The sequence below is a fragment of the Carcharhinus amblyrhynchos genome, chromosome 19, assembly GCF_965287045.1.
Source record: "Carcharhinus amblyrhynchos chromosome 19, sCarAmb.v2.hapA, whole genome shotgun sequence".
Taxonomy (NCBI): Eukaryota; Metazoa; Chordata; class Chondrichthyes; order Carcharhiniformes; family Carcharhinidae; genus Carcharhinus; species Carcharhinus amblyrhynchos.
The window spans coordinates 22404537-22476625 of record NC_137342.1 but is presented as its reverse complement, the minus strand read 5'-3'; the positions used below and the strand labels follow the sequence as shown (position 1 = coordinate 22476625).

Genomic DNA, 72089 nt, shown 5'->3' with positions numbered 1-72089 from the left:
CAAAGTCTAGATTATATCAGCAATTGATTAGATGTCTGTCTGAGATCAGCTCTAAACTATAGGTTTCCACAAACAAACCAAACTGTGTGAAAGTAGATCAATTTATATTATGTGTCCATCTAAATCCTAAATGCTGCGAAGTCAACCAACAATACAAGAAATGCTGGTATATTCCTCAGATCCTCGAATCTGAAGATGTTAATAGCTTTGATGGCATTGGAGATTAAAATCTCAAACTCTTAAGTAATGAGTTATTACCTCGCCATTGACTACAACTCCTGCTTCCAACCAGTGGCCCATTTGAGTGGTTAGCAGAAATAGGACGCTATAATTCAAATTCTTACAACTCCTCACCAACTGTGGGAAGAAACCACAAAGGAATTGAAGCAGTCATCATTGCTTTATCAACATGAAGCACTGTTCAGTTACAAATTGCAAACCTAGACCTCTACATCTTCAGATAAGTCCTACAGACACTCTTCCAATATCTCTGATGATTGCAGTGTTCAGTGCCACTCACAACTCCTTAGGTAATGAAGCAATCCATGCCCACATGCAACAAGACATGGGCATTGTTAATGATGGGCTCTATTAGCCTTGCCATTACAGTAACAGAAACTTATGGGCCATTGTTCTAATATAGAGACATAGAAGATAGGAGAAAGAGGAGGCCATTCTTCTATTTTGAAGGAGTCTTCTTTCAGCTCCAATGCATTCACTGTATTTTCCAGAAACTTTAAGGATATTGAAAGGATGTTGGGCCAGAATTTTTCTGCCCCTCCTCCCGGAAGCATCTTCTGGTTCCGCTGAAATCAATGAATTTTTGCTCGTCAGATCATTGCAGGGGAATCCAGCTTGGTGGGGTTGGAACTGAACACTGAAATCAGAGATATTGGAGGAGTGTCTGTGAGGACTTATCTGAAGATGTAGAGGTCTAGGTTTGCAATTTGTAACCGAACAGTGCTTCATGATGATAAAGCAATGATGGCTTGGTGGGGTTGGGCAATCCTACCTATTGTCTACAGTGTGTGGACAGTGTTCATCCAGGCCACAATGTCATAGGATCAAAGAATCCCTAAAGTGCAGAAAGAGGCCATTTGGCCCATCGAGTCTGCACCAACCACAATCCCACCTGTGTCCCATTCCCACAATCCCACCTGTGTCCCATTCCTGCAATCCTACATATTTATCCTGCTAATCCCCCTGACACTGGAGTCAATTTAGTGTGGCCAATCAACTTAAACCGCACATTTGGAGTGAGAGGAAACTGGAGCACCTGGAGGAAAGCCACGCAGACCTGGGGAGAAGGTGTAAACCCCACACAGGCAGTGACTGACGCTGGAATTGAACCTGGTCCCTGGTGCTGTGAGACAACAGTGCCAAGCACTGTGCCACCCCAATATGATGAGCAAGCTCATCACATGATTCTGATCTTCCAAGAGGATAGAAAGAGGTGGTTTGCAGTGGCAGATTAGCATCAGCAAAGACATATGCTGTCCTTTTAGCATCAGCAACAACAAAAAGAGGGACTGAGGCTGCTGAGTAGGACTTGTCTGACAGCCATTGTGTGACAACGGAAACGTCCAGATGCACAATGCTGTGTTTACCTGCAAAAAAAAAACTATCAAGTTGGTTGGGCATTTTTTTTGAAGCAGATGTGCTTTTCAATTAAACTGCTCACAGCTTTAGTGTGAATTTAAAGCAGCTACCTCCTCATGTTGCTCCAAAGTGGAGGCATTCAGTTCTTTGTAGCAGATTTCAAATGGGAAAGCATCTCCTTTCCCATTTGCTGAGGTGGCTTCAACAGTCAAGTATCCTGTAAACTATTGTTTGATGGGCAAAGGCCCTTATTTCTAAAGGGAAACCACATGCTAATTCTTTTAAGTAAATGTACCTTATAAACCTGCCCAGAACATTACTGTTGAGTATTGTTCCTTTCTCTGATAAACATTTTAATCGAATATTTGCAGGTGTATATACTTTGAAATGTATCTAAATGTTTATGGACTTGCACAGGCCACAAAAGTTTACATCCATGTTCTAATTAGTTTATGTATATATTCAACTAATCTTGCTGCTATGATTTGGGATTTAAGCAGTAAGGAGACAGCATTGCTTAGAATAGACCTTGGAAACCTACATGAAATTCAAAGATACAGCCGGATGAATGAAAACAATGGAATATTATAAATATAAATTCTAGAATTATTCAGGGGCTCAGGCATCACGACTGTAACACTACATTCTGTACTCTTCCATGTGGAATCTGCATGTTCTCCGAGTCTGCGTAGATTTCCTCCGGGTGCTGCAGTTTCTTCCAACAGTCTGAGACACATGCTGGTTAGGTGCATTGGCCATGCTAAATTCTCCGTCAGCATATCTGAACAGGCGCCGGAGTGTGGTGACTAGGAAATTTTCACAGTTACTTCATTGCAGTGTTAATGAAAGCCTACTTGTGATGTTAAGGAATAAACTTTAACTTAAAATATAAACTAATAACCATTCTTGCTACAAGCAAATCCAAATTTAAATAGCATTCTCTTCATGAGTTGTAATACAATAGAAAATAAGATAGCTTATCAAACATATTACTAAACTACAACCAAGCAAAGCATTTGTACTAAAAATTATTAAAAGAAAATTATACTTGAGTGGTAGTTGATGTGCATGCCTACTTTCAGAAGTGAAAAGAGATAACACTGCTGATGGTGTTATTTCCTAAAATCATACTCTATTACTCTGCAGTAACAAAAGTTGTGTGGAAATCAGACATCCTCTGCTTGCCACTAGTTGACTTGAATGCCGTAAGGCAGGGTTTTTTTTTTACAGGATTGGAATTCCAGCCAAAGCTTCAGTTATTTAATATATTCTTTTGGCCAACTCGCCAAGGTTTCTTTGAGTGCCCTTTCCAAAACCTTGACCTCAGCTGCCGAGGGAACAAGGACAGCTGATGCATTGGAATGTCACCAGCTGCACGTTTCCCTGCAAGTCAAGCACCATCCTTACTTGGAAATATATTCACTTATCTTAAGTAGTCACTGTGTTGAGATCTTAAAGGCCCCAGCTAGCAGCGCTGTGGGCTTACCTACACCACCTGGATCATAGTGGCTCAGGTGGGTGCCTCACTAACACCTTTCAAGGTTAATTAAGAAGCGCAATAAATGCAGTTCTTGCCAGCAAATCCCATGAACTATCTGTCTTGAGGGGGAGGAACCAGTCGTCTTATTCTTCCGCAAGGACCCCACTAACGATGTTATTAGTACAATCTTCTAAGCAGCAGTTGGGACGGTATTTTCTGGCAGCACTCACCCCAAGACCCGAAAATCCTGCCTGAGGTCAATGGTCCTTTGTATGTTCCATGTCCCATCCGCTATGATTCCCATGGTGGGAGGGACGAGAAGGTTCCGTCTCCAGTGTTACAAAGACAATCCTAACATATTACACAAAGCTACAGTTTCCTATATGGTCAATAAATCATGGTCTTGCAAGTTTCTCCATCTCTCCCTTTACCTGTATCCATCTTATGAAGCAGCTTTTCCCCAGTCTTCAATTGCAATAATTTAATAATTTGATGTTTGTCTTTAATCTTAATTTTAATCCCACTAATAGACACCAGTAGATTAAATTCTATCAGTTTATTTACCTATATTACAGCACCATGAATATTTTTAAAATGATTTCACTTGTCTAAGCCACAATGATGCTATGCACTTGTTGATGACTATGCAATATCTGAGACCCTGCAAATTCAACAAATTTTTCCATACACATGCTGCCTCATGTGTAATGATTTGCGGACACACAAATGGTCCCTGACTTCATCTCTACTAATATCCAATGAACCTGCTCTTAGGTATCAAATGATCTTATAAAAAAATGGAGGGTGTCAGTGGATGTTTATTTATTGCCAATCTTTGTTCCATTGGCTTAGGAATCACCAGTTAAGCTAGTGTAGTTTTCTTAGTCTTCAGAAGAGACAAGGACACCAACAACTCAAAAGAAAAGAGAATTAACTAGTTTCAATAATCTTTATTGACTTTCAGTAGAATGCATCGTATCATCAAAGCACTACCTTTTGGTGAAATCCATCCAGATTAGCTCAGAAAAAAGATTTTAGAAAGAAATCCTGTTTGACGTTGCAATTCTCCTTCTTTTATCTTATATCCTCAATCAATTGTTCTCATTCAAGTTTAAGTAACGACCATTTTGTCTCATTCATGGGCCTTGGAGGAACCTCACTGTCCAATGCAATATCTCAAACCATTGATCAAACATTATCCAAGTATTGGTCCAAATTATAAAAACTTTCGGTGGGATCTTCTGGCTCCCCCTGCCAGTGGGATCTTCCGGCCCCACTGAAGGTGACCTGCTATAATGGGTTCCTCAGTGGGACGGGTGAGCTATGCAAAACACTGTGGATGTTAGCGGGAGTAAAATGTCCCACCATTTATATAGTTGATCTGGAGGAGGGGGCTGAGTGTAGGGTTTGCTGACGACATGAAGATGAGTGGAAAAGCAAATTGCGTGGAGAGTGTGGAAAGTCTGCAGAGAGATCTGGATAGGCTGAGCGAGTGGGTGAGGACCTGGCAGTTGGAGTATAATGTTAGCAAGTGCGACGTTATCCACTTTGGCAGAAATAATAGTAAGGGGGATTATAATTGAAAAGTCAAAAAGCTGCAGCATGCTACGGTGCAGAGGGACCTGGGGGGTCCTTGTGCACGAATCGCAAAAACCCAGTCTGCAGGTGCAGCAGGTGATCAAGAAAGCGAGTGGAATGTTGGCCTTTATAGTGAGGGGGATAGAATATAAAAGTAGGGAGGTCTTGCTGCAACTGTACAGGGCACTGGTGAGACCGCAGCTGGAGTACCGTGTGTAGTTTTGGTCGCCGCACTTGCGCAAGGATACATTGGCCTTGGAGGGAGTGCAGAGAAGGTTCATTAGGCTGATACCGGTGACGAGGGGGTTAGCTTATGAAGAGATTGAATAGATTGAGTCTGTACTCGTTGGCGTTTAGAAGGCTGAGGGGGGATCTTATAGAGACATAAGATAATGAAAGGGATAGATAGGGTAGAGGTAGAGAGATTCTTCCTGCTTAGAAAGGACAGCAGGATTAAAGGACACAGCCTCAAGATAAGGGGGAGGCGCAGTTTAGATCGGAGTTGAGGAGGAACTTCTTCACTCAAAGGGTGGTGAATCTCTGGAATTCTTTGCCTGTTGAAGTGGTGGAGGCTGCCTCGCTGAATATATTTAAGTCACGGGTAGATAGGTTTTTGATAGACTGGGGAATTAAGGGTTTTGGGGAGAAAGCGGGAAAGTGGAACTGATCCACCTCAGATGAGCCATGATCTTATTGAATGGCGGGGCAGGCTCGAAGGGCTAGATGGCCTACTCCTGCTCCTGTTTCTTATATTCTTATGTCCCGCCAGCGGCTAATGGCGAGTTCCCTCAGCCACGGGGAAACACACTTGGGGCAGGGCATGTGGTGGAAGATCCCTCCCTTTGTTTGCTTCTTATAATTAACTGAACATCACATTTCCCAAAACGCCATATCAAAATCCAGTTTATAATTGCAGCATGATCTCAAATCCGTAAGACAGTACAATCAGATCAATGTTTATTTTTCTTCCCACCCCCACCATTAAAAATCTTTCTTCCTGGTAGACAGGAAATACCATTTACATGCCTCTTTTCTAAGAATAATTATGAATGATTATCCCCTTAAACACCAGCTGAAGGGTTACGTCTGAAAGATGAAGGCCCGGGTTTTCTTCCTTGGGCCAAGTGCATGGAGAATGGAGATATCCTGGCTCTGTGAACTCAAACTTTAACAATGTCTGCCAGCAACGGGAGAGGAGGGGGTGGTGGGATGGTAAAGCAGGGGTCACAATGGGTGACCCTGAAATGAATGTGGAGGCTGCTGGCTGTGGAGGCAGGCTGGGTGGAAAGCTTGCCCTTGTGCTCTGGCACTGTGTTCAAATAAAGAAAAAAATAGTAATAAAACAAAATATCATCCTGCTCCCCCCACTTAATTCCTCAACCACTCCACATTCCTCAATTCCTTCATACCCTCATGCAAATCCGTGCCACTCTACCCATCCCATGATCCCTCACATATCCATGCCAACTTACTCCTAACTTATGTCAACTCATATTCCTCACCTGCCACCCTTCTCCCTTGCCCAGCCATGCCAACTCACCTATTATATATGGACAACTTTGACAATTCCTCGACAGTTTTGAAAACAGGACAGTTCTTTTAATGGTTCTGTGGCAGTTGGGTACTTCTTTTACAGATTGGACATTCAAATGCGTTTGTGCGTAAAAGATACCTAATCATGTTCGCTTGTAAAAACCCCACCTAAAGGGTGCCTTGCTTCTCACAAACTCTACACAATCATTTGAGGCCATAACGGAATACAAGTCCCTGGCATTGTGAGACAACAGTCTTGTCTGAAAGTAAGGGGTCATCCATTTGAAAAGGAGCTAACACAATTTTGTTTTCTCTCAGGGGGTTGAGAGTCTTTGGAACTGTCTTCCTAACTGGCAGTGAAAGAAGATACTTTGAACGTTTTGAAGACAGATGTGGATTGATTCTTGGTAAATGAGGTCATAGGTTATTGGAGGTAGGCAGGATGCAGAATTAAAGCTGCTGGAAGGTCAGCGGTTATCTTACTGATTGGCAGAGCAGGCTTGAGGGGCTGAATGGCCTCCTCCTGCTCCTTGTTCGTATGTTCACGAATTCAGACTTCCCTGTTACTTGGTGTAATCTGCACACTCTAGGTTTCACACTCTCGGCCATCCGAAGTCCCACTTCAGTGATTTATTAGCCAGTTGCCATTATGGATCATACATGTGCGAACCCTAAGCAAACTCCATCCCACCCCTACAAAAAAAAAGAACACACTGTGCTCGGGAGCAAGACTTAGGAACTTTGGCCATTTCCAGAACCTTTTCCACAGCAGAGAACATTTTCAACATCGTGAAAATCTGGGCCAAAAATCCTAAATCCAAGCTAAGACCACAATGCGACATTTGATATCTGCTGATTCTTAATGTTGCTGGCTTTCCACTTATGTCAGCCCATTGCCACCTATTCGAAAAAAAATAAACAGTGGTTCTGCTTTAAATGGTTCATTTGTTAATTCATAATTTCCATCTGTCATCTTGGGGAATTTGCCATGGTTAAGTGCTTTATAGATTTATAAGACAGCAAAGCAACATATTGTCAGGTGTATGCAATTGCGTCAACTTGCAAAATATCTATTTTTCAAAAAATCCGAATCGATAAAGAACCAAACTTCATTTCACTTTTTAACCCCACCCCCAGCACCAGCCGTGTATTTGTTAAAACTTGCATGCAAGTTTCTGATTCAAATAGATCAGAACATTTCAGTTTCTCCTTTGCTTGCTGCTTATGAACGGGAGCTACTAAAGTACAATAATGTTGCACAGCTTATTTTTTATCCGTCTCCAAAAAGCAGCAACAAGTAACAGAAACACTGCTATTAAATGCAAACATTGTTCTGTAGTGTAATCCAATTACAGGTTTCCTCAAATCGTTGTCCTAATTGTCAACAGCAGTACCATTTCCCCATTTTATACCTGTAAGAAAGAGAGCAGCTCTTTGTACAGTTATATAACACGCATACAGGTTTCAAAGAGACACTGACTGCAAACAAAGAACTCCTGCAACTGGTGACAGTAGAAAAGACTCAGTCTTTCCTTTTGCTTCTTCACTCTGTCCTAAATGAATTTTGTGCACTTTTCTCTCATTTTCATTTATCAGTTCTGATTAATTGCAGCTCGTCAAATCCTTAGTGGCTGGAGGAGTCGCCAATCACAATAGTGGGTCTCAAATTTGCAGTATTAGTGCAATGTAAACATTCAAAATGATTTATATTGATAGCATAGTTTTAAATTTGAACTGCATAAAGCAACAACATTCCTTTTAGCTGTAATCCAATTACGATATGGTCCTTGGAAAAGTTCAAAATTGATCTAACACATTGATCTTCACAATTACAAAGCTTTAGATATAAAAAACGTCAGTTAGAGTGGAATCAGGAATTCCCATCCAAAGTCCATGGATTTTTGGCCACTCGCCAACTTTTCCAGTCCAGCCTGTGACAATTCCCACCTCTGGTGAACTGGAAAATCTCAGTCAATGTATTTAACTTTAAAACGTGTGGGTTCACAACCTGAAAACTAAATCAAAGTACTCAATAAGTCATGTCCTCACTTTCACACTGAGCGCTATCAGGCAGTATCTTCCATCCTGGAGTATAAGTTTAATCACGGGAGTGGAAATAGGAGTGATTTTCACATGGTGGTGGGACGGTTGGACCCTGCAATCTCAGTCCATTAGATACGTACACCCAAGGAACACGGTGCACGGGTGATCCCCACGGTTCACAGAAACATAGAAAATAGGAGCAAGCGGAAGCCATTCAGCCCTATGAGCCTGTTCTGCCATTCAATATGATCATGGCTGATCATTCAACTCTACAACCTGATCCAACTTTCCCCCATATCCTTTGATTCCCTTCACCTCGAGTGCTAGATTTGAAAACATTTAATTTTTTGGCCTCAACTACCTTCTGTGGTCGTAAATTCCATAGGCTGACTACTCCTCGAGTGAGGAAATTTCTCCTCATCTCTGTCCTAAACTGTCTACCGTGTATCCTTAAACTGATCCCTGATTCTGGACACCCCCACCATCAGGAATATCCTTTTTGCATTGACCTTATCTAGTCCTGTTCAGCTATGCTTCTCCTGCCAGTTCTCCCTCAGGCTATCTAGGAGAGTCAAAAGGTCCTGTTTCCCAGAGTAGGTAGCAAAAAGCCCTCCTTTATGATTAGGAGGCCTGGGTGGAGCTCATTTTGGAACCTCCATGGAGATCACAAATGACTGTCCAGCAGTTCAAAAAGAGGTATGAATGATCATTGAGTGGTGTTCATTCAATCACCAGGCAAGACTGTTCTCTTCCTGTTGGTGAGCACTTCAGCAGTCACAGGCATTCGGGCTCAGATCTTTGGGTAAACATTCTCCAAGGCGGCCTTCATGACACTTCAGCGCAGAGTCTGAGCAGAGACTGATAGCCAAGTTCTGCACGCATGAGGTCGGCCTCAATCAGGATCTTGGGTTCATGTCACACTGTTTGTAACCCCCATGACTTGCCTGGGCTTGCAAAATCTCACTTACAGTCCTGTCTGAAGACAATACACATCTCTTTAACCTATGTTTAATGCTATCTCCACTCACATTGTCTGCACCTTTAAGACTTGATTAGCTGTAAAATTCTAATCAGTATTCTGTAAACTGAGTGTGTGCCTTTACATGCCCTGTTTGTGACCAGAACTCCCCACTCACCTGACAAAGGGGCAGAGCCCCGAACACTAGTGGCATTTACTACCAAATAAACCTGTTAGACTTTAACCTGGTGTTGTGAGACTTCTTATGGTACATAAGGAAACACTTGCAATCACCAAGGTCCTTCAAAACCTTGTGGCATATGGGTGTGAGTAAAAACGTAGACATCAAGAGAGCTCCCTGGGAACCAAGTGCTTATGTGAAGGATATATCTGAGCTGATCACATAACAGCAGCACAATCCAGAGCTCGAGCTGTGGTTGGAGTCACTGTGATGCATCTGAGAGGCTGAATACTATGTAGATAGCATGTTCTGAGAGGTGGTCAATTGCAGCTTAGAAACCCAGAGGTTAAATGGGTGGGTAGGCACTGAAAGAAAACTGGGCACATTGTGCAAGAATCCTCTAGAGTCCTGCTCACCAACTATCTTTCTGCTTTGGTACGAGTGACAGCTTTTGTCCCTTGAAGGAGTGAGTACTAAGTTTGTGGTATCAGAAGTGATTTTGCTGTACATGAGGAGAGAAAGAAGAGGGGAAGAGCAGTAGTGATAGGGGATTGACTGGTTAGGGGAACAGACAGGTGTTTCTGTGACCATAAACATGACTCCAGGATGGTATGTTGCCTCCCTGGTCCCAGATGTCACAGAATGGATACAAGATGTTTTGCTGTGGGAGGGTGATCAGCCAGAGGTCATAATCCACATTGGTGTCAATGACTTGGCTGGGATCTAGATAGAAGGATCTAGATAGGCTGGGCGAATGGGCCAGGAAATGGCAAATGGAATTTAATGTTGGCAAGTGTGAGGTGGTCCACTTTGGTAGGAAGAATGGTAGGAAGGACTATTACTTACGTGGCGAAAAACTGCAGCAGGCGACGGTGCAGAGGGACCTCGGGGTCCTTGTGCATGAGTCGCAAAAACCCAGCCTGCAAGTGCAGCAGGTGGTCAGGAAGGCGAATGGGATGCTGGCCTTCATAGCGAGGGGGATTGAATATAAAAGTAGGGAGGTCTTGCTGCAGCTGTATAGGGCATTGGTGAGGCCGCAGCTGGAGTACTGTGTGCAGTTTTGGGCGCCGCACCTGCGCAAGGATATTTTGGCCCTGGAGGGAGTGCAGAGGAGGTTTACTAGGCTGATACCGGAGTTGAGGCGGTTGAGCTATGAGGAGAGGCTGAATAAACTAGGCTTGTACTCGTTAGAGTTTAGAAGAATGAGGGGAGATCTCATTGAGACGTATAAGATGATGAATGGGATGGATAGGATAGAGGTGGAAAGACTCTTCCCGCTCAAAAAAGACAGTAGGACTAGGGGGCACAGCCTCAAGATAAAGGGGGGGCGGTTCAGAACGGAGTTGAGGAGGAACTTCTTCACTCAAAGGGTGGTGAATCTCTGGAATTCTCTGCCCGTTGAAGTGGTGGAGGCTGCCTCGCTAAATATTTTTAAGAAGCGGGTTGATGGGTTTTTGATAAGAGAGGGGATTAAGGGTTATGGGGAGAGGGCGGGAAAGTGGAACTGAGCCACGACAGATCAGCCATGATCTTATTGAATGGCGGGGCAGGCTCGAAGGGCCAGATGGCCTACTCCTGCTCCTATTTCTTATGTTCTTATGTTCTTATGAAAAGGGTCGAGGTCTTGAAAGCTGACTTTAGCAAGCTAGGAAGGAGATTGAGAACCAGGACCTTGAAAACAGTAAACTCAGGATGACTCCCAGTCCCTCGAGCAAGTGAGTACAGAAATTTGTGCACAGTTCTGGTAACTGCATTACAGAAAAGGACATAATTGCTCTGGAGAGTGTGCAGTGGAGATTTACAAGAATGTTGTCAGGGCTTGAACATTGCAGCTATGAGGACAGATTGGATAGGCTATGGTTGTTATCCTTAGAACAGAGGAGACTAAGGTGTGACCGAATTGTTGTGTACAAAATTAAGACGGCCAAGATAGAGCAGACAGGAGTGACTTGTTTTGTGTTGCTGACGGGTCAATTATCAGAGGACGAGTAGATTGGGTCTTGTGGATATGAATCCACCTTAGAAGAAACATGGAGATACTTGGTTGTATTTTACCAGCCCTCTGGAGTTGAACTGGGACAAGGAAAGGTGGAAAAATGGCAGCGGAAGGTGTCGAAAGCTCAATATGTTCACCCTTCCACCAGAGGTTATCAAAGATGGGACAGCAATATCTTAGCCAATTAAATTGATCAACTGGTTTATCAATGATTATTTTGTAACCATGCCAGGAGTTTACCAGCATCAAAACAGCTCTGTCCACTATTGAGGCAGCCTCCCAGCAGATTCCCAGGTTTGCTTCTTGCTTTGCAAAAGCTCCACAGCCCACAGAGGGTCATTCCCCACTCCAGCACCAGAAACAATGGCCACCCTCGCGGCCCCAGCACCAACAGTCCTTTCTTCATTAGCTGGGGCTTGACTGTCTGATCCTGGCACAAAGAAAACTTTTCATGCACCCGCAAGGGCACCTCGACATGGTAGCGCCCTCTCCTTTGTAGCTTCAGCATTATCAATGACACTGCCAAGGTTACCAAGACAATGAGTCTCTGACTGGACCAGCAGTTCAGATAGTGACATCTAAATGTGCTGCAGCTGATAAAAATCGCTCCGATGGTCCTGCCACCTGCTTGCGTGGGCTGGGGTCCTGTTTTCCTGAGGTAAAATTCCAGTCGCTGTCTCTTACCAAAATTATCTTTATTTAACCAATTGTACATGGATCAAGTAAGAAACACAACTAAACCTATTCTGAATGATGAATGCTCAATGTCTATTGAATCTCAAGATGTTTTTTTCCATTAGATGAGGTCCTATTTACCCTAGCTGACTCTAATAAACAGTTAGATATTATGTTAGTTCTTATATTCTTTGTGCCCATGTTTCCTTTATGATTCTCACACAGATAGCAATGATGGGTTCCTTCAGGCATGCCTAAACCACTTACTTGTCTATTGCTGATGGATAGAAATATTTTGCTTTTGGATTGAACATCTCCTTGTTCAGGGTTTTTGAAACATAATTTTCACTCAGGTCCAAGTGTGTTTCAAAAATTCAAGTATGCCAAGTGATAATTAAACAACTATTTCATCACTAGAATTAATTGTACCATCCTTCAATAATTCTGTTAATTGGTCATTAATACATCCTCGCTAAAACATTGGCACCCCGTTAAACCTACAATGCAACCACTGTTGTTATCACAAAAGCGCACTTCCAATGCCAAGTTTAATATTTCCTGCATGGTGTTAGGCACACATTAACATTATTATCAGGCAGATTATCACCCCATTGTCAATTAGTTATTGAATTAAATCAATTTATACAAAGCTGGGAAATGTAAATTTTGTGGTTGATGTTAATTCTCATAAACACACGATAGAAGAGTGAATCCAATATTGGTCTTTGAGACACGGTGGCACAGTGATAAGCACTGCTGCCTCATAATGCCAGGGACCCGAGTTCGATTCTCGGCTTGGGTCACTGTCTGTTCAGTGTGAACACATTCGCCTGTGTCTGCATTTGTTTCTTCGGGGTGCTCTGGATTCCTCCCACAGCCTGGAAGACATGCTGGTTAGGTACATTGGCCTTGCTCAGTCTACCTGAACAGGCACTGGAGTGCAAGTGCTTAGGAGATTTTCACAGTAACTTCATTGCAGTGTTAATGTAAGCCTACTTATGACACTAGTAAATAAACTTTAAACCTTATTCAAGTTTATATTATGCCTGTTGAGCACAGAGACATGCTCTCCTAGCTCAATCCCCTCCAACATACCAAATGGTATCTTGAATGGACTATCCTGAATCTGCAGACTGTGACCTCTGGTTCTTGACTCCCCCACCAACGGGAATATCTTCCCTGCATCTACCCTGTCTAGTCCTGTTAGAATTTTATAAGTCTCCCTGAAATCCCCCCTCGTTTATCTGAGCTCCAGAAAAACAATCCTAACCTCAACAATCTCTCCTCTACATCAGTCCCACTATCCCCGGAACCAGCCTGGTAAACCTTTCCTGCACTCCCTCAAGAGCAAGAACATCCCTCCTCAGAAAAGGAGACCAAGACTGCACACAATATTCTAGATGTGGCCTCACCAAGGACCTGTATAATTGCAACAACACATCCCTGCTCCTGTACTCGAAACCTCTCGCAATGAAGGCCAACATACCATTTGCCTTCCTTACTACCTGCTGCTCCTGCATGCTTCCTTCAGTGACCGGTGCACAAGGACACCCAGGTCCCACTGCATACTCCCCTCTCCCAATTTACAGCCATTCAGGTAGTAATCTGCCTTCTTGTTTTTGCTTCCAAGTTGAATAACCTTACATTTATCCAAATTATACTGCATCTGCCATTGATTTGCCCACTCATACAACCTGGCCAGATCATTCTGAAGGATTTCTGCATTCTCGTCACAGTTCACCCTCCCAACTTGATATCATCAGCAAACTTTGAGATGTTATATTTTGTTCCCTCATCCAAATCATTGATATATATTGTGAATAGCTGGGGTCCTAGCACTGAGCCCTGTGGCACCCCACTAATTACTGGCTGTCAATTTGTAAAGCATCCATTAATTCCTACTCTGTTTCTTCTCTGCCGACCAGTTTTCTATCCATCTCAGTACACTTCCCCCAATCTTGCACCACAATCTCTTACATGGTACTTTTCAAGCACATTCTGAAAGTCCAAATATACTACATTGACTGGTTCCCCCCATCAACTCTATTAGCTACAAGTGAGTATCATTAACAAATCGACATCCAGCACTTGTTCACCTTGTTACTTTCAAATACTGGGTATTTAACATTTATTAAATGGAACACATTAGAATCAAACAGTTAATGCCTGAAAATATATTTTCCAAGTGAAAGAAGGTATTAAGTAAACAGTTTCTATTTTTTCTGACCTAATTATATTTGTATCATGTATTTTACAGCTTGGCCCAGAACCCATTCCAAGTGAAAACCAATGCTTGAATTGTCAGGACAATCCAGAGGAGATTGGCATTCTTTTCTTCCTTTTGTTGCTCATTTCCCTCATCCTCTTGAACTAGATCCATTCAGTGTAGGTAATGACATGGAAGTTATGACAATACCACTGTGGCACTGTTGTGTGCTCAAGAATTGACTGCAATTGCCACCACCAATTTTTATTCTTTTCTTGTGGTTATAGTGTTTGATTCTGCTTAGCGTGCCCAATAATCAGGGCGAGACTGAGAATTTAAAACACAGAAAATGATTTTTGAGTCAAGTCTCTGATATCTTGTTCTGCTGAAAGGTCACCAACATAAAACAATGGGTAGCCCCATTAGCCACGGGCACAGATCCTGGTGAAAAACAAAATTTAGGCTGGCAAGATTTCCGATCACGATGTTCCTGGGCCCTTCCTAATGACGTGATCGAGTTCATGCCCAGGAAAGGCACAGACCTGATTTGCATCAATTTGAATGCATTTCAATTTACTTAGCGAGGGTAAAGCCAAATCTTCAGACCTCACTGAATTGTTCCACCCACCAGATGTGTTGTCACATGGGCGTAAATTACTATTGGTTTTTAAAAATGTGAACCAGGCGCCATGATCTCCAAGAAGGAGGAAAGAGGTGTACACCTACACCCCTTTCCATCTCGTTCCAGGGATGATGTGGAGATGCTGGCATTGGACTGGGGTGGGCACAGTAAGAAGTCCCACAACACCAGGTTAAAGTCCAACAGGTTTATTTGGAATCACAAGCTTTCAGAGTGCTGCTGTTTCATCAGCTGATGTTATGAGACTTCTTATTGGTACCGGAGAGTCCAAGGAAACAGACCCCATTGTCCAGAGAGGGAGGGTTCAAGGTTGTTGCAGGGGACTGGGGGAGGGAGGCGGGGGAATGGGGTTGCAGTGGGCATGATTTGCGGCGGGACGAGCGAGTTGAAGGCCTCAGGATGGAGTCATGGCTGATGTGTATTGCCCTGAAGCCTGGTGCCTGCAGTTTATGGAGTTTAAACATTTTTTTCGAGCACTGTATCAGTCTGCAGCCTGTGTAATTCGTAAAGTTAAATAAGTGCTGACTTAGTCAGCTGTTAGTGGCATGCTTGTGGACGTAGGGCTCACGAGATGGGGGGTGGGGTGTGGGGAAGGGTGTGAGGAGTCTGAAGGAGTTGGACCAAAAAAGTGAGGGAAGGGCAATCGTTAAAAATTAATGGAGTGGCTGTCCAGGAGTCTTGAAAGTCCTGACAGCAATGAAGTATAGAGATAATGCAGCCTGAGTAAGAACAGTGCCTTTTCGTCTTGCTTATCTCTGATGCAGGAAGTAATGTGCCCTTTAATGTTTTGAGACTCATGCTCACCAAACTAATTGGCCCTATGAGTTAATCCTTAATAATGTCACTTGCCCTCAATCTCAAATTCAAGGGGAGGGGTACTAACTCATGGATCATGGATAAATGCTTGGGTGCACGGGATCAAGAGGAACTGAGTATGCATTAGTGCTGGACCTGCCATTGAGGATCTGTCTCAAGGTGAACATAGAAACTAGAAGCAAGAGTAGGCCATTTGGCCCTTTGAGCCTGCTCCGCCATTCACTTTGATGGCTACTCATTGAATTCAATATCTCGATCCCCATATCCCTTGATCTCTTTAGTCCCCTAGAGTTAACTTCTCCTTGAAATCAGACAACATTTTAGCCACAGTGGTAGTAAATTCCATATGTTCATGACCCTCTGGGTGAAGAAATTTCTCCTCACCTCAGTTCTAAAAGGTTTATCCCTTATTCTCAAACTAAGACCCCTAGTTCAGGACACCTCCACTCTTGACAAAATACTTTCTGAATCTATCCTGTCTAACCTTGGTAGACTTTTATAAGATCCGGTCCCACTCTCCTGAACCCGGTGAATATAACCTTGACCAACTTAGTCTCTCCTCATATGACAGACCTGACATTCCAGAAATCAGCCTGGTAAACCTTCACTGTACTCCCTTTATAGCAAGGACATCCTTCCTCAGATAAGAACTCCAAAACTGCACAAAATAGTCCAGACGTGACCCTACCAATGCCCTATACAATTGCAGCAAAACATACCTAATCCTATACTCAAACACTCTCGCTTTGGAGGCCAATGTACCATTTACCTTCTTTACTTCTTAGTGTACCTGCACGCTTACTTTCAGCAACTTATACATGAGAACGTCAAGTTCTTGCTGAGTATCCACCTCTCTGAATTTACATCCATTCAAATAAACAATCGGTATTCCTATTATTGCTACCAAAGTCAATGACCTTACATTTATCCACATTATGCCGCATCTGCCATGCATATATCCATACACTCAGCCTGGATGCCACTGCCCAGTTCACACTGCCCATGAGTGATTGGTGTCCATTGAAATTTCCTATCAAAACCCCCAGTGATGTAGGGAGGAAGCAACCAGATGGGAGATCAGAGTCAACTTTGAAGGGACGAGGGCATTGACTGGGGCTGGTCAAACAATGGATTTGGAAGAGCACCTGAGATGTGAGCGAGTGGTAGCCATCGGATAAGGTGTAGGACTGCAAAAAAAAAAATTAATGCTAAAAAATCTCAACAAGTCAGACAGCACCTATGGTGAGAGAACAGGGTTAAGATTTTGCGTCTAGATGATTCTTCTGCTCATTAACTCTGTTTCTCTCTCCACAGATACTGTCAGATGTGCTGGGTAATTCAACATTTTATGTTTTCATATCGCTTATTCCTTTGAAGTTTTGTTCAATATTTCTGAAAATTCAAACAATCTTAGCTTCCACTTGTGGAGCTGCATGAAGATTATGTTTACCCAAGTGAGAGTTCCTTTCCATCACCCTCTTCTTCATGCTGTGTGCATAATAAATAATATTCTTGTTTGGATAAGATTATTTATCAGTGGTGGAATGCAAATAATCTTATTGTGTTTTAATTCCCTGCTATTTCAGTACTGGGTATAAGTGGACCGATCAGTCCAATTCAATAATCCTGAATTTATCTTGCAAAAAATATTGAATCCCTCTTCCCATGTGATGGTAGCAAAGGTTGATTGCAGTACACACTCAATAAAGATGTCATTTACAGAGCTATGAACTATAGACTGATGAAAAACCAAAACTTTCCCCCCAGCAACATCTAGTTCAAATTCAGATTGAATGTACAAGAAGGAACTTCAGAGGAACAATATAACGTCAAATAAAACATGCGCATACACTTATCACACACTCGGGTTGGAATTTTTTGGCCATTCATGCTCCACTGCCGCTGTAAGCAAGGACCAGAAAACCCTGCTGATATGAACAGCTGGAAAGTTCTGGCTATTATTTTACTTAAAGCTGATATTGAAGCTCAACCTTTCCATCCATTTATTTCACCTCTATACCGTCATAAAGTCGTTGATACATAAAAGGAAAATCGCCTAATCAGCCAACTTAAGATTACTTGGAGGAGAAATTGATTTTATCCCATATTCAGGTGCAAGATCAATAAGTATTTGATATGCGCACCAGAAGCCAGACTCTTCCCAAACTGGGCTTTGGGCCTCATCATTATAGTTCCAGCAATGTGCGGATACCAAGCAGGCAGCAATATGACAGGGCATCTGACTGCAATCCCAAGGTAAGGCTTGGAGATAGAGGAGGGAAATTGTGGGCTAGCTGTCCCATTCTGTTGCTGAGGGGTCAAGCTGCTATAAGAGCTACCTTGGTTTCCTGGCTCCAAATTAACTTAGTTTTAAAAATAAAGTATTTTCCTATTTTATTGGTAGCCACTAGATGTCAAAGGACATTAGGTAAGGATGCAGAAGACCCCAAAAATTAAGGTTAACATCAGCACCAATTGGGGCACGGTCATGAATCAAGTGTAAAATACCTCACTGGAACATGCAATAGGTTTAATTTTTTTTACTTGACCACCAAAATACCTAATATTCTCCAAATCATTGTAGTGCTGGACGTACTTCCACCACCAGGGGCATTCTAGCCTGCAAAATGAGAGCTATTTGTCCCATCTTGCTCCCAAATAATGAGTGTAATACATTCCAATTTCCCCCCTGTTAAACCCAGCTGAATACAAGGCACGCTTGCCAAAAGTTAGTTTTGAATGATCTTACAATAGCAAAAAGACTTTTTTTTATGGTATGATGAAAAGTAATGGTGAAAGATTAAATTTCTTTTGGATTAAAGACAACTGTAATTTGTCCTTAGCTCCAAACGAACCTAAATTCATCTCCCTGGAATACTGAACTGCCCCCATTCCGACCAACAGACTTAGGAGTTAGGAAGAGGGGATCCCCAAACTGTGCAATTGCTGACTATTGTCCCAGAATTGACAGTGCCCTCAAACCTTAGTACTGTTCATCAAAGAAACTGCGTCTTTGTTTACCCATATTTATTGATCTGATGGTATTCTAACAGTCTGGCCAGTCACATAAAAGGATAACGCAAGGTCAACATTCATGCTTTTGGCTTCATGTGGTCCTGATATTTGGGTGTCTATCAAAGGCAGGCCAAACATGGTGGGGATTTGGAATTTCTAAAAGAGCATATTTGAAAGTGAGATTTATTTTGTATGTAAATATAATATCATAGGATTTTTACCTATTTTGCCCAAAAAGGACTTCAAGTTTTTAAACTTTGTAAGTCATTGATGTGGAGTCAGGGTCAGCTTACAGAGAGTTAATTTTCATACAAAATAAGCCACATTGAATGTGATTAATATGATGGGGATCACATATGAAACAGCTATCAAATTGCCTACTTTTGCAACTTACATCTTCTTTGAGACAATAGAGAATTGTTGGTTCATTGCGCTGCACTTCATAACCTGATGGATGAATTATTTCCACTCATTATACATCAGAGCTAAACTGAAAAGGTGATTCAGGAGTGTGAGCTCCTGGATCAAAAAACACGACACTTCATTCAAAATAGCAACTTAGATTGGGATGGAGGTGAATCAATGGCAAGCTTTCTGACGGGGAGAGCCTGAGAACAGTCTTTGTTTTGTCTCTCAGAGGCAGAGAGACTTTCTCTCTCTCATTAGTCAGAATAATTGAGAGATTTGAGTTCAAGTTCTGAATGCATGCAGCCTGCAGCAACTGAGGTCAGTGTTAGTTACTGAGAATGGCAGTCCTGGCAGTCAGCTCATTATGATACTCAATGGTGTACTTGGAGAGCAACTTCCAAGTAAGGTAGGAGTAAGTTGCTGTGGGGAAGGATATGTAACCTTGCAAGATTCAAACATTGCAGAAACCTAACTTGGCAACAGATTCCTGAAGGTATATTGATAAGTTACAGGATTTGTCCTTTTGTCTTTGCCAGAATGCTCAACTGGAGTGATTTCTTACCAAAGAATTCCTTTGCAATTTCTTAAAAGGTTCTCGTGACCTCAGTTTCATACTCTGGAGTCTTGCAAGCTGGCTAGTGCTAACTGAATGATGATTGCATATGGATGTGTAACAGCAAAGCTGTCCATACACCTGTGACAGTGAAACAACCCACAGAAGAGTCCTCTCAGGATCCAGAAGCCACTCAGTCACATGTGGTCTTTGATACTCTGAACTTAAGAAATGAGGTGAGAGTGACTGTCCTTCACACAAAGGCAACAGTTGAGTGTGGCATTGAAGAGTCTATAAAAACCCGAAGTCAATGGGAATTGCGGAGAACTCTCCACTGGATGATGTCATATTTAGCACAAAGGAAGATAATCGATTGTTGGAGGTCAACCATCTCAGTCCCAGGACATCACTGCTGGGGTTCCTCAGGATGGAATCCTAGGTACAACCATCTTTAGCTGCTCTGTAAATGATCTTTCTGCCATCATAAGATTAGAACTGGGGCTGTTCATTAAATGATTTTGTCATGTTCAGCACCATTCATAGCTCTTCAAATACCAAAGCAGTGCATGACCATATTCAGTGAGACCTGAACAACATTCAGACATGGGGTAATAAATGGTAAGTAACATTACTGTCACACAAGTGACAGGCAATAACCATCTCCGACAAGAATAGCCATTGCTGAAATCCCCCCATCAACATCCTGGGATTGCCAATGACCAGAAACCGAACTGGACCAGTCATATAGATACTGTGGCTACTCTGAACAGGTCAGAGACTGGGAATCCTGCGGCAAGTAACTCATCACCTGACTCCCCAAACACCATTCAACATTTAGAAGGCACAAATCAAGACTGTGATGGATTACTCTCCATTTTCCTGGATGTGCGCAGCTCCAGCAGCAGTCAAGGAGCTTGACACTGCATCTAGGGTAAATCATCCACCACCTTTAAACATTCACTCCCTTTACCATTGTCATACAGTGGCAGCAATGTGTGCTGTCTACAAGGTCTACTTCATCAGCTCATCAAGGCTCCTTCAACATCACCTTTCAGATCCATTACTCCAACACCAAGGAAGACAAGTGGGAACACCACCACCTGCATGTTCTCCTCTGAGCCACACACCAACCCAATTTTGAACTGTATCACCAATCCTTCACTCTCATTGAATGAAAATCCTAGGATTCCCTGTAATGGCACAGTGGGAGATGCGCCTGCACCAGATAGACAGCAACCATTCCGGAAGGTGGCTCATCACCACTTTCTCAATTAAGGATGGGCAATAAATGCTGGTCAAGCCAGCAACACCCAAATAAATTATGAAAAGGCATCATAATAAAATCAAGTATCACTAATATGTCTGACCTTCTCACCTCAGCATAGCACCAGGACCAATCTAAAAAGAACACAAAGGTTACATATAATAATAAGCATCTGATGTAAATGTAAATGTGTATCTAAAAATTATTTTGTGATTATGCAGACAGGATTTTACAGCCTCGCTCAGCCTGAAACTGTAAAATCCCACTTGAGGTCAACAGACCTTTCCATTTTCCACTCTCTGTCCACTCCAATTCCTGTGGCAGGCAGGCCAGTAAAATTCTGGCCAAGTCTTGTGTCCTGACATTAACCTGTTTTGTTTTCTGGGCTTAACTGAGATTTGGAGACCAATTTGCAACAGGAAATAGAAGGCTGGAATTTCAGTAGAGGTTGGGAACTGAGAACGTGCCAGGTCCTGACCCCACACCGAGTGTTTTAGGCACACCCATTAGGATTCTCAAAGCTGCGGTTAATTAAAACCATGGAGCAAGTACACCACCAAGATTCCCAGTGCTGCAGGGCTACTGGGAGGCCCCATACACTCAGATTGTCAGGTCTACCAGCCAATCTAGGAACTGGAAGAGGGAGAGGGAGGGAACAAGTTAATAACATTTCTCAAAATACCACAGCTGACAAGGTATTGTCAAGGAACAAGCAGTTGCAGCTGTGCCCCAACAGTCTTTATGGGTTGGAGAATGCCCACCCCCACATCACTTGCCACTCTGAGCCCACCATTCCAGTCAGAACGCAGTCAAAACCCCAATGGAGACTCAGTTAACTCCGCGATTATCTGCAATTGGCCCGAATTGGTCACCCACCAGGAAGCAGCAAGCAGCCAATCTGACCCCCAAGTCACCCTGTCGAAAGTTACTCGGGGTCAGGGTCATGGCGCTGATTTGAAACCGTGTGCCCCTCTGCTTCCGATCCAGAACCTGTACCAAGTTAAAAATCCTGGCCAGGGTTTGCGATGCAGAACATCTTCTACACCAGCCCATGGGTTCCAGTTGCTTTTTGGTACCTTTTCCAAGTAGCCCTTGTGTATAAGCATTATATTATGGGTTCTGGCAATCCAAAATAAAAGTAGAAAATGCTAGAAGTACTCAGCAAAATGGTGGCCATACCCCATTCTAATGGCCTCAGCCTGAAAAGTTTCTCCAAGCCACAGATACTGTCGGACCTGCTGAGTATTTCATTTGTTCGTAATGCTCATTACCATCTTTAAGCTGTGTCACAAATATCAGAAAGCTTTTTGACTACTTGGGAGACAAATTATGCCTCATCCAATCTTGTGTTTACTACACATCTGCTCATGAATTTCCAGCAGGGGCCCATAATCTAATGACTGACAACGGAAACACTGGATGGTTATGCACATTCTTTTTTTTAAATTGTTTGTGGGACATGGGCATCACTGGCTGGCTATCCCTTGTTGTCTTGGAAGGCAATTGAGAATCAACCACATTGCTGTGGCTCTGGGGTCACGTGTAGGCCAGACCGGGTATGGACGGCGGATTTCCTTCCTTAAAGGGGACATTAATAAACCAGCTGGGTTTTTCCAACAATCGACAATAGTTTCATGGCCATGGACATGTGTAATTCACGGCCAGTTTAGTGCCTGTCCCATTTCCCATGCTGAGATCTCCTAACCCAGGTCTCCATCTCCATTGTCTTTTTAACTCAGCAGAACTCATTGGCTAAACAGATAATTGAACAGTTACCAGTGCCTGGCCAGCCACTGTTCTTATTAGAAATGGCTTTACAGTCATCCTGCAGCAGAATTGCTGAATTATCTCAATACACTTGTCACTCAGTTGAATGGGCAGTTAAAGGGTAACATAAGGGCATTTACAAAGGGAAATACCCTTTGTAACATACACTCAATCCTGTCAGCTGAGCTTCTTGTTGGCAGAGAACATTTGGCACGAGTGTCAGAAGTCAGGTGTGTGCATTTGACAAGTTGCCATCTTCTCTTAGCAGAGAGAGAGAAAAAAAATTGCAGGAGACCTGCAGAAAGAGAGACTTGGTGAATGAGGTTAATTAGAATACAAAAGAAAGGATAATAGCTTGGGGTTTAGCACGATGAATTAAAAATATTCATACATACTAGCCAGAGAAATCCATACTCAGCTCAGTCAGAAGGACGGCCCTTGTGTCTGAACTGCTTGTTCGTTACAAGAGTTTTTCAGTAATAAAATAGAATGCTGCTTCTGACATCTATTGTGCAGCATCCTATATTTATCATTGAATTAAGATGTTAACGCATAATAAAACCCATGCAAAAATCACCAAGGGGATTATTTCTCAGCTGCTGCTGCCTGTCATCCCAGATTTTACATTATGAACTCAGCGCCATATGGCACTTTTTAAAGATTTCAAATATTGTTTTCATCGCTCACGACATTACTTTTGTCTACATTCTGTTTCACTGGCTTTTCCTTTGACATTTCACAATTAGTTTTATATTAACAAAATTCGCCATACTTTTGCAATTTGTTTTTTGTGACGCCATTCATTCACTTTATTAATTTTACTTATTAGTCAAAGCAGATAGAATAAATTGGGTTAGAAGCATGCTACCTCTAAGTACAGAAGATTATGTGTTTCCTATCCACCCCCAGCTGCAGATGTTCAGCCCTTTTGGAAGGGATGATAAAATGGTTCTTAATTTTATTGGGCTTTTATTTCCCCTCCATTTGATTTCCACAACTTAAGACTGTTCAGTTCACAAATGGACTGCCTAACACAGCACATTTTCTTTGAATTCCATTTGCACTATAGCTGAAAACAGCTTCACTTCTTTCTATGGTAGTTAGGATCCATAGTGCTCTCATCATAGAGAACAACATGTTAATTTTGCATACTCTGCCTTCTGTTTCCTTGAGTGACTGTGTGGAGTTTGTACGTTTTTCTCCATGTTTGTGTGGGTTTCCTCTGGGTGCTCCAGTTTCTTCCCACAGTCCAAAGGTGTGTGGGTTAGCTTGATTGGCCATGTTTAATTGTCCGTTAGAGACCCAAGATGGATAGGTTAGAGAAATTAGCAGGGCAAATGTGGGATTACGAGGGTAGGGCTTGGGTAAGATGCTCTATCAAAGGGTTAGTCATGATGTAGTCATCGTGAACTTAACTGCTCACATTTTTGAATCATGATTGACCCCAAGTTGTCATTAAAACCCTGTATCCTCCCTATCGCAAAGAAAGTTTAACATTCATCTCAACAGCAAAGCTGGTCCCACCTCTGCATTTATTCCTTTGCTACAGAATTCCAACAATTCTTTCACCATATTGATCTGCCTCAGAATTCTCCAAATGAGCCTCCCAATCAATCTCTCAAAGTCTTAAATTCTGTAAAATGTTACTTCACCCATTGGGGTCACTCAACCATGACCCCAATCCTTATTGATCTCCAAAGGTTCAAATTTGAACATGTTCCTCTCATCTTTAAACCCATCTTGGGTCTTGTCTCACTTAATCTTTGCAATGTTCTCCCATCCTATTTCCCCAAAACTTTCTCTTTACCTAACTCCAGCCCCGAGTGCAGGCCTCAATCCTTCAACAAACCAGTGATAACAGAGCCTTCAGCCCAGGTACCAACTTTTTGGAATCCCCTTTGTCTCTCTATCTCTCCTTTTCCTTTAAAACATCTTCAATATTCAATCTCTGATCAAACTTTTGATTATCTCACCTTTCTTGACTTGACATTGAGATATTAGAATCCCTACAGTGCAGGAGGCCATTTGGCCCAAAAAATCTGCACTGACTCTTTTACAGAGCACCTTACCCAAGCCCTATCCACATAAGCCCACATATTTGCCCTGCTAATTCCCCTATCTATCTTGGGACTCTAACAGATAATTAAGCATGGCCAATCAACCTAATCCGCACACCTTTGGGCTGTGGGAGGAAACTGGAGCACCCAGAGGAAACCCACGTAGACACGGGGAGAACATGCAAACTCCACACAGTCACCCAAGGCCAGAATTGAATCACTCTGGCATTGAGAGACAGCAGTGCTAAGCACTTGTATAGATTCCATGTTCAATGAGGTATTACATGAGTTGAAAGGTAGTTTTTTTTTTAAATTGCAAACTGTTGTAATCTTAAAAATATAGCACACACAAGGGTATAAAAAATGCACTTACGTCTTGCATTCCAGAGGAATATAACATTGGCAAATTACACACTTCACTGAAGCAGGACTTCATTTCTAAAACATCTCAGATGTGCATGCTATCCTTAGAAATCACAGGGAATTTTTAAACAAAGGCAGCTTTTGAACGTTGCAAATGCAATGTGTATGATACATGCTGCAAGGTGCTCACACGCGCTCCATACACTAACAGACAAGTCCAGGCAACAGATGTGTCTAGAGTATCAGATGTGAATGTCACAAATACCTAACCAAACTGAATTAGAAATTAGAGATCAAGTCGGTGATTTATGAATTAAATAAAGACAACTGGCGCAATGTGACATAAACTTGTAATGAATTTTCTAGCACAAGGTACAATTATGATCGTAACCATTGAAATGTAACTTTACTTATTTATTTACTTATTTTATTGTGAAACTTATTTGGTCTTAGTATTTGTATATGAAAACAATTACTACAATTTTATTAGAAGGAAAAATATACTATTCATATATCTGAGCTGTCTGATTTGCATCCATCATAATTGTTTAAAAGGATTCTGTATTTATGAGGGGAAAGAAGTAGAGGCTTATGAGAAATGATTGTAGATGAATCCCAAGTAAAATCTGAACCCATTATTGTTACTTAATAAATAGATTTTTGTTTTCTTAGGATTACATTAATGTAATCATAACTTGGAGAATTGAAATATGAAATAATTTAAAAAATTAAAATGTCTTCTAACTTGATTATTGTACATTTTGGGGCAGCATGGTGGCACAGTAGTTAGCCCTGCTGCCTCACAGTGCCAGGGACCCTGGTTCTATTCTGGCTCCGGGTCACTGCCTTTGAAGAGTTTTCACATTCTCCCACGTCTGCATGGGTTTCCTTTGGGTGCTCTGGTTTCCCCCCACAGTCTGAAAGGTGTGCAGATTAGGTTGATTGGCCAAGCAAATTGACCCTAGTGTCAGGGGATTAGTGGAGTAAATATGTGGGGTTATGGGAATAGGGCTTAAGTGGGATTGTGATCGGTGCAGGCTCAATTGGCCGAATGGTCTATTTTTGCAGTGTAGAAATTGTTTGGATTCTACAATTTATCTCAATATGCACAGAAAATATCTTGGCACCCTGAATCACACTTAGAAATAGCATTGCTGATACTTATCAGTACAAAGTTTTAAATCTTCAGTTGAAACTTGAGGCTATCAATTGCTACAGTTTACAAGCTTCGACCAAATATTTCTCCCCTGCTCAGTATCAACAGCCATTCTTATGAGTAATCCATTTCTTCCTATGAATCTAGGGAAGTAACAATAACACTGCCTCGGATTGATGAGGAACTCTTGGAAATGACAATTCAAGTTTTCCGACTCATTGGATAGTTAAAATAAATAAAGCTCCATTACATCATCTGCCAATACTTTTCACTGCATGCTAATACATGTGACAATAATAAATCAAATCAAAAGCCAAAGTTAACGTGGAACGCCAGAAAAACTCCTGCAGAAATTCTAATCCACAATGTTTTGTTCACTCTTTTGAAAACACTCAACTTGGATGAGAAAAATCAGTGATTAGTTTTATTTTACAAAGCCTTCATATTTTATTAATCTCTACATGGGGTACAGGTGATGGTGACAAGGCTGCATTGATATTTGTCCAGAACAGGCTAAATGGAGTTTGTGTAGAACTGTTGTAGATCTTATGGTGATGGTGCTTCACGATAATGTTGGGTAGTGAATTCAAGGTTTTAACCTAAAGGCAATGAAGGGACAAAGGATACGTCTGAGTCTGGATTTCTAATTGGGAGAGACACTTGATATAATTCTGTCCTCGTAACACAATTGTTCTCTTGTTTCTTTGTGATAGAGGCCACTAGTTTAAAAGGTAGAGGTGAAGTAAGCTTGGTACATTTCAGAAGTGTATTGTACGCATAGAGTATCCAATAGCCACAGAATGCCAATAGTGGAGGAGGTAAATATCGGGCAGAATTCTCCCAAACAATAATTAAGTGTCATAACAGTGAAAAAAACAGGAGTAATTTGGATTATTTCACTGGAGTTTAAAAGAATGAGGGGGGATCTCATAGAAATGTATAAAATTCTAACAGGATTAGACAGGTTAAATTCAGCAAGAATGTTCCCAATAGTGAGCGAATCTAGAACTAGGGGTCAACTAAGGGGTAAACCTTTTAGAACTGACACAAGGAGAAATTTCTTCACCTAGAGGGTGGTGAATGTGTGAATTCACTACTGCAGAATGTTGAGGCCAAAATATTGTCTGATTGCAAGAAGAAATTGGATATAGTTCTTGGGGCTAAAGGGATTAAGGGATATGGGGGAAAGGAGGATCAGGATATTGAATTTGATGATCAGCCAGGATCAAAACAAATGATGGAGCAGGATTGAAGGGCTGAATGGCCAATTAGGGCAGCATGGTGCCACACTGGTTAGCGCTGCTACCTCACAGCACCAGGGGCCCAGCTTCAATTCTCAGCTTGGATCACTCTCTGCCTGGAGTTTGCAAGTTCTCCCCGTGTCTGTGTGGGTTTTCTCCAGGTGTTCCTGCTGCTGTCCAAAGCCATGCTGGTTAGGTGCATTGGCCATGTTAAATTCTCACTCACCAGAGCATAGCGACTCCTAATTTACTGCTTCTAAGTGCTTCTTAAGAGATACAAGATTGAGAGCTCCATGCCTTGGGAAGAATTTTCTGGAGCCTCTGAGGATGCAGAGTTCTATGATCTGATTCTCATATTGTTAAGGCTAACTGAACTAGGCCTGAAATTCTTCCAGGTGGTGGGATTGAGGAGACCATTAAAGAAGTAGCCCCACTTCTACATTCAGGCACAGAAATATCTGTTGATTCCTCAGTCAAAGATAGCTTTCTCCCACTCTTCCATTACCCAGTCCTCACTCTCATCAGTGTTCACTCCAACATATCATTGGAAACCTTTTGTAATATGGTACAGATATCTGCTGTGGACTCTTCCCCCTTTTCCATCTTCCCAAAGATATGTTTAAAAACCATTCCGATTGCCACACTTGATTTAAGTGCTCCTCAATTATTGCTCCTATTGAAGACTGTGCCTCTGATATCTGAGGCAGATTCCTCAGCTAATGTGATTTATTATCTCACCCTCAATGGAGAAACGAAGCCCTGTTCCGTGCTCAGGTTTTCACTGACTAAAATATAAGCGAAATACAGCAAATGTTGGACATCTGAAATTACAACAGCAGGTGCAGGAGATACTCAGCAGGTCTAAACTTGACAGCATCGACAAAGAGAGAAACAGAGTTAATGGCCGGAATTCTCTAGCCGTTCATGGTGGCAAGATTCCCGGGTTCCGCTGACAGTGCGCCCCCGCCCACCAGTTTCCCACTGGCGTGGGGTGACATCAATGGAAACTCTTATTGACAGCAGCGGGGTCAGAGAATCCCGTCACTAGCAAACAATGTGCCACTTCCCACCGGCAGGGAACATGTGGCTGGAAGTCCAGAGAATCTTGCCCGTCATATCAAATCCAATATGACTCCTCTTTAGAGCTTCATTTTCTTCACTCTAAGCTTCTGCCAGCGCAAAAGGTTCTGACTCATTAACCCTCCCATGTAGATTTATCTGAGTTGATGCTACGCAGGCAATATGCTCTGATGGAGTTGGTTAGAATTGGACAAGAGGTGTGTATCTCAATATGCTCAGCTGTTCACCTGAGTGGCTGGCTTCTTCATCCAATTCATTGAGGATTTCAAAAACAAAGAAGATTGTACAATTGTGTAAAGATTTAAAGGATTTATTGGAAAAGTAATGGTTGTCATGGGGATTTGTCATAGATCCCCCCTTGGGCCTCGCAGAATACGAGCTCTCATATTCTGAAAGAGTAGATGCTCTCCCAGTAGGGAAGGAGCAATGGGAGATTTAAAACCAGCTGGGTCTACTCAGGCTGGTAGTCAAAACACTCTGCGACTGACCAATACCCTTTAGACATTGAGTGACACTTTGAACACACCATAAGTAAAGGGTGATGGTGATGGAAGCCTTTCTTCAGTAAGATTATTACGGATTGACTGCAGGGATACAGTGCACTTCTAGACTTTGGAAATCCACAAAATGTTTAGTCGTATTCCTTCTCACATTGTCTTTACCAAGCTGATTTGGCACTTCACAATCTGCTTCCTCTTTTCTCTTCCAATGAACGGCTAATCTTCCCCCACCCTCCATTGCCATATTTTTGACATTGATTCGGCAATATATCTGAGTGTTGAACATGCGCGTTATTATTTCCTGGCATTCACAATCAATAGATTTGTTTTGTGATCATCTCAGGAAATGAGATCATGCTGTTAAGACCAATATATTGTATTTCTTTCATTCCTCATGATGAACGTGAAGAATAATGACTTCTCTTACCTTGGCCAGTCTTGAGGTCATTAAACATTTTCTTGACCTACGTGGCTGTTCATGCAGTGGTGGAGGTTTCACTCACTGCCTCAGATTCCATAAGATCTGAACCCCCAGCCCACCATTGTGCAGGACTTCCTGTTGCCAGACTCTGAGACACATTCTTTTATGTGCTTCTTTCTGCTAGAGGAGATGTCAGTATATCTTAAGGTACTTCCCTTTGCTAATCCCACTGCTCACCCCAATGCTACTCCTTCATTACAGTGTTACACAATTGTACAATGTTTTTAACCAGCTCCACTGTTCTAATTGGAGCAGCACTATTGAATCTCCCTCTCTCACAGTAGTAATGTTCTATTCCCACCTCACTCCACATGCTAATGAAGTCCGGTCTAGGAATCCTGTGTGTTTTGTGATATGTTCAGGTTAATCTGCCACTGGGAGGAGAACTCAGTTATTAGTCCCACTGCAATATTTTTACAGCTAGTTTGACATTAAGGACAAATATACCAGCTTAGTAAGTATGCAGCTTGCTGATTGAGGGTGTTACTTATTTAAAAGAATTGGTTTTAACATTAGAAGTACAACAAAGAAAACAAAAGAAAGCTAGGCCATAGATACATTAATTAGTTTTATAATGCAAAATTGGCAGATAAACACACATTTGGAAAGATGTATCTGTCTGCCAGGTTGATAGAAGCATTAACTCATTAATTTTAGTCAGCGTTGCTTTATTCGCCATTTTAATAGAACAATGAAAATAAGAGGTTCAATGCTTTCATTGAAATAGTGACACTAGAAAGTGAGGTAAAAACAAAAGCAGAATGGCACAGTGGTTAGCACTACTGTGTCACGACGCTGGGGACATAGATTCGATTCCTAGCTTAGGTCAATGTTTGTGTGGAGTTTGCATGTTCTCCCTATGTCTGCGTGGGTTTCTGCCAGGTGCTCTGTTTTCCTCAACAGTCCAAAGATGGGCAGGTTAGGTGGATTGGCCATGCTAACTTGAACCTTACTGTCAGGGAACTAGCGAGGGCAAATACATGGGGTTATGTGGATAGGGCCTGGGTGGGATTGTGGTTGGTGCAGACTTGATGATGCAAATGACCTTCTTCTGCACTGTAGGGATTCTATGATTCAAATTACTATGGATGCTGGAATCTGAAACCAAAAGAGAAAATGCTGGGAAATCTCAGCCGGTCTGGCAGCATCTGTAAGGAGAGAAAAGAGCTGATGTTTCAAGTGTGGATGACCCTTTGTCAAAGCAAAGTGTCACCTGTCAAAGCAAAGGTCATCCAGACTTGAAACATCAGCTCTTTTCTCTCCTTACAGATGCTGCCAAAACTGCTGAGATTTTTTTCTCTTTTGGTACCAGAAAATGAAGGATGGCTTTGTTCAACCATTCTCCAGACTCCCGCCACAATTCCAGCAGAATGTCTCAGAGATTCAGAGGTGCACAGCATGGATCGTCAACCTATTTGTTTCTGAATCTCCCCTCCCATGTTTTTAAAATTCCACAAAACCCCACTGTGACACAAGTATCTATTTTTACAAAGAAGTTGGTGATACAGTTCAACGGATATATCTATTATTTTTACTTTACTTATTATTTGAACGGTATCCTACGGTTGTTCTCTTCCTGGGGGTGAAATTCTTTCATTCCTCCAATTGTTCAAAGACATCTTACATGTTTATTCATCCAATTTGTAGGTTTGCTGAATCATAAGCAAACTTTTTGTTTAGAAATGCATGTCCTGGAGGTATCGGACAGAATTTTAATTCTCAACGGGACAGCAAATAATCACTTTGAGGACAATGCATATGAGAATGTAATCAAACAGAGTGGAACAAAGCATCGACCAGGAGGGTGAAGAAAATATATCACAAAGAATTATGTCAACCGATCTGATGCACATAATCATGTCAGTGAGGAAACAAGAGTTGAAGATTTAAAATTCTCTCTCTCTCTCAATGCTGTTTGAGGAAAAGGATGGTCTTATCTGCTTTCCATAACTCATTGCCTACCTCTGCACAATGTGTTCAAACACCAAATAACATAAGAACACAAGAACAAGGAGCAGGAGTAGGCCATCCGGCCCCTCGAGCCTGGCTGATCTTTTAGTGAACTTAGCTCCACTTACCTGCCCACTCACCATAACACTTAATTCCTTCACTGTTCAAAAATTTATCTATCCTTGCCTTAAAAATAACGCCACTGCTGTGTGCATTTGTGGGAAGAACCTAGACACACTCGCACTGACATGGGCAGCTTCTAGACCTTTTGGCAGTTTGACGCAGACAAACACTTTTAGATGTACGATTAATGACATGAATATCTATAGACCAAGTCAGATGACCTCTAACAGTGGTAGGTATGATCTTAGCATAACTGTTATGATCTCATCACATGTATTCATATGTCATCACTTCAAACAGTTAAAAATTCATTCACTTAATTTTGCCAATACCCATTTTCAGTCTTGGGTGAGTTTTCTAAGAATAAAACCTCATTAAGCATTTTTGGCTGAGAGCCCAGACATCCATTAGAGTACTGAAACATTGGTAACCCAAGGAAAACACCACTTGATTGACAGTTCTGGTTTCCTGATCTATGCTGCCAATTTTATGATTTTTTTTTTTTACACAAGATAAAGAGGTTTCAATTGCTTTCAGTTTCTGCTACTGGGTCCAAATGATCAACACTTTTATCGGGCTGTATTCGAAAGAGCTTTCTTTTAAGAAAGAAACTGAAAAGTTATCAATGAATGTTTTTAACTACCTTATTTTCCACATCCTACTGTTACCGTAGCATTTATTGCTTCTATATATTGTGTTGTGCGTGATCGGGCATGGAAGTACCTGACGTTGGAATTAGTGGTATGATGAGCAATAGGGGAGTGTGTGGGGATGAAGGGGTGTGAGGATTGAAGTATGGAGGACTTCTCTCTTTTCATTATAAATGGGATGGTCTCCCACAACAGGTGAACCTATGTCTGCACCCGACAGCCCCTGTGATTACTACTGAAGGTAGTTTGTGTTGTTTGCAGCACACTCCTGTCGTCCTTTCTATCGCCACCCCTATCCCCAGCATAATTAAAATCCCATTCCTGCGGCTACTTTTTCCTCAGGTGGGAGAGTCAAGCTGGGAATTTTCCCAACCCCCTTGGGGATCGAAGCCCAGCCCAGAAAAATGGATGATCAAACACTGATGTTGCAAGAAGCACAGATCGCACTTCAACATTAGTTTGCTGGCTTAGCAATGCTGGTTTAACCTGATGACAAATGCTTATAGCTGGTGGGTTGAAACCACTGGTTAATTCTTTGTGCCATCAGATGAAAATAATATCACTGCAAAAGCAATATGCTGAACATAGGCGAGCGGCTCTGACTTATTTCACAAGAAACACTGTGTTACTTCGGAGGAGAGTTGGACAATATATCCACTTAGGAAGGAAGAAGGCAAAATAGGAACATATTGCAAGAAAGAACGTGCAAATTCGTGGATTCAATTTCCTAGGTTTAACTAAGGAGCAGCATATTAGAATTTTATCCGTAGCAAAGATTGGAATCTTGTCAAAGCATTTTTCCAGATTTGGAGAAAATCCTGATAGGAACGTAGGAATAAGGAGTAGAAATAAGCAATGTTAGCCCTCTGAGCCTGCTCCGTCATTCAATCAGATCATGGCTGATCTTTCCCTGATCTCAAATCCATCTCCCCAACTGTTCCCCATATCCCTTTTTTTTAATTAATGAGCCAGTTGTGGGTGGAAACAGCTCATTCCATACCTTCATGAATTCACAGTTCAATATTGTGAGTTAAGTGTTTGGCTAGTTGCTTGAGAAGCAGTACATGATTGAAATTGGATTCCCACAAATTGATGTTCCAAATATGTCCCACAACTTCATTCCTGGGATATAAATTACAATGAAAAATGAGCTACTAACCTGTCATTTAACAAAAGAGAAAATGCTACTTTCATCACCTTGGGAGTTCATCTATCCCTAACCTGGGGAGCATCAATAATAAGGTAAATTGTTTATGGACATTGAGAGTCACAGATCCTATGTGAAAATTATACTATCTAGTCTTCTATTTTCTCATGTTATTATCTTCAAATGAAAGTTTTTCTCCTCCTTTCATGCCAGATTTTTATGAGTTTCTTGGTGATAATCAAGTGGTGTGGGAATAAGGAATTTGGAAAGCTATAGTGTATTTCTCATTTTGATCTTGTGATAATGTGTACTGCACAGCACTGAAGGGGTAAGGAAGTTATAACATGCATAGAGAATTGTAATAGTAGATAGAGATTTTAGTTTCTATGCAAATAGATTTTTTAATACTTGCACATTCACATGGCTTTTACTTTTAATTAACTAAAATCAGATCCATATAAATGGAATGATATATTATGGAAAACAGTGGGTACAAGTTCTGATCATTGATTAAGTTGCAGAAAGGATGTGTAATTGCCAATTGAATTCAATATAGACATGTGAAATGATACAATTTGGTCAGAAGATAGAGGTCACAGTGTTCTTAATGGGCAATTTAACATGGCCAATCCACCTAACCCACACATCTTTAGATTGTAGGGAGAAAACAGGAGCACCTGGAGAAAGTCCATGAGGACTCAGGGAAAATATGCAAACTCCACACAGACAGTCACCCATAGCTAGAATCAAATCTAGGCCCCTGGTGCCATGAGGAAGCAGTGCTAACCACTGTGCCATTAGTCTAGACTTGAACAAAGCTGTGTGTGAAAGCAACCATGGAGGCAGCTCCTAGCTTAAACCCTTTACTATTTGTATGTGCACAGTTCTTGTAGTCAGTCAATAAACATAAACATTTAATCCCCTTAAGACTACAGAGACTTCACTGAGACTTGCCAAGTGGTATCCAACACCTACATTATAAGTGACTATATTTCAAAAATAATCAATTGGCTGTTATGTGGTTTAAAACATCATCCAGTGGTCAGAAGTAGCTCTATTAAAAATGTAAGTGTTTCTTTTTACCATGCTTGAAAAGTTTTTCAGAAGGAACTCTTCCAGTGTAGACAATAAAAATATAACAAAACTTACTCCAACTTCCAAATCAAAGAAAAGGTTTAAAAACAAGCTTAATCACTCCAAACTTAAGGCCTCCCCCAGGCCATTCCAAGTTGCCCATAATTCCCAACATGTTCTAAATTTATACTGCATCAGCTGGTCAGCTGATCATCACATCATTCCATCATTGGTTAGTTATATGGTTTACTGGGTCAGCTGACTGTTACAGCTGCTTGCCATTGGTCTCATTACAACAGGCCTAATGCACCAGCTACATTCTAACATGAAAGGCCTGATGCAGCATAATGCATTGCAAGCTACCAAATGTTCATCAGCACATCCAAATGCAGTTATTTCCGTATCTTACCTGAATGTCCTGTAATGCTGCTTTTACAGTGCATTTCTCTGGTGGCCCACAAGAATCCTGATGAAATTTGGAAAATGCACAGATTATTTAATGAGTCATCTTTCTTTTTCCCTCAAGATCAATTGGCTGCCATCTTGAAAATGGTTATAAGTGGGAGGAATTGAAATGTTTATGGTGCAGGTGTGATGACACACATTGGCTTTAATTTTTCAAATGGTGCACCTGGGATTGGCAGGCTAGAAGCAGATACAACTTCCATTCCCAAACACAATCACAAACCGAAACTGATTTATGGGCTGACAGTGTTTCAGAGTTGCTGGAGGGGGCAGAAGTGTGGCAGACACTGGGTCCACTGGGGTCCACAGCGGTGTTTAGAAATTGCACTGTGAGCTCTCTGAAGGCTGCCAAGAGTTGTTGAGGAGTCTCAAGGAGCTGCATGAGATTGACTTTAAGGAATAGTGATTGGCATTAGTTATGCTTCTGGAGCACTGCCCACTCCAGGCAGGAAGGCATTGCTGGTGCATACACTTGCCCCTGTTTCTCTGACAAGTGTCTGCACACTCTGCTGAAGGTAGTGTGTGCCCAGTGGGAAATCTTAATCGCACAAGAAGGCCATCTCACAAAATCAACACAAGCGAGTGGGCATGATGTTGTGCATTTATCCAGTTCCGGAAAAGTTTCAATGACCTGTGCTCCTCAAGGGTGACATGGAACTGTGTATAGATATCATGGACAGTGGCCGGACTTCATGGCCCTCAAAGGTGCGAGATGCAGAGTATAAACTGGTAAGTATCCTGTGCCACCCAATGCTGGGAAAAGTGCCCACTTGGCTTAGCTTGGGAGTGTACAAGGTCAAAGTGTGCCAATATAACGGACACCTCAACTTAGGTCTCCCAGATGGAGGGGGAGGGGATGGAGGGAGGGGATGGGGGCTGGAGAGGCTGATATGGTGTGGCAGGCAATTAAAGCATTTTTGTCCCTGGAAAAGAGAAGGCATAATCCGCAGAAGTGTTCACAGAGAGGTGATGGAGTGCCCAATCTCCTGGTCTACTGCAAGTTTGAGATGGAACTCTTGACATGGAATTTGAACATGGGGCAAGGCCACCAGTTGCTGACAGCAGGGGTCTCAGAGGAAGGTAAGAGTCCAGAGGCCAGAGAAGGGACTGAGAGAGGGTATAAGAGATGTGGGTAATGGCATTTCGAATGAGATAACCAACAAGATGCAGAACTCACAACTGGAAGTTTAAGAAACTTTGATCACTGGAGAGGTTGCCATGGACAAGATAAATTTCACTGAGATGGTTGTTCTACATAATTTGTGTTTCCAGGACCACCGTATAAATATCTCATCATAAGTAAATGGCCTCAATGTAGCTCATGTTCTTCAGAGCTGATGGGCATGTCACACAAGACAAGGGCTGCAAACTTTATTTTAGAAGTCATAACTTGTGATAAGGATGACAGGATGACCTAATCAGGAACGGTCAGAAAGTTGGCACGACACATCTGCCCCCTCACTTCAAGCCAAGTTTTAGATGCCTAGTTGAAGGAATGGAGAATTAAAACTTCCCTAATCTCTCTGCCTCCCATAAGGTTCCTCACTTTGGCATCCTCACTCTTGGGCTCCTCCTCAGAGCCATCACTTGAATCAAACTTTGCAGCCTGTGGAGCAGTATCTCTGTCTCCATCCTCCAATGGGTCCCCCTTGACAGAACCAGGGCAGAGCGCAGCACATAATGACAGTGAGTGAGACACACACTGGAGGATATTGAAGTGTTCTCCCTGATTGGTCCAGGCAACAAAACCTCATCTTGGGCATGCCAATGGACCTCTCAGTGACCCTTATAGAGGTATGATTTCCACTTAATCTCCCCCTCAGCTTCTATCCTTAATATGGCATCATGACCCCCCTTTTCAGGGGTTTCTTTCATCACCCAAGAGACAACCATCCAACCAAGCTGAAGTAATGATTAACCTAGGGAGTGCTGCAAAATATATGCATCATAGTAGCTGCCAGGGTACCTGGTATAGGCCTACAACATCTGAGTCTTCACGGATAAAGGAGAGGAGCCCAATCCTGTTGAAGGCACCCAGCTCACCTGCTGGAACCTTTGAGGCCACATGGGTGCAATCTGTGGCACTCTTTCACATGGCGAATCTAAAAATTGCGGGGAAGTGTCTTATAACAGTACTGGGAGGGACAACTTTTATGGCACATCATTACCAATATGATAAAATGCATATTACCTGGCCACCCAAACCTTGGTGTTCCAAAATTGTTATTGTTTAAATTAATCCACTACTGACAAGGTGCCACACCTGAGGAAGGAGACATGAAAAATGAAGATTTTCAAAATGAATTGATACTTCAGCACTTAGTCTCTCTTTTTGAAACAGTTTTTTTCATGTTTGCTGTCATTATTCTGCATTTATCATGTGTTTTTTTTTATTTTTGCAATCTGTATAAGTTTTTATGCCATAAAAAGATTATCATTCCCAAAGGCAGATTAAGAACATAAGAAATAGGAGCAGGAGTAGGCCATCTAGCCCCTCGAGCCTGCCCCGCCATTCAATAAGATCATGGCTGATCTGTCGTGTCTCAGCTCCACATTCCCGCCCTCTCCCCATAACCCTTAATCCCCTTGCCTATCAAAAACCTATCAACCCACGTTTTAAAAATATTTAGCGAGGCAGCCTCCACCACTTCAACAGGCAGAGAATTCCAGAGATTCACCACCCTTTGAGTGAAGAAGTTCCTCCTCAACTCCGTTCTAAACCGCCTCCCCTTTATCTTGAAGCTGTCCCCTCTAGTCCTACTGTCCTTTCTGAGCGGGAAGAGCCTCTCCACCTCTATCCTATCCATCCCATTCATCATCTTATACGTCTCAATGAGATCTCCCCTCATTCTTCTAAACTCTAACGAGTACAAGCCTAGTTTATTCAGCCTCTCCTCATAGTTCAACCCCCTCAACTCCAGTATCAGCCTAGTAAACCTCCTCTGCACTCCCTCCAAAGCCAAAATATCCTTGCGTAAGTGCGGTGACCAAAACTGCACACAGTACTCCAGCTGCGGCCTCACCAGTGCCCTATACAGCTGCAGCAAGATCTCCCTACTTTTATATTCAATCCCCTTCGCTATGAAGGCCAGCATCCCATTTGCCTTCCTGACCACCTGCTGCACCTGTAGGCTGGGTTTTTGCGACTCATGCACAAGGACCCCGAGGTCCCTCTGCACTATCGCATGCTGCAGTTTTTCGCCATGTAATAGTCCTTCCAACCATTATTCCTACCAAAGTGGACAACCTCACATTTGCCAACATTAAATTCCATTTGCCAGTTCCTGGCCCATTCGCCCAGCCTATCTAGATCCTTCTGCAGACTCTCCACACCCTCCGCACAATTTGCCGTTCCACCAATCTTGGTGTCATCAGCAAATTTCAACACCATACACTCGGTTCCCTCCTCCAGATCATCTATATAAATGGTAAATAGCTGAGGCCCCAGCACTGACCCCTGGGGCACTTCACTAGTCACCAACTGCCAATCCAAATAGCACCCATTGACCCCCACTCTCTGCCTCCTATTTGACAGCCAATCCTCTATCTACGCTACACCCTACCCCCAACTCCATGCCCCCTGACCTTCTGCAATAACCTCTTGTGAGGTACCTTGTCAAACGCCTTCTGAAAATCTAGAAACACCACGTCCACCGGCTCTCCTCTATCCACCTCCCTAGACACATCCTCATAGAACTCCAATAAGTTCGTCAGACACGGCTTCCCCTTAACGAAACCGTGCTGCGTCTGCTCTATCAAACAATTCTCCTCAAGATGCCTCGCTATTTTCTCCTTGATCACGGATTCTAACATTTTACCTACAACAGACGTTAAACTAACCGGCCTATAATTCCCTGCCTTTTGCCTGCCACCCTTCTTAAACAACAGCGTAACATTAGCCATTTTCCAATCTTCTGGCACTTCCCCGGAATCCAGTGATGTTTGGAAAATAATCACCAAGGCATCCACTATCACCTCCGTCATTTCTTTCAGAACCCTTGGATGCATTCCATCCGGTCCTGGGGACTTGTCCACAATCAGCCCCTCCAGTCTGTCGAGCACCACCTCTCTAGTAACAATAATGTCATTCAGGGCCTCCAGCCCTACCATCTTTCCATCGCTAACACCCAGCAAATTATTCACGTCCTCCTCCGTGAAGACCGAAAAAAAAAGTTATTCAAGGCCTCAGCCATTTCCCCATCCCCTACCATTAAGTCCCCCCTCTCATCCTCTAAGAGTCCAACGTTCACCCTAGCCAGCCTCTTCCTTTTTATATATTTATAAAAACTCTTGCTATCCTTTTTTATATTAAGTGCTAGCCCAGCTTCATAGTTTATCCTACCCTTCTTTATCAACTTCTTTGTCATTCTTTGTTGACATTTAAATCTCTCCCAATCATCTTCTCGCCCACTACTCTTAGCTACTCTAAATGCATCCGCTTTTAATTTAACACTTTCCTTTACCTCCTTCGTTATCCACGGCTGACTATCTCTCCTCCTACGATCCTTTTTAACCATCGGAATAAATTTCTGCTGAGCACCAAGAAAGATCTCCTTAAAGATCCTCCACTGCTCCTCAGCAGACCTACCTTCCAACGCGCTCCCCCAATCAACATTCGCCAATTCCTCTCTCACCCTACCGTACTCCCCTCTGTTCAAACAAAGGACACATGTCCGGGAACCCACTTTCTCCTCCTCCATCTGCATCAGAAACTCCACCATACAATGATCACTCTTCCCAAGAGGATCCTTCACCACAAGGTCCCTAATTCTACCCGCCTCATTACATAACACCAGATCCAAGATAGCTCGCTCCCTCGTCGGCTCCAACACACACTGTTCAAGGAAACTATCCCGGCAGCATTCCAAGAACTCCTCCTCGAGCCCACCGCGTCCAACATGGGTCGACCAATCAATATGTAGATTGAAATCCCCCATAATTATCGCCGTCCCATTCCTGCACGCCGCATTTATTTGCACGCTAACAGCCCGCCCCACCTCCAGATCATTATTTGGGGGCCTATAGACGACACCCACCAGCGCCTTCCTCCCTTTGCTGTTCCTAATCTCCACCCACAACGATTCCACTTTCCGCTCTTTGGTTCCTATATCGTCCCTTACTACCAACCTGATGCTATCCTTAATCAGCAGAGCTACGACCCCCCCTTTTTCCTCCTGCCTATCCTTCCTAAACACTTGATACCCCTGTACATTCAGCTCCCAGCCCCTGTCACCTTGCAGCCACGTCTCTGTAATGGCCACCAGATCATATCCATTTGTGCTGATCTGCGCCACCAGCTCATCCACTTTATTCCGAATGCTTTGTGCATTCAGATAATGTGCCTTCATCCCAGCCTTCACCTGTACCCTATTTGCCGGAACGCCACCAACCATACTCACGCCCCCTACTCCCTTTATTATTGGGACATCCTTGGCCTCTTCCCTTACCTGTCCCCTCTCCTTTACTTTAGACCCCGTAATGTCACCTACCCTCGATTGTTGTTGTTTTAGTTCCCACATCTAGTGATGCACAAGGCAGACTTTCATCTGTTCCCATGGGGATTGTTTTTCTTGGGACAAGTCATGGGCATGTCACTAGAAGACCATAAGACCATAAGATATTGGAGCCGAATTAGGCCATTCAGCCCATCAAGTCTGCTCAGCCATTCAATCATGGCTGATATGATTCTCATCTTCATTCTCCTGCCTTCTCTCCGTAACCCCCGATCCCCTTATTGATCAAGAACCTATCTATCTCTGTTTTAAAAACAGTCAATGGCCTGGCCTCCACAGCCCTCTGTGGCAATGAGTTCCACAGATTCACCACTTCTTTTATTATTACTAGCTAACTTACCCTCATATTTCATCTTCTCTATCCTTATTGTTTTTTTTAATGGTCCTCTGCTTGCTTTTAAAGGCTTGCCAATCCTCTGGCTTCTCAGTATTCCTCACCTCACAGTATACTCTTTCCTTTGTATTTATGCTATCCCTGACTTCCCTTGACAGCCATGATTGCCTTGTCCTCGTCTTAACATACTTCCTCTTCCCTGGAATGAATTTATGTTGTGCCTTCTGAATTATCCACTATATAACTTGAGCTTATAGCTTGAGGGACACCACTCCACATCAGGCATGGCTGACCAGGAGTCCTGTTCAGCCACGAAATGAATGCCTCTTTCGTGGCCAACAAGTCCTGGGGTGGGATTCGAACCACGAGCTTTTGGCTTAGACACAGGGACTGGAACATAAGACTTCTTCCGATCGCAGAAGGGGGAATATTAAAAGTAATCAGATTTCTGATCAAAAAATAATATATTATATTGAAGGAGCCTGGGAATTAGTCCTTGATGTTCATAGGACAAAAGTTTCCTCTAACCTTAGTCCAGCCTTCTGAGACTTGTCAATTTTAAACTCGTGTCCTCTAACTTTATTCTCACAATCCCTCAAGTAGTTTGTTTACATTTACATCAGCTATTCTTCTCAGTACTTTCGGAAGATTGGTGGGTATGGCAAGCACGGTAACCTTTGCACAGATTGCTATTGACTGAGAATATCAATTACATCATCATGAAGACCATATTCATCACAAATATTGTTGCAGGTGCAATAGTCTTTCTCAGGGCTGCTTTGAACAATTCTACATACTTTGTTTTATCTTGAACTGTTGACCTCTATTTTGCACTTCATTAGGCTTGTATTAACCATCTGTCTGTCAAGCCAAGATTGTTAAACCTAATATTTTTTTATTCATACTATAAATGACTTTCTTTGCATCTTGTATTTTCATTATATAAGTCATCTTTAAACATGCACAATCGCTGACTGTATTAGTGGAGATTGAAATCAAAATGGAGAGCTCATCATTTTCCTTTAGCCTTTCAAGGTCACAGGTATTTTATTAACTTCAGAACTTTTCTGCTCTGCTCCTGATTATTGTCTTGCCACCGTGTTTGTTCAGAATCAAGCTGATGGTCGCCAGGAAATCGAATGAAATTTGATCTCACTCATCTCTGGCTATTTTTGGGGCTATCCAATTTTCGAAAGAACTGAAGGATTGAAGTAAATGAACTCCTGCATTAAAAAGGTGGAAGCCGCGTGATAAATTTAAATCAGTGCAGAGTGCCCTAATTACAATGACAATGCTATTTTTCCAACATTTGCATCCCAGTTGCAACAGTTCTCAGTCTCTCAACAAAGCACGAGCAATGGAAGAGGCAATTTTGAACAATATTGAAAGGAATATCTTCAAAGGGACTTTGATGCCATTACTTGATGTTACAGCTAACTGCTGTCTGTGTGGGGGTCTACAACAATATAAAGAGTAAGTCAAACTTTTCCTCAATGTTTTCCTGGACTTCCAATTTGACACGCTTGGGGAGGAGGGATAGAAAGAGATAAAGGAACAGGCATCCAGCTAGGGGTCAGCATTTAGGAAAAGGCCTATTTGTAGACCCTCCCAACTGAATGAATAAATAAAATTAAAAACGTGAGTACAATTCCAACAATTGCATACTGCCAGTGCAATTCCTGATTGGCTGTATTCATATTGACAAATCTCTCTGCTATCCAGTCTAATATGACTTTTCTTCAGAAACTTACTCTTCAGTCCCAAAGAAGTACCATGTTAAACTTGAAACACTGGACCTGTTCTTTTTCCCTCCACTGATGCTGGCAAACCTGCGGAGGTTTTCCAGTACTTTCTATTTTTATTTCAGATATCTAGCATCTGCAGAGTTTTGCTTTAATTTTAGCTTCATATATCGCAATCTTACCCCTGACGATATCCTCGTCAATGACCTCTTCCCAATAGTGAGAGAGGTTTATACTGAAAGGTTATCAGTGCAGTCCCATGGAGGAGAGATGGGATGTCAGGCCTCAGTGATGTCACTTAAAGGCAGTACCACCTGGGCGGCACACTGGCAGAGTGGTTAGCACTGCTACCTCTCAGTGCCAGGGACCTGGGTTTGATTCACGGCTTAGGTCACCATCTATGTGGAGTTTGCACGTTCTCCCCATGTCTGCGTGGGTTTCCTCCAGGTCCTCCTGTTTCCTCCCACAGTTTGAAAGACGTCTTGGTTAGGTGCATTGCCCGGAACAGACACTTCACTCTTCATATCCCTCTCTTGGGCCAAAGCCCTCAATGTGTTGTCAGAGCAAATGTTGCAGCTTTTTCGCAATCTTTTCATTCTGTTTGCAGCTAGTCTGTGCCTCCCCTTGTGTGGCATTTAGATTTAACTTTATTTTATTAGTCACATTAAACTTACATTAATACTGCAATGAAGTTACCATGAAATTTCCCTGGTGGCCATAATCCAGTTCCTGTTCGGGGCAATGCGCCTAACCAACATGTCTTTCAGATTGTGAACACCTGGAGAAAACCCACGTGGACATGGGGAGAATGTGCAAACTCCACTCAGACGGTGACGCAAGCCGTGAACCGAATCCGCGTCCTGACGCTGTGACGCAACTGTGCTGACCATTGTGCCACTGTGCTGTCCAAGTGCTGCCTTTAAGTAAAGCCTGACATCCCATCTCTCCAACAGACCCATAGCCATTGAGTACATGCCTGCCTCCATCAGGAAAATTGAAGTTTTAATATTTTGTCTTTTGCAATATCACTGTCATATTTTCATATAATGGAAAACAAACTTGTGGTGTTGTGACTAGTCTAATTGGATTGGGACTGAAAGACTGCAAAAATCAAACATCAATAAGAAAGGCGTGAAGGCAGTTGGTTTGATATGGTGATGAACAGAGGGAAGCAGGAGAACTTAGATAAAGAAGTGTTTTGCCGTTGGTTGCTGTGTTTCAAAAAGAGTAAATACAAATTGGAAGATTGTAAACAGACGAGGAAAAGATGGTATAAGTTTACATTTAAAATATAGTAGCCATGAAGTATAAAAAGAACTTCTAAAGGATTGTAAAAAATAATAGGGAGTAAGATCAAAGGGGAAAAACAGATTTATGAAAACAATGAAGACTGTGTAGGTGTAATAGCTAGTAAGATCTTAAGGAAAGCAGAGTTGTGGGCAAAGTCAATCATGGTGAACCATTTTGCTGTCACTCTCAGTGAATACCCCAGGAGAAACAGGGCATTGCGTGGCAAAGTTACTGGAATTTTACACATTTAATTATCTATAAGGGCTGTTGCCTTCTAAAGGGGAATTTAGCTCTGAGTTATTTAAGCTAAGGTCTGTTCAAAAAAAATTAAAAAGTGTTTTTTTACTGTGTTAAAGTGTTCTTGTGTTTTCAGCATATTTTTAAAATCTGAATAAATACTTCAATTTAATATAAGTTAATCGTGATTGGTTTGAGAAGTTACTTCCTGATTTCAGAAGAGTTCCTCATTACACACAAATTGCAAAACCATCCTGGCAGCTGTTCCAAGTTTTCCTTTTGGGATTTGGGACTACCATCTGCTGTGCCTTAACAACTCATTGTAGTGAGCTAGCAGAAGGATTATGCTGTCCTGCCAACTGAGTGCCCACTTTCAAAATTCCAGGACAATTTTCCAGGTTAATAGATTTTAAGAACTACAAAATTGTCTATAAGATAAAAGTTACATGTTATTATGCTACACTTAAGCATTTCCTCCTATTTACCTAGATCTCTATTATACCGCTTGTGTTTAAGATTAAATCACAATAAAATTTAAACAGAATTTTAACAAGTGACAAATGTGCAATTAGTGAATTAATTCTGATATGCTGCAGTGAAACACATATAAAGGATAAAATGCTCTCCAATAGTAAATAACTAATAATTTATTTCCTTTACTATTAACTGCAATTTAGCTATTATTAAAATGTATTCTGAATGGACTGTAGACTAAAGCACCATGGACTAAATTTCCTGTCTTTGTAATTTTATTGAAAAGTGGACATTAGTAACCAAATTAACAAAAACCATTTGATGTGAATATGATGGATGGTATGATGACACAATGGTTAGCATTGCTGTCCACAGCACCAAGGACTCGGATTCAATTCTGGCCCTGAATGACTGTCTGTGTGGACTTTGCACGTTCTCCATGTGTCTGTGTGTGTTTCCTCTGGGTTTTCTGGTTTCCTCCCACAGTCCAAAGATGTGCAGTTTGGGTTGACAGATCATGCTAAATTGCACCTTAGTGTCAAGGAGTTTAGCAGAATAAATGTGTGGGTTACATTGTAGGACCTGGGCGGGATTGTTGTTGGTGCAGGCTCGATGGGCCAAATGGCCTCCTTCTGCACTGTACGGATTCTATGCTTCTACGTGGAAGTCTTGCTCCCAATCTCATTTATCGAACATAACACAAACTCCAAACCTTTCAGCACCTTCCTTGGTATTGCCTGGGCTCAACCAATTCATTTAAAGTCTTGTAATCCTATTTACATCAAATTCAGTTGCCAACATTATATCTCCTTTGCCACAGGGAACACCTCCAACCTCTGCTCCTACCTTAGCACATCCATTTTTGAAACCTTTGTAATGTCAATTATTCCATTAGTCTCTTTACCAGCCTTCTGTCCTTCACCTTGCATGAACCCAAGCTTGAGTGCAGCTTTATTTCTCACTTGTCCTCCTATTATGATTTTGTTTATTGCAAGCAAAGATGTGGGGTCGGATTCTCCAACTTCACCCACAGCAAGTGTTCTCCAGTCCTGTTGCAGTGAAAAAGATTTGGCTGAGCACCAAACTCTCTGTTCTTATTTGTAGTGATGTGGAGATGCCAGCATTAGACTGGGATGGGCACAATAAGAAGTCCCATAACACCAGGTTAAAATCCGACTGGTTTATTTGGAATCATGAATTTTCACAGCAGCTATTAAAATAGCTAAACCTGTTGGACTTTAACCTGGTGTTGTGAGACTTGTTACCAGCAGTGGTGCAGGGTGTGAACAACACAGAGAATTCTGGTCATGATTTGCTTACATTGGTTATTATCACTTCCTAGAACAATTAACATTCTTTCTCTTTGTATCAATATCATTTTTTGCTTGTGCGTGTGTGTGTGTGTATTTGAGTGTTTGATTACTGCTGGGGTTTGGGGGCGGAGAGGGGGTGTGATTACTGTGTATATTTGAAAAGAAAGAGGGGCACCAGAATCCTCAGCTGAAAATTAAAATTCTATCTCATTTTAAATTGATTGATGTTAAGATAGAGTCAGGAAAACGTTGATCTGACATTGCTATGTTAACACCAAGAGTATCAGCTCCTTCCTGACCAAGGCCCATGAATTGGAGTGGTCCAGTTGAAATAAGGGATTGGTGAGTGGAAAAAATAATAACATTCTCTACAAGGCGTTTTAAAACTCCATGTTTTCATCTTTATACGTCAATAAGCAAACTGTAATAATTACATACTGAATGTTGATATGCTGCTTTATTTTGTCAGCGTTGGGGCCACAGCAATTTTCAAATGTTAAATTGGGATCACATCAGAAATGATTTCGGGAAGCAGTCTGCACTGACTGTTAGGGAGATTTTCTTCAGCTGCTATCAGAAGAAAATGTGTTCAGCAGTACACGGACCAAGATTTTACTGGCACTGGAGAGGAAGGTGAAACCTCTGTAGTTGAACAATCAGACTTCTGTCCCTTGTTTCTGAGGGGGGTGGGGGACAATCACTACATCTGGCAGGTGCAGAGGCCCTGAGACACTGTGGTATTCTCCCAGCATGCTGTAAACAGATTGGTAAGCTGACAAATCTGTTAATTTTACTGATGCTAGTTAGTCACTTGAAGATTTTCTTTAAAAATCTAATTATTAAGAAGCCAAGTGGGGGGTGGGTTTAAACTTATATTACCTAGATTATTTGACTAGGCCTTTAGGTTACTAGTCCAGGAGCATAATCTGTGTGTTGTTATATTTGTAAGTGTGCTACAGGTAAGCACAGCACTCAGAGAGCAGCATGCCTATTATCACGCTAGACCCTATTTTTGGCTCCATGCTCTTTCTTGCCTCCACGTATTCACATTCTTTCAGGTTTCCCACCAACCTTCATAACAATATTGGCACACTGGATATCCAGCTTCCTCCATCACCTTCTCTCACACAGTCCCATTTGCTGGACATTAATAAGAGAGTGTTAGGTGTAGTATTCAATGTCTTGATTGATCTGTGCTTGGTTATGTCAGTCTGATGGCTGATCTAGGTTCACTGTGCTTGATTGATTAAGTAGCCTCTGAGAGGTGAAGCAAAGAGAAGTTTCTACAAAGACCTGAGAAGCCAAAGCAATGATCATGTGTGTAGAAATCCTGTCAATGCTAAGATATTTTTAAAAGTGCATCAATAAGCCTATTGCAGATCAAGAATTTCTGTAATCTGTGCATTGCTCGGAAGTGAACCATCTAGATATAATTTACAGCAAATACAGAACATTAAGCTGTGTCAGTTGTGGTCAGCAGGTGAAAGAAAGATTTTCTTGTTCCTCATTGTTTTCTAAACAAATATGTTCATGTACTCAGGATGCAGGTTACCTGTGCGACACAGCAGCTCAAGGTGTTACTGTGGCAGGTAGAATCGTAGAATCCTACAGTGCAGAAAGAGGTCTTTCAGCCCATTGAGTCTGCACCAAGCACAATCCCACCCAGACCCTATCCCATCCCTACATATTTACCCACTAATCCCTCTAACCTATGCATCCTAGGACACTAAGGTGTAATTTAGAATGGCTAATCAACCTAGCCCACACATCTTTGGACTGTGGGAGGAAACCGGAGCACCCAGAGGAAACCCACACAGTCACGAGGAGAATGTGCAAACTCCACACAGGCAGTGACCCAAGCCGGGATTCGAACCCAGGTCCCTGGAGCTGTGAAGCAACAGTGCTAAAATCTGTGCTACCGTGTCGCCCAACAGTACAGCTCTGCATCTGATTTACCAAGGACCTGGACCCTGTGAAGACCTCCATCACCATCAGTGTCAGCTAGACCCTGCTGAGCGTGCAGGGAGAGGTTCAGTCCATCTTGGTGGTTCAAACAAATCGGGCTGTTGATAACACTCGCATGCCTTCCATCGCTGTGTTGCGGCTTGAAACGCCTTTGAAAGCAGCTTTAGACATTATGATTGATATAAATAATCAATTGCACACCTTTATACAAGCCTCTCACAGGAGACTTACCTCTCCACTGAAAAGCTATTTACTATGATCAAGGTTCTTATTTTCAAATTGGTGTGGACAAAGGTTTTCTTTTATCCGCCATCTCACACTGTTCAACCACTATGTCATTGATGCTAATATATCTGTGATGAGCACACATTTCACAAAATAATGTCGCCTTGACAGTCCATAGCAATGTATGGGATGTTCAAATCAGAAGAATATTGTTACAGCCTAGGGTATCAATTAGTTGACTGCACAAACCCAAAGCAAACAAATGGACCAGATCCACTGCCTCAGCAGACCATATATTTTTATTTTTGATCTCTGTGTAGCTCTTCTCCTGCACCAAATAATGAATGGCTCTGGATTTTCATTGTTATGCCAGAAAATTCATAAGCACCCATGAACTTGCGGCTGAAATCAGCTACGATGTGATAATTGCGGGTGCAATTGTTCATCAAACATGGACAATTCTGTTTTCCTTTCTTATTGTCTAGTTGCAAGGTCAATGCTGCCCACTTGTTTCACCCCTGGCAAATCGCCCGTGTCTTTCACTTGTCAGCAGAAAATGTGATGTTCAAAAACCAAACAATTCTTTGTATGTCAGGAAAATAAAAGAAGCACGCTACATCATTTTGATCCATTGCTTTAATAAATGAAAACATTCAGCCAATTCGCCAAAGAGATCATTCACTAAATTTATCAGCAAGAGCAAAGACCCAGAAACATCTCTGAAATACAATCTATCTAATGCAACAGCATTGATTGTGGATTAGTTTGTCAGCAGCTATGAACAGAATCTTCTTTCTCTTTTTTTTTGCCACTGGCAGATGTTCAGTGTCATCATTCATGTGGAGTCAGAGGAAATACTATTTGGTAGCACAGGAACAGTGCGAGGCAAACTGTCGTGGTCACTGATTTACAGTGCAACATTAGGTCGAATTGCATGTTCTCATGTGCTAGTTGCTCTCCCGTGACAGCACATGGAAGATTGATTGCCTGTTATTGGACATGCAGTGGGCAGAACAAAGACACCCTACCTGATGAATTTCGGCAGAGGCCGCAACCATTTTCATGGTTGGGCCTGACTTAAATATCGTCAGCAAGTTGCTGAACATTTGGGGCGCAGAGGTGTCTGCCACTGATCAGGGATGGAGTCGCAACAACAAATGAAATTTCTTAGAATGTAAATACATTTAAAAAGGAGCTTGGAAACTACAATAAAACAAGTAAAAGGAAGTAGGAAGAAAAGTATTTGCCGGATCTTAGGAATGTTACGGTGCAGAAAGAGGCCATTTGGTCCGTCATGCGTACATCAGCTCTCCAAAAGATCAACTCACAGAGTGCCATTTTTCTGCCTTTTCCCCAAAACCCTGCACTTTCTCCCTTTTTGGAAAACTGTCTAATTCCCTCTTCAGTTGAGGCTGTTTCCACCACATTCTCAGGTAGTGCACTCCAGGCCTTAACTACTCAAGGTGTGAAAATTCTTTTCCTCAGAAATGGAGATAGCGCAGTGATGAAGCAGTTTGAAGGAGCAATGGAGGTAAGAATAGAGAAAAAAAACCAGCATTTTGTCCTTGGAATGAAATTCATCCAATTGAATTAATAAAACAACAATGTTTGTTGAACCAGCTATTAATAATCAATCACAGAATTTTATATCCCAGGAGAAAACCTTTGAGCCATCATTACCAATGTGAGTAATGGCAAGGGTCAAAAACAATTCTGATTTTAAAAAAACAACTTTATTCATTGTCCAGATACTATTCAAGCAGAATAAAAGATGGTAGGTAGACGGCAGAGACAATGGACAAGATTCTCCAGTCTCATCCACGGCAGGACCCATTGCAAGAGAGAGCAGAAAATTTGATACTTCAGCCAAAGCTCTATTCACTTCCAACAGCACCAGAAAATCCCAGCCACAAACAAGGGCAGAGCGTTTCGGCCAGTAGGTTTGCTAACTGAAAAGTTTTTAGTGTATTATATTGGCAGGTAAAAGGCAGGTCACCATTTTTTAAAAATATGATGCATTGTATAAGGGTATTTTAGGCAGCACGGCGACACAGTGTTTAGCACTGGTTCCTCACAGCACCAGGGACCTGGGTTTGATTCCCTTCTTGGGGGTCGCTGTTTGCGCAGAGCCTGCACATTTCCCCATCTCTATGCGGGTTTCCTCCGAGTGCTCTAGTGTCCCTCACAGTCCATTAGACTTGCTGGTTAGTTGCATTGGCCATGCTAAATTCTCCCTCAGTGCACCCAAACAGGGGCCAGAGTGTGGCGACTAGGGGATTTTCATAGTAACTTCATTGCAGTGTTAATGTAAGCCTATTTGTGTCACTTTATTGTGCAAATATTTGTTACCCTCCCTATTGGTAATGCAATTATGATATTAGTTTGCAAAGTAATTTGAAGGAATGACCTACAAATAATTACGAAGGTCCTACCTTTGGTCTTATTGTTGAATATAATACATACATATATAAATAACACTCGCTTTATTGCAGTCAACTTGTTTTTTGCTGACAGGGTTTGACCTGAAATGACTTTTCTTGAGTAAATCCGAAGTTATAAGGGTCATAACTCAAATATTTCCCTGTTCAAAATAAAGCTAAAATGAATAATCTTTGATAGGTTTGCACACTAAAATTACCATTTTGCTTCAAAACGACAATGCTGACTATAAAATCATAGGCCAGAATTTACTGTCAATAATGTTAGGATGCATGGTGCTCAGTTTTATTTATGTGCAAGTGGCAGGCACTGCAAAGCCTGGCAAGGAACAAATGCAGAGTTTTTTTTCCATGATAAATACTGTATTTTGTTTTCATAGGAAGCAGAACAAGATTGCATTTCTATACAGAATGGCAACAACGATTCCAGAATCCCAGTCAGTCGAGGGTGAACCTGTCAAACAGATATTCTCCCATGCCATTGTCAGGGGATCCCGGTCTTTTCAGGTTGATGATGTGATCTCCAAGCTTCTTGATCATCTTCACTTGTTCATCCAAGTTGTGAGTCTCCAGGAAGTCACACAGGTGAGGGTCAGTGTTCCCAGAGGAGAGTTTGTGCAGATCCAGCAGACTCTGGTTCACATTCTTCTCCATCTGCACAGCTCTCTGCATTGCCTCCAGACCATTGCTCTCATCCTGCTCTGGCTTCTTGACATCCTCCAAGATGACACTGCCTCCAGGTTTATTCTGGAATTTCATCAAGTTCTCAGCATGTTCCCGTTCCTCATGTGACTGCTCCTTGAAGAACTCAGAAAAGTGACTCAGGGCAACATCATCCCGGTCAAAGTAACAGAACATGGAGAGGTGAACATAGGAAGAATAGAGCTCCAGGTTGATCTGCTTGTTAACGGCATCCTCACAGTCCTTGTGGTAGTTCTGATGCACTTGGGAAGCCATCTTCACTGTTACTGACACCTAGAAAGTTCTAGAACAAATGCAGAGTAAACATGAAAATCCCAAAGTTGCTGTACAAGGTGACTGACTCTGCCATTAGCTTTGCAAAAATGATATCATGCTTCCTGCCTCATCATTCAATTGCATTGAATGACGGGAAATTCCTCAATTTGCATGGTAGATACAAAACAATTAATTAGTTAACTGGATGTGAGGGAGATGATGGCGTACTGGTCATGTTATTGAAGTAGTAATAATCCAGAGACAAGGTGTAACACTTTGGGTACACGGGTCCAAATCTCACCACTGCAAATGGTGAATCATAGAATCCCTACAGTGCAGTAGGAGGCCATTTGGCCCATTGAGTCTGCACTGGCCACAATCCCATGTCAGACCCTATTCCTGAAAACCCTCATATTTACCTGCTAATCCCCCTGACACTAGGGTTAACTTAGCATGGCCAATTAACCCAACTTGCACATCTTTGGACTGGGAGGAAACCGGAGAACTCAAAGGAAACCCACCCAGACACGGGGAGAATGTGCAAACTCCGCATAGACAGTGACCCAAGCCAGGAATCGAGCCCAGATCCCTGGCGCTGTGAGGCAGCAGTGCTAACCATTGTTTGGGTACACTGAGTTTGAATTTAGCATGGCCAATGCACCTAACGAGCATGTCTTTCAGACTGTGGGGGAAAGCTGGAACACTTGGAGGAAACCCATGTAGACACAAGGAGAATGTACAGGCTCCACACAGAGTTATCCAAGCTGGGAATCAAACCTGGGTCCCTGGCAGTGTGAGGCAGCAGTGCTAACCACTGTGCCACTCTTGTTTTTCATTTGCTGCCAACTTAATTGCAAATGTACAATTTAATCTGACAGCCAAGTATTTCAATGAATGTACCTGGGCGGCATGGTAACACATCGGATAACATTGCTGACATACAGCCCCAGGGACCTGGATGCGAACCATGGTTTGGGTCACTATCTGTGTGGAGTTTGCACATTCTCCCCATGCCTGCATGGGTTTCCTCCAGGTGCTCTGGTTTCCTCCCGCAGTCCAAAGGTGTGCGGGTGAGATGGATTGGCCATGCTAAATTGATCCTTTGCGTCAAGGGGCTAGCTAGGGGAAGTGCATGGGGTTATGGGGATAGAGCCCGGGTGGGATTGTGGTTGGTGCAAATTGGATGGGCCAAATACCCTCCCTTTGCATTGTAGTGATTCTATAATTCTACGATGAGCAAAGACATTGAAAAAATTGATTTCTACCTTTGGCCATTAGGAATCACGATACACCATTAATCTGCTTCCAAATTACTTCCCAACTTTCAGCTCACCATCGGGAAGTTGACAGTTTCCTTTTTACACAATTAGGTTTCCTGCTCCCATAGCTCCATTAAATTCTGCCCTGCAAGTCTGTGTTGAATAAAATCTTCTGCCCTTCATTTGAATCAGTGTGTGAGACCTGACACTTGAGTTTTTATGAGGTGCAACATGCGGCTGTCCATCCCCATGGCAAACAAATCACAGAGGCCTGTCTCCAGGCAGATTTTAGTCTGATTTCACACCGTTACCCACTCCGGGGCATTCTGTTCTATCTTAAATTTAAAAAGACAATTTAAAACATAACTGCCTTATAAGGCCTTGCACTCATAACACCCTGTGGCAGCTGCTCAAAGATTCTGATCTTGTGCTAGCAACATCTTCCATGCAACGGATCATATGGAAATTAAACTGGAAAAGGAAAGTCTTATCATTCAGCAGCTTGAGTAAATCCTGGCCCATTCTCATTTTCTTACAAACCTCTATCAACTTAAACATATCTAATGGAATCCACTGCATCTAAATTGCACCTTGCTGTTGTGAAATAAGACTTCTAGGATCTGCATAAAATCCAAATCTAACAAGTCATAGTTCTACACAGAAACCTCTGTTATGTTTTGTGTTTAATATTCCATGAATCCACATACAAATTTCAAGTAAGCTATGGATTTGATAAGCTAACTTTTCCTGTGCAGTTCCTTTTTTCCAGTAATAATGCTTGTAACAGTCCATTTGTTCACATGCAGACCTGTGTTAAAATGCGGATTTAATTGACCGTGGTTTTATTGAGTTGTCACAGGCAGGTTACTTAAACTGTGGATGGCAAAGCTGAATTCTTATCCTGTTTCAGTGAACATTATCTAATCTGGTGCTCAGCTCCCCAGTGACAGTTTTTAATGGCCCTGCACTGCTCTGTGTAGCGAACTCAGTGACTTCAGACTGTCTGCCCCATGCTCACTTTATTATATATAGGGAGGCTCTGTAGTACAATGGTAACTGCTGGACCAGAAACTCTGGGTTCGAGTCCTACTTGCTGACCACAGAAAGAGCATTCAGTAGAGTTCAACGGGCTGATAATCAGCTCAGAAATCCTCCCACCACTTCCTCACTATTCCCCAAAGGGTAAGGACAAACAGTATGGATGGCACAGTGGCATAGTGGCTAGCACTGCTGCTTCACAGCACCAGCGACCTGGGTTCAAATCCAGCTTCAGGTCACTGTCTGTGTGAAGTTTGTACCTTCTGCTTGTGTCTGCGTGGGTTTCCTCCGGGTGCTTTGGTTTCCTCCCACAGTCCAAAGATGTGCAGGTTAGGTTGATTGGCCACGCAAAATTAACCCGAGCATCGGGGGAATCAGTAGGATAATGTGGGGGTTACAGGAAAAGGGCTTGGGTGGGATTGTGGTCGGTACAGACTCAATGGGCCGAATGGCCTCCTTCTGTACTGTAGGAACTCTACGATGATGAAAATATGCTAACAACATTTTTATTATATATTAAAGTGCACTTACCTTAGTGATGCACACAGGTTCCCCATAATTCAAGCTGATTACATGTATACACAGTCTGTTCTATTGTCATTTTCCCTTTTACAGCATAACGTCGTTAAGACTTTATAAGATTCTGGCCAGACCACATTTGGAATATTGTGAGCAATTTTGGATCCCACATCTAAGGAAGGATGCACTGGCCTTGGACAGCATCCAGAGGAGGTTCAAAAGAATGATCCCGGGAATGAAAAGCTTGACATATGAGGACTCTGTGTCTGTATTCAATGGAGTCTAGAAGGATGGGGAGGTGGGGGGAGGGGGTGGGGGGGGCGAGGTGGGGGTGGGGTGGGGGGAGGGAGGTGGGGTGGGGGGAGGTGGGGGGGTGGTGGTAGTGGGGTGGGGGGAGGTGGGGGGGTGGTGGTGGTGGGGGTGGGGATGCAGAATCTCAATGAAACTTACAAAATACTGAAAGGCCTATGCAGAGTGGGCATGGGGAAGATGTTTCTGTTAGTAGGAGAGACTAGGATCCGAGGGGCACAGCCTTAGAGTAAAGGGAGGACCCTTTAGAACTGAGATGAGGAGGAATTTCTTCAGCCAGAGGATGTGAATGTATGGAATTCATTGTCACGGAAGGTTGTGGAGACCAGGTCATTGAGTGTATTTAAGACAGAGATAGATCCTTGATAGGTAAGGGAATCAAAGGTTATAGGAAAAAGGTGGCAGAATGGAGTTGAGAAACTTATCAGCCATGATTGAACAGAGTAACAGACTCAATGGGCTGAATTGCCTAATTATGCTCCAATACACTTTACACACTTTACGCAAACATTTGTAAGTTCTGTAGAAGGGTAACTTAGACTCGAAATGTTAACTCTGTTTCTTTCCTCAGATGCTGCCAGAACTATTGAGTCTATCTAGAATATTTTATTTTCATTTTAGAGTTCCAGCATCTGCAGTATTTTACTCTTACTTGTAAGAAGCCGGAAACTGTAGTTTTCAAATAGCTGGGTTCATCTTTGAAGCGATCCTTAATGCTTGTATGTGGTAAGTGCCTGACAAAAACAAACAAGAACTTGTGAATGAGGGTTCGGGAGGTGAAAATAATATGTTTAATTGAAGGAAGTAAACTGTAAAAAGTGATTACGATGATTTGACTCGGTGCTCTGTTGTGCCACCACATCTGGATCCATACAGTTCACATCCTGTTACCCAATCCAAATACCGCTCCTTTCACAACACACGTATCTTCAGATTCTCCCACAGTATGAGAGCTTGAAGTAGAACATAATAAAGAAAATCAAAAATAATGAGAAGAGATTTTTAATCTTCAAATCAGGAACACTGGAAATTCTTTTGAGGTAGTAGTAAATAGATTCCTAGCCAATTGGCAAAAAAGCTGCTTCTGCCTTTTGTTAACGAATTCTATGCGCTGATTTTTCTGAAACAAATGCAAGAGACAGAATTTTCCCATATTGTTTCAGAGTGTCAAGCTCTGATGGAAAAACCAGTGCATTGCTCCCCAGCCTCACCACTGAGATTTTAGAACAGATTTTCTGGCACTGTTGAAAAATAAACTGAACGGGCGTGGTTTGCATTGTCACTCTGGCAGGAGGAGGGGGAACGGAAGGTGGTGGTGGGGGGTTGAGGGTGCTGGCTTAATAGAGTCGGCAAGTTGGCACCATGGAGACTGGGGTGCCAATTAGAAAGGGCGCCCTTATCAGCACAAAAGGTAAACATCCCTCAACCAGCCCCAATGGAGAGTCTTCCTCACAAGCAACGGGGCTTTACCCCCCCCATGCCCCCTTGCAGGCATCAAGTCTCTCACCTCAATCCTTCCCCAACCCCATTCAGCCACCTACTACTACCCTCAACATCACTGGAGTCATAGGGGCACTCTCCCCTGTCACAGACACCAGCTTCCCCCTCCCACACTCCCGCACCCCCACCACCCCACAAACTAAGAAAACCACCCCTAACGGGCTCTGTAGAAGGTCCACCCTGACACTGCCCCCGAGCACAGATTGGAACTGCCAGGTTGACACTAGAACAAGTAGGTGCCTAGAGCAAGAGGTCCAAGGCCAATCAAATAACGGACCTTTCAGAACTCATTTATTTATTCGGATGAGCTTCCAGTGTCTGTCGTTCTTCCACCAACGGCTTGTAAATGTTAAACAGGTGAATTTTGGTTGCCTTATTGTATATCAATTCCTTTTTATAACTTCCATGGAATGGCATCAATGATAGCTCATTAATGTAACAAACAAAGTCATCGTGAGACAATTGGAGTTTTCATAATTCAAATTCTTCATATCTCCAATGCCTCACATTGAAAAGATCACATCATAAAATAGACATATACATTGGATGTGAAAATCAATTCATTGAATAATCCACATATTGTGTTAAATTGTGAAATATGCACATCATCTACAGCAATTCCTGCATGCTGAATCGACGTGGACCTGTTAGCTTTCAAAATCTTGTTTTAATTGCTGATGAAGTTTTTTTAAAATTTATTCTGTCTCTGCATGTTGCTCAGTGTGAAAATCTCTTTATCATTAACAAACAAACCAATTTAAGATCATAAAGAGAATGCAATAGTTCTGATTCAGTGGTTGCAAGCTTCCAGTTCGGAGCAATACTTACTGGAGTATCAGTGGCCAGAACATTGCAAGCTAGCAGTGCCTGATTAAACGGATGGGAGATCTGGCTCTACAGACATGTAACATGTAACCTAAACAGCATACTTACATGTCACTGCTAATTGCAAGAGCATTCTAACCATTGAATCAACTTCCACCTTTAATATCTCTTATTTATCCTCTGAAAAGCCATTATTCGCCTTCATCCTAGCTGTTCTACTTCATCGCTGTTCCTTTAAGTCCAAAAGAATATGGTGGATAACCATCCATTGCCAGAGCGAGCTGGACTATTGCATCCTGCTGTTGTCTGATAAACCTACCCATTGTTCCAGGATCATCCTGGAATATAAAGATATTTCCCACTTATTTTTTCAACCGCAAATCATCTTTTTAAACCCTGTTCCCTATCCTGCCAACTTCATCTCCAACAACAAGTGAGGAGCTTGTGGAGTTTCTTTGTTACTAAGATGGATATAAGCCAATCAGCAGCCTCTACTAGGCCTCTCCCTTCCACTAGCCCACCGAGCCAAACTTCTATTCATTTCTTAGCAGCCTTCCATTGGTGGAACTTCAATTTGCTTCTCCCACTTTACAATGGGTCTTACTCCAATCAATTGTTTAGACCCCAATTAGTATTCTATGCTACGCAGGCCATGGGGTCGCTTTAATAAGCTTGTCGAAAGAGTCATTGACACACACAGGAAACCCTTTTGATGATGGTGGCACGGTGGTTAGCACTACTGCCTCACAGCACCAGGGACCTGGTTTCAATTCCGGGTGGGTGTCTGTGTGGAACTTGTATGTTCTCCCTGTATCTGCGTGGCTTTCCTGTGGGTGTTCCGGTTTCCTCCCACAGTCCAAAGACGTGCGGGTTAGGTTGATTGGGCACAGTAAATTGCCCCTTAGTGTCGGGGGACGAGCAAGGTAAATATATTGGGTTAAGGGGATAGGCCCTGGGTGGGATTGTGGGTGGTGCAGATTCAATGGCCTCCTTCTGCACTGTAGGGATTCTATGATTGACAATTGATTTTATTGCTCAAGCAAGTTATTTTGGTTTTTTTGTGAAACTATGCTTCTTTGTGCTTAGATGAACCTGCTAGTCCCATTTCAATATTCTAATGATTTTTAAAACCCTCATAAACACACTGAATCATAATCTAATTTCACAGTGGGTCTTGATTGTCCTGAAGTGGCTTCAAACACTACCAATGCTTTGGCCGAACAGCTCTCCTTTCCTTAAAAGGATCTTGTTTAGCAGATGAGCAGCTGGCAGGCTCTGATTTTTATTTATTTATGGCTTTAGTTGCAAAGAGGAGAAATGTGCATCATCTCCCATTAAATCCAACTTCTTGGCAAGCAGGCCTCATCCTGAGCTTTATGGCCAGCAATCTCATTTATGAGATTGAGCACTTTGACACAATCACTCGTAGCCTAGAAAGGCTGAGCTGCTCCAATCTAGTGGTCATCTTCAAGGTGATGCCATCGTCTTGCCCAAGCAGATAGAAGCTGCCCCCTTGACAAAAGAAGGTAACTAAAATTACAGTTCCAAACTCCTCAAACCTTGCAGTTGGAAAGAGAAGAGATTGTTAGGTTATTTGCAATGACACAATCAACTGCTATGCCACTCTAAATCCCGTGCTCGCACAAGTAATTGGTGGACCTGGGAAAGGAGCAATTAATGTCAGTAGCAGCTTGAAAGCTTAAAGTCAAATACATTCCAATCACATTTTAGAAGCAAAGAAGGAGCAGTCATTTACCTTTCACTGCAACCATGAGGTTAACTGGCCCTGCCTGAGATGATGTGGGAATGCCGGCGTTGGACTGGCGTAAACACAGTTAAAAGTCTGACAACACCAGGTTTTAGTCCAACCTATTTATTTGATAATATTCTCACAAGCTTTCGAGGGGTTACCCTCTTCGTCAGGTGAATGGAGAGTTCTGGCCTCAGACAGAGCATATAAAGCACAGACAGTTTAGAGATTACTGATTAAAATGCGAATCCTTACACCTAACCTGCTGTTCAAGACCTGAAGTGGCTGACAATGTGAGTGGTAGGAGCACTGATCACAGTTTAAAGAGATGTGTATTGTCTCCAGACAGTACAGTAAGTGAGGTTTTGCAAACCCAGGCAAGTCACGGGGGTTACAGATAGTGCGACATGAACCCAAGATCCCTGTTGAGACCGTCCTCATGTGTGCGGAACTTGGCTATCAGTCTCTGCTCAGCGACTCTGCGCTGTCGTGTGTTGTGAAGGCCGCCTTGGAGAATGCTTACCCGAAGGTCAGAGGCTGAATGCCCGTGACCACTGAAGTGTTCGCCAACAGGAAGGGAACAGTCTTGCCTGGTGACTGTCGAGCGATGTTCATTCATCCGTTGTCGTAGCGTCTGCATGGTCTCCCCAATGTACCATGCTTCGGGACATCCTTTCTTGCAACGTATCAGGTAGACAATGTTGGCCGAGTTGCAAGAGTATTTACCATGTACCTGGTGGATGGTATTCTCACGTGTGATGATGGTATCCATGTCTTGCAACTCGGCCAACATTGTCTACCTGATACGTTGCAAGAAAGGATGTCCCGAAGCATGGTACATTGGGGAGACCATGCAGACGCTACGACAACGGATGAATGAACATCGCTCGACAGTCACCAGGCAAGACTGTTCCCTTCCTGTTGGCGAACACTTCAGTGGTCACGGGCATTCAGCCTCTGACCTTCGGGTAAGCATTCTCCAAGGCGGCCTTCACAACACACGACAGCGCAGAGTCGCTGAGCAGAGACTGATAGCCAAGTTCCGCACACATGAGGACGGTCTCAACAGGGATCTTGGGTTCATGTCGCACTATCTGTAACCCCCGTGACTTGCCTGGGTTTGCAAAACCTCACTTACTGTACTGTCTGGAGACAATACACATCTCTTTAAACTGTGATCAGTGCTCCTACCACTCACATTGTCAGCCACTTCAGGTCTTGAACAGCAGGTTAGGTGTAAGGATTCGCATTTTAATCAGTAATCTCTAAACTGTCTGTGCTTTATATGCTCTGTCTGAGGCCAGAACTCTCCATTCACCTGACGAAGAGGGTAACCCCTCGAAAGCTTGTGAGAATATTATCAAATAAATAGGTTGGACTAAAACCTGGTGTTGCCTGCCTGAGATGACAGGATGGAACACATTCCGAACCATTTGTAAAGGGTTCGATCATTAGAAGTAATGAGTTGCTTACGTCCAACCCGTGCATTTCCTCTTCCCCAAACATTCACTCCCTCCACCATGAACATGTAGGGCAATATTTTATGGCCTCTCTTGAGCGAGAGTAGAAATTCCGCCTGAGGTCAATGAGCATTTCCATTGTCCACCCCTTGCCCATTCCAATTCCCTGATGGGCAGGACAGTGGAATTCCAGTAGTAATGTTTTCTCTTCCAGTGATCCATTCTTGGCGAACCTGGTCTCTTGTAGAAAAGCTGTGCCAATGTACAGCCTATCAAGTTCCATGTCAACCACAGCTGTCTTATGTACATTATTAACCAGCCACAAGTCATCTGAGAGTTCTGTGCACATTGTCCTGATGTTTCTGTTTGCCAGTCAAAGATTTGGCATCTTCTTTCTTTTTGATTTGTTTGTTTACCCAGTGTGATGGATCTCATTAATTTATTGATCAGAGATTCTAAGCTCCTAGCCCATCAAAGCAGATGAACCGTGGTGGTCTAGCCAAGGGTTACCCCAACTTGAGGTGGGTGCTGGCTGACTGTTGGGATATGATGGTCCCTCCCACCATTGGAGATAGCCCATAACATGCATTCTCTGGACCTGTTGAGTTGGGCTTTTCATTTGTAACTGCAATCTCCCATGTTAATGCTCTGCCAGAACATTACAGTGTCCTCTACGGGGCACTAGCATGGGCAAAATTGCTTATTCTGCAGTGCGCTTCCTCTTTGAACTACAAAACTTGCAGGTGAAGTAGTTGAGTAATAAAGGGAAGCTTTCTGACTGCACATGCCTGGTGGAGCTCCATCACCAGCAGAAGGCATATCAGAAATTTAGGCACGGTACAACGGCTTGTCGAACATTTGGTCGGCAAATCATGTGCAGCATGAATCTCCAATCTGCACTCCTGTCAAATAAGGCTCCCCACTGGGAGAAAAGAGATCGAAAAATACTCTCTTATAGTAAAACTGTCTTTCTTCAGATTCAAGATTAAATATGGTGACAGTTGTCTCTCTGTGTCATTACATGGAGTCATCAAAAAACAGATGCTTTGACTCTAAAAAAGATATTTGGAATAAGGAGTGGAAACTGTTTCCTCCCACTTATCATATGTTCAGACAATAAAAATTGCTCAGGCAACAAGGTTTAATGGAAAGAGCTGGTGATAGAAACAAACCTTAACCGGCAACCAAATGTAGGCAGTACTGAAGATTCAATCTTATGTAAAATGCCATGGTGATAAAGAATTATTAAATAATGGCTGAAAAAAATTCTGACCGGAACTTACAATTGAAATTACAATTATTATTTTCCATCTTGTTGCTGGAAAACCAGTTATTCTTTTCTTTTGTTTATCATTTTCTGTTTTGATCTCAGAATTCCTGGATTCAACATCTATTTGGGAAGGGGAAGGGGGAGGGGGAGGGGGAGGGGGTGGAGAAAGTACTCTTAACACAAGAGTGTTAGGAAGTCCAATAATTCTAAATTCTTTCCTAATATATTTTGCATTCTTTTTTGCAAGCTGGTGACATGAAATCTGAAATACTAAGGGGTTAGAATACAAGAGCAGGGGTGTACTTCTGAGGCTGTATAGGATCTAGTCAGATCCATTTGGAGTATTGTGAGCAGTTGTGGGCTCTGTACCTAAGGAAGGATGTGCTGACCTTGGATAGGGTCCATAGGAGGTTCACAAGAATGATCCCTGGAATGAAAAGTCTGTCATTTGAGGAACGAGAGAGGACTCATTGGAGTTTAGAAGGATGAGGGGAGATCTTATTGAAACTTATAGAATACTGCAAGACCTGGGTAGAGTGGATATGGGGAGGAACCAGAGGGCACAGCCTCAGACTAAAGGGACAATCCTTTAAAACAGAGATGAGGAGGAATTTCTTCAGCCAGAGGGTGGTGAATCTGTGGAACTCTTTGCCGCAGAAGGCTGTGGAGGCCAGGTTATTTTGTGTCTTTAAGACAGAGATAGATAGGTTCTTGATGAATAAAGGGATGTGGAGTTATGGGGAAAAGGCAGGAGAACAGGGATGAGAACAATATCAGCCATGAATGGCGGAGCAGACTCGGTGGGCTGAGTGGCCGAATTCTCCTCCTGTTTTATGATCTTACGGAAATACAGTTAACAGAGTTAAAAAATGGAAAACGCTGAAAGTATATTCAGCAGGTCAGGCAACACGGAGAGAGAAAAACAGAGTTAATGTTTCAGTTCTGTGACCTTTCATCAGAACTGGAAAAATTAGAGATATAACAGGTTTTCGACTGGTGTAGAGTCAGACAGAGAAGGAGAAAGAACAAAAGCCACAGCACTTTGCTTTTGTTGTTGATTTGTTGTATGAAAGTTATGCACGATCTCATTGAATGGCAGAGTAAACTCGATGGGCCGAATTGCCTTCTTCTGTTCCTACATATTATAGTCGTACATGCTTTGCACAATAACAGCCCATATCAGGAGTTTGAGTGAAGGGGGACTGGGGGTGATTGTGGGGTAATTGGGGGAGTGAGAGTGGCATGGCATATAATCAAGCACTGGGGATAAATAAAAACTGGGGAAGATGTAAAATGGACAGTTGATATTGCCCATTTTATACTACATGCAAAGTCAAAATCATCCCCCACCCTACGACTCCAAAGCACAGACTATTTGCCTGTTTGATTTCTGGGACAATAGAGCTTAGCACAGTGCCAACCTCTCAGAAGGCACTGCCCAGTTATAAACATGCACTTTCACACATTTTACTAATGAACACAAATGGTATTTATTAATAAGAATGGCACAACAACCTCATGGCTGAAGCTAGCTCCCAAAATGTCTCTTTGCCAAGGAGCTTCTCTGACCCTGGGCGATTCCACACTGAGTCCTGACTGGTCACACAGGTCATGTGACCCTTGCTCTGCTGCGTTGCCCTTAAAGGCACAATCATTGCACCAATAGACAACAGTCAAATGCAGCAACGTTGCCAGATTCCCCTCAACCTTAATCCAGGTGTACTGAGAACTACAACTGTCCCTTTAAAGGGCCAATTTCCCTGTGAAGCCATGAGGAGGCAAGTATGAAGGCTTGCCAATGGGAAAGTTGTGAACTTATAGGGAAAGATTAACGTATTTGAATACTCTACATTCATATCTAGTGGTCACCGAGTGCAGGCAGCAAATGGTGAGCCAACTGCAAGATTAAAATTGGCCAGGGCCTAACTGCACCTTCACACCTTGATTTAAGTAAATTATTGAGGTTGCTAACTGTTTTGAACACGATGAGATATTTAAGTTGAGGCCTACTCCAAAATTACACTGACTTCCAGACCTTAGGGCTGGGATACTTTTTGACCTTCCATCTTGTTGCCTCACTTGTTCATGCTGGATTAGAGGCCATTGTTTATATAAAACCTGCCTCCAATATCGTAACAATTTGATCACAAGGACAAAACCTACCCGGTAAAATAATAGAAAGAAAAACCCCCAGCTATGTCCTTGACGGATTCAGTAAATATTCTTTGTTTATTGTGAGTTATTGTGTTGGTGACAAATGAGTTCAGTTTCAAAAAAAAAACAAAGTTTGGAAACTAAAGTCTGATTGATGTAGATGTGGACTGTATGAAAAATGCTGCAGATCACCTTAAGCAGAACAGCCAAGAAGTTCAGCAGCTTTCCTGTCAGATATGATTAAGTAAATGGAAGACTGGTGAGAACTAGATTTAACTACAGAGGGATCAAATTTTAGTACCACTCAGTGTACAACTTTACAACGAGATTATTCATTTTGCAGGGGGAATTTAATCTTGATCGGTCTATCTTGTGACAGGAATGGAAAGAGAAAATTAACATTCATTAGAAACAGCAATGAGGAAAGCTTCAATACAACCAATTCTCCTTGTAAAATGCATGAAGTCAGTTTTTTCAATGTGTGGTACCATTAAATTTTTTTTTAGCATATCCGCATGTGTGACATTTAACTTAAAAGAAGGCCACACAGTAAAATTCCAGGCTGCTGCGCATACACAGCTTCACAGAACATTGGATTCAACCCAGAGTCAGACCCTAACTTATCCGTCAATCAAAATAATGGCCAGAATTCTCCGGCCTCGCCCGCAGCTGGGATTCTCCAATCCCGCTGCTGTGAATGGAGATTTGGTGGAGAATCAAATCCTCTGTTCTCACTGGCAGGGGTGGTGGAGTGTGTAAGACCGGAATATTCTGGCCAGTGAGCCTAAACATCGAGACATGCAGTGTTCTTTTGTTTACGAGGCTATACAGCCAACTAGGCCTTCAAAATTGTGAACAAAAGGAGTGCTCATGTTGGCAGCCAAAGTGTGCCTCTTGCTGCTGTGAATAAGGACAAATAAGAGGTGTTTTATTTTAATTGCCAATGAGTGAGGAATTTTTCAGGGTCTCAACATTTGTAAATAAATGGCCTACTTGACATCGTAAAAAGTCTGACAACACCAGGTTTTAGTCCAACCTATTTATTTGATAATAGACTCACAAGCTTTCGAGGGACAGCCTTTTCGTCAGGTGAATCTCCATTTTCGTCAGGTGAATGGAGATTCACCTGACGAAAAGGGTGTCCCTCGAAAGCTTGTGAGTCTATTATCAAATAAATAGGTTGGACTAAAACCTGGTGTTGTCAGACTTTTTACTGTGTTTACGCCAGTCCAACGCCGGCATACCCACATCATGACTACTTGACATCCCCATCTCAAATTGGTTTGTGCTGAGGGAACCACCATTTCCCTTGCTGAAGTCTTTCCTCATGACTGGATTTTCTGCTGTCTTCAACCGAAAATCACACCTTGATATTTCCACTTCATCTTCTTACAAATTCACTTAATTCAAGCACATCACCATGTTTTGCCCCCTTCACCTTTGAAATCATGGTCTCCTTATCCTCTCCCCTCTGATTTTCACTGCTCTCCTGTCCTCCCATAATTCCTTTCTCCATATAAACTCTCCCACTAATATTTTCAGCCACTTACCTTGCCATGGCCCTCCTTTCCCAGACAGGATAATCTCTGATTGCCTTCCCTATGTTCCAAATCATCCAAATCTCCCATCACTTTCCAATCCTAATTCCTTCTGTGTCCATTCCTGGGGGGAAAAAAACTTTACCTTTAGGGGCCACATAGTGTCACAGTGGTGAACACTGCTACCTCACAGCACCAGGGACCCGGGTTCAATTCCGGCCTCGGGTTACTGTCTGTGTGGAGTTTGCACATTCTCCCTGTGCCTGCATGAGCTTCCTGCGGGTGCTCCAGTTTCTTGCCACAGTCCAAATGTGTGCTGGTTAGGTGGACTGGCCATGTTAAATTGCCCCTTAGTGTCAGGGGGATTTGAAAGATAAATACATGGGGTTACGAGGATAGGGCCTGGCTGTGGTTGTTGACAGTGCAGGCTCGATGGGCCAAACGGCCTCCTTCTGCACTGTTGGGATTTTATGATTCTATGATTATAATCCCTCGTCCCTAACATACCTTTATTCTCTGTCATCACAGTCTCTCCCTCTGTCTTTGATTGCTGAAGGCTGCGCACTTGGTTTAGCCATTTATTGCCTGGACTTGGCTGAACACATTAACACTACCAACTCTCACTCTTCTCAGCATATCAGAGTTCACGGACTTGTCATTTAAATTGAGATCATTAATTGGGATCACTGCTATTTACACCCTCCCACTTTCCTACCAATAAAAACCTTTTGCAAGTCGCTCTACTGCTCTAGCTCTGAATCTGTGAAGTTTATCAATTTCTCACCCATTGTTCCTCACAGCCTTTCTGAATTTATCTTGTCCATGAAACTTATCTGGACCTCTGTTTGCCCCTTCCTACTGAGCTACAGACAATCTAACTTTGTAAGCTGTTAAGTCATGTGGATAGCTATGGTAGGGTGTAATCTTCAATGGCTTCCGGTATCCTATAGAGTGGCTATTGTTAGATATCACATGTTGACAGTCAAAGGCTCTTTCAACTTAATGAATGCAAAATGGTTAGCTCTAAAGGCAAGTCTATACCTGAATGACAGCTGTGCTTAAGCAGATAAATACATTCCCTACTAAAAATGAACACATATGGGTGGGATTTTCCAGCTGTGCTGTTTCCAAAACCGGAAAATCCCACCTGCGTTCAATGGACTTTTTCCGTGATCCGTCTCTCACCCACTACAATTCCTGTGGCAGGTGTAATGGGAAAATTCGCTCCATATGCATTTCTCCCTCACACACACACTCATCTCTGTCTCTCACACATACATCTCACTTTCACACACTCATCCCTCTTGCGCACACACACACACACACACACATATACACACACACACGCACACACATATTTCTCTCTGAGAGATCCTATCTATGCTTAGCCCGGATTTCTTCAGTCTATGCAAAGACCTCCTTTTAAGATATTTCTGTCTATGCAACTAACTCTGCTAAACTGACTTGACTACACATAGAACCAGAAGGCTAAATGTGAGCTAGAAATTGACTGCATTCCTGAAAGGTACACAGTGCGGGCAAACAACAGCAGCTGCAAGAATTGTTTTTATAAGATGGAGACAGTCTGTGAAGGACATTCCCAGTAATGAGATAATGGTTGAAATATAGTTTGGATTTCAGCATGTTAGTTGCAATCTCAGTTCAGTTCAGTACAGAGCCTGGCTGAGAAGTCAATCCCCTGCAAGTTCGCTTTTTTCTTTCGTTTTTGTCATGGTAATATTTAAAAATTCTACTCAATAAAAGAGAACCGTGTTAAAACTCATATCAAGTACTGTCCCCTCATCTATTCAAATGGATGAATGGACACAACACTGTCTCACACACACATTCATCTCTCTCTCTCACACACATTCTCATCACACTATTCTGACTTAGAAATATGTCACCTTTGCATCACTGTTGTTGGGTCAAATTCCTGGAACATTCTCCCTAGTAGTATTGTGGGTGTACCTACACAAGGGACTTCAGTAACTAAAGTGGCAGCTCACAGCAATCTTCTCAAGGGCAACTAGTCATGGGTGTTAAGAACGTGGCTGATGCTGAATGCTGAGGTATTCCAAATCCCTGAATGGAAACTCGGAATGCTGATTGCTAATTGTATTTTTAACAATTCGGTAAAATGTATGAAAAGATATGAGGACCAGTGAGTGAGGTTCCAGTTTTGTAATAATTAACCTAAATAAATGTTTATTTAACAGTAAAGTACACAATGAGAAAGATAACTAAAAATATACATTAAACTACAATAATGGCAACACACAATATTATTAAATTGACTCAGTTCCAATCCTTCTACTTTTCTAAACTCAGAGCAAACTCATCCCACACACCATCCGATAGGATTTAACACTCAGCAAAATCCAGCAATAATTACCACACAAGGCCAATATATTTACCTACATATATATCACCTTTGGAATTTCTTCTGGTTTAGAATAGCAACAACTGGTAGTACAAACAGAATTCCCCAGGCATTGGCTTGTTTGGAGTTAACACAGCTTACGTGTGTGTGAGTGTGTGACTGTGAGCTTGGGCCAGCTGTGCTCATCTCACCTCACCTCACCTCAGCTTACAGAATGTACCCTGCCAGTGATATTTTGATCTTTCTTCATCTGAATACTTGCCTTAGAGATCCCTCTTAATGACATTTCTCACAGGAGATCACTCTTTAAGAATATAAGTTCAACCTCATCTTCTCCACTGGCCTTAACCATCTGAGCTTTACGATCTGATTTTCTATGCCCTATTGTTATCCCCCTCGCTTAGGTAACCATCTGTTTACAGTGTTGCTGGGCCAATCCATGTACCAAAAATCTTAGTTGCTCTGTCTCCCTAACCAATTCCCATTTATTAGATTTCCTGATTTTCATTTTATCTTAATTCCTTGACACCTTCCCCATTTTTAGAAATGAAGCATTGTAATTAAAAGGACAATTTCATTTCTCAACTATTTTTTACTATTTCCACCTTATCTAAAATTACAAAAATCAGTGTGCATTAACATAAAGCATACCTCAAAGTTTCTTTACAAATAAGTTCCAGGTCCGTCCTTGTAAACATCCACTGTAAATATCCAATTTCCTTACACTTTACAGCCTTGATAATGCATCAGCAATTATGTTTTCTCTTCCAGGTACAGGGATCAATTTTAAGTTAAAAGGATGAAGTAATAGACTCCATCAAAACAATCTGGTGTTCAAAACTTGAAATCTTTCCACAAATTTCAGAGAGTTATCGTTTGTATACACGATTGTCTCCGATGTATTATTATTAACATAAATTTCAAAGTGCAGCAATGCCAAAATCAAAGTCAATGTTTCCTTTTTGATAGGAGAGTATTTCTGTTGATGATGATTTAATTTCCTTGACGTTGGCTTTTGATACCTGTGTCATCCTCCTGCACCAAAAAGGTACCAAAGCCAAAATCAATTGTATCCACCGCCTGTTTAAATTTTTTGTTGCAATAGGATATGGCCAGAACTGACGCTGTTCTTAATACAGATTTTAGATTTTTGAATGTAGTTTGGCATTCCACTGCCCATTTAAATTTCTTATTCTTTTTATTTCTTATTCTTCTTATTTAAGCGTTTCCTTAATACTGCCACCACACTGCTAAAATTTGGCACAAACTTAGGGTAACATCCGCTCATTCCCAGAAATCTTAGAACTTCTTTCCTTCATAGTAGATTCTGGAAATTCCCAAATGGTCTTTATGTTTGCATCTTATGAAGCCATTTCATCATATCTCACAATATGATCTAAATATGAGATTTGTGCTTTAGCAAACTCACTTTTTGCTAAGTTCATGACCAAGTTAGCTTTCCTTAAGTGATCAAATAGTTGCTTCTCCCAACTCTAACTAAACACCATCAGATCTTCAATATATATAGCACAATGACTCAGTTCATGAATAATCTTATTAATTGGTCTCTGGAATATTGCAGGTATATTTCTTATTCCAAACAACATGGGTGAGATTCTCAAGCCTTCCAACTGCATGTTTCCCACCGGTGGGAGGTGGTGTGCTTTTTGCTAGCAGTGGAATTCTCAGGTACCACTGCTATCAATGGAAATTCCCATTGATATTGCCCCACACCGACGGGAAACCCTGTGGCAGGACCAGAGAATCTAACCGGCATCAACATCCGGAGAATTCTGGCCCATAACTTTAAACTGATGAAGTTTTGCTAAAATTTCTTTCATGCTTTCTGATAGAAGTACTTGCCAATGTCTCTTTAGTAAACCTATTTTTGTAATGAGTTTTGACTGTCCCAGCCTTTCAGTATAATCCTTTTCATCGCTTGTTGCGATATTTTTAAATGCTCCCTCATCAATTCATAAGCCCCATTTAGTATCTATCTAAAGATTAACACATTGTCAGAGGTGGTTTTGGACTTCTTACTCAACAATTTTGCCTGCATTAATTTGAGTGGTCCTCCTGCCTCATGTCCATACACCAATTCAAAGGGACTACATTTGTAGAATAATTTGATGCATTCTAATGACAAATAGTAAAAATAGAATTCCTTTGTCCCAGTGATGTGGGTAATTCTGACTATGCACTTTAATCATTTAGTAGATTCTTTGATTTCATTTTATCACAGTTTTTGACATGAGGAATAATTGTCATGCCCAAATCATGTAAATGATTTTTTTAATAAAAAATTATCATAGAAATCCACCTTATCCTTCAACATTAAACATCCATTTTGTGCACTAATAATCAAATCCTGTAATCTCAGGCATGTAGAAAAGTCAGAAATGTCATCAATAGATGTTTTGAGGATAATTTTGTTAGCTTTTACTTGATTATGCATGAAAGGTCAGAGAGCAAATCAGAGTCTGTACTCAGGAAGCCTCATTATGTACGCTTACAACATAAAACAATCAATAAATCTGATTCAGATGGGATTTTACGGCCTCACTCAAAGAAGGACATTCCTGTTGTCCATCCCTTGCCCGCCCTGATTCTGTGGTGGGCAGTGTGATAAAATTCCGGTGAATTAGTTTAGCAATCTCAATGAATGACAAACATGAAGATGTGTGATTGGATAATAAGCTTCAAGAATCTTTGCTATATATTCACAATGTATATTAGTTCAACAAATGATCTAATTTCATTCTAGTTTGATGACGTGTCATCGGAATACATGGCCACACTTAACTTCTTACAAACCAATTCCGTATGCATACATATGTTTGTCCAATCTTTCATATTAAAATGTTGTAAACACAGGCTCAGATATTGTCTGTACACTTTAGATATGCTAAATTGCCTTGAGTATCAGTTTCCAACATAGCTTAGTGAGAGTAGAGCCTCTGCACATTCTGACAAGGATATTGCCATGGGGGTGAGGAGAAATTGGCATTCCGTAAGTGCGGCATTCTCATGCCCCAGCTCTGAACAGGATTATACAGGGTGAGATCTTAGGCCCTCACAACAGCATTGAATGTAACTGGCATGCAGCTTATAAAATAGAATTTATATTTAGAGGAATGCAGCCTCTGTAAGTTGGTGCTACTCCAACCAACCCTCACTTCGATGGCTGCAGAAGGGTTGGCATGCTTTTGCGTGAGGTAAGTGCCAGTTGGGCTGCCCTGTTTGGCATTCCAGAGGACCTTGCACTGCACTGCAAAAATGCTGGAAGGAGAAAGCACAGATGAGTAAACAGAGGTGATGTGTTATGTTGCTCCAGACCAATGAAGTAATGCATATGCTCATAGAAAATCCACATGAAACATTAAAATAAGAAGCTAAAAATGGGGAAATGATGCCTAAAAATGTATTTTATTCTGAAAACTGGAAATTCACAATACTGATAAATAGCTTCTTAAATAACCTGTGCCCATGTGTTTCTGAATGTTCTACTATGTTCTATGGTGTACACAAATAATAACTAAATCAGAGACACTCGGCATCATCCTGTCTTCTTGGTGCAGTTAAATAGCATCTGAATTATCCGAGGTTTTTCCATCATTCTACTATTGTTTGGGACATTCTTCTGCGCCATTGAATGAAAACAGTTAAGCTGAGTTATGTGTTGCATTGGGTTTTTTTCTGATTCTTCTTGTCTTTTTGGGGTAACTGTCAGAGAGTGTGAGTTCATTAGCTATGCTGCTGTTCCTTGCCAATGACTTACAATTGTCAAATGTTTTTAATACAGCTAGGTTTAGTGACAAACCAATGGCTCTGCAGAGATCTCTGGAACTTAATGCATTGTTTAGACCTGAAGTACAATGTAGAGACGATCATTGTATTATTGACGGAGCATCATGATGGGAAAAGGTAGAACAAAGAACAAGGAACAACACAGCACAGGAAACGGGCCCTTCGGCCCAACAAGCCCGCGCCGCCATTTAACATTGTGAGTGCCCTCTTCTACCTATGACCTTTGTCTACACCTATTGGACTCCACAATAAAGGAACCATAACCAGATTGAGGGAAGTCTAATTTAGGGACAATTTGTTAACATGGTACACGAAGTGTAACTAAACTGATGCTGGGGATCAGGTATCTGAACAACACAAAGAGAGAATAAGGAATCTGGAAAATAAATTACCAGAGAAAATAAGTATTGGGAGAGATTTTATCAATGTTTAAAGAGTTTTGATGAACTGAAAACTAAGTAATTGTTTGACTTTGCACAGATTTACAATGGGGGCATATGCTTTGGTACAAAACAAGGCTTATAGATAATTTAGACTTAGCTATTTTGAACTGAGATGGTAAATGTTTGGGACCCAATTTGCAAGGTAACAATAGTATGTCAGAAAACTCAGGAAGAGCTAATGGGTTTTGATGTGTAGGTTTTTGAGGAGTGTAAGAGTTAAGCATTTTGAACGAGGTGTCTTGCCCAGTGGGCTAGGGTGTACATTTCCACATGTCTGTATATTCTTATTACAGCCAATCTTCCTGGGAGATTTCCCCATCTCCTCTAATGTCAGCCAGAAATAAAGG

At 42.1% G+C, this 72089-nt stretch overlaps 1 pseudogene; it reads right to left on the bottom strand.

The window, feature by feature from the left end:
- Positions 1–50968: 50968 nt before the first annotated feature.
- On the bottom strand, positions 50969–51487 carry LOC145355614 (ferritin heavy chain, oocyte isoform pseudogene; annotated as a pseudogene).
- Positions 51488–72089: the final 20602 nt, after the last annotated feature.